Genomic DNA, 71,227 nt, shown 5'->3' with positions numbered 1-71,227 from the left:
CTGACAAACCCCACGTTTCTCTAACGTTATCAGAATTTGATCCTTCCATCATTCAAGTTCGCGGAGCGCTAAACAGGAAGCAAACATGAAACGAAAACAGACGAAAATATTTTAATGTTTTCCAAAGTTTTCCCCTATTACCACTACAGAAGAAGAGCCAGGTCAGGCGGCTGTCCTAAAGGTGACAGAGAACGAGCCCGGCGCTACAGCAAATTTACCCGGTAAGTGGAATAGGCATGGTTATCATTAACGTAACAGTAGCTGGAATGTAAGAACAGGCATCCTTGGTTAGAGTGGAGGGACAGAAAGTTAGGTAAATGTCAGCACACATGCAAAGGAAAGCTGATCTAAACAACAGAAATTCATAAAGTCAATGACTATGCAAATGAGAGTTAATTCATGGTCATGTTAAAAGTGCATTTAAAACATTTGCACCATTATATTACTATATGTTAGTTATCAGTAGTTGTCAAATAATTAGCTATTGAAAAAGTGGAAGATTTTTCTCCTTTTATCTGCTTTTCATGCATTTGTTAGCCATGATGTAAATATTGTAAGCAGTTTATTAAATACTTTTGAGTAAATCTTGGCTCTTTTCTGCAGATATTATTGGTAAAAACTTGTATTATTCTAATTAGTCATGGTTTTGTTTATTTCCAGGTTGTGCTCTTTGCAGCGCTACAAAATCAACAGGTGTCCTCACAGAACAACGAGTGTCTATGTCTGAGGATTGGGTGCACTTTAAGATCCAGTCCTCAGATTCAAGCAGATCAACATCTCTGGCCTCTTTGAGAAACAAGATTAGACGACATGAGACGTCCAGAGCACACAAAATAGCCCAGGAGCTCAGGGAGAAGGGTGGACAGGATTTAGTTGGAAATTTGGTGAGAGCTGTGTCAGAGACTGTGTTTGCAGTAGGCCATATTGAGATTTTGATAAAAATGTCGATTAATTGTTCAACCCTAGAAGATAAGTGGGCTTTTTCCATCATTGTTCATTCTTTTATTTTTTTATTGTTAATGTCTCTGGCAGTTAAAAGTCACATAAAAATGCTTATAATACATTGACATGTTGATAACACATAACCAGTCTCAAGACTAGTCTATGCATTACTAAGTGTGATGGTGTTCATGAGGTGTTGCTTCGAGACAGGATGAATACAATTATTACAGTATACCCACTACAAAAAAGTAGACTACACCACTGCACTGTGGGTACAACATGGCTGATGTATACCTTCTTAAAACTACAAACTTGGGGCGTTGATGGTTTCACAATGGGACCTCAGGAACTATGATCTAGCTCCTCCAACAAGTTTCCGATGGAAATTGTTGATAGTGAAGACAATTTTGATGTAGTGGAAGAAAAACAAACATGTCTGCCGCAAATCTTTGGACTGAAACAGTTTGCTGTATGTCACAGTCAATTAGAAGTTACATGTCTGATTTATTTGTCATTTCACAACAAAGTGTTGCACAATGAAATAGTAGTAACCGTTTACTGCAAAAACACACCATAAATATATAACATAAACACTGCGATTGCATGAGAGTAGTCTCCTATTTAGTAAACCAACAACTAAAAATGTTAAGTTACCAGGATGTAATTATTGAGTGTTTCATGTGTAGTCCACCAAAGTGAAGTCAAAGAGGAATATATCAATGGGTGGAATTTGACTCTTGACTACAAATTACAACCTATGCTGGTACTCTCATTAGCATAATTCTAGCTTTAAAATAAAACAAGAGGAACTTGATGCAAACCCTGGTTTTAAATGTCAAAGTAAGACACTTGTATAGCAAAATCACCTGCCTTTGCCTCCAAGAGAGAACAGTCATTATGTACACAGCCACAGAAAAAGGTCAACCAACTGCTGTAGTATATCTGGAGACCACAGACGTCTCATCAAGAACACTTCTAGTGATTTAAAATAACACTAGGAAGTGTTGCATCTGATCTGAGAAATATTAGACAAGTGTAAGAGTATCTGAAATATATAACTTCACTGTTTAGCCAATGAGAACGCTTATTTAGCAGTTAGCTAAATCATCTCATCTCAGCCGGAGAATAACATCTTTCTCTTTGCGATGCTAACTCTTACAAATACTCCATGTGTTTATCAAGACTTAAAATATTGCCTCATTCTTCCTCTTAGACTCAAGAGAATGCTTATAACAGTGCTGCTGGGTGGTTTGAGCAGAGACTTATAGTCTGAAAGGCCCACCAGCCCTGCTTTAGAATAACAACACCCTAAAGCATCTGGGTGTTAGGCTAAATGGTCAAGTGTAATCCCCTTAGCTCCTGACCAGCATTAGCAGAAAATTCCTCAATAATATGCAACATGATTTCATAGTGACTGCTGCCTTTGAGAGATGTTTGTAATACTCAAAGGGTCACCGAGGGGCACAGACAGACAGGCAGACAAGGGGACTTAAGTGCGCTGCTGTGGGGAACAAGGTTCCTTTTTTTCTGTCGATTTCAGACTTCAGTCATTAGGATCCATTTTTCTTTAATAACAAAGAACGCGGCGGAGCACGGCTGAATGTTTTTACAGCTGATTATAACACCACATCTTCATCCACTCAACAAAGCTATGGGAAAAGGCATCTGCTGTAAACATTCAAACAAAAATGAATCTGAATGTATACAACTGGTCTTTGTCATTTGTATTACACAACTTAGTACTGGTGTATTTAATGAGATGTGAAGCCTCTTCAGCGGAGAAGATTTGACATTTCGTTTATTGAAACAGACCTAAAATGTGTGAAAGGTAAATCCACCGGCTGCGTCACACACATAAGATGTACTGAGGAATGGTTGTGGCTATCCAGCTGTTTCTCCACCTCTACCGATTCAGCTTACCATACTAAGTCAATACTGAGAACCAACTCAATATAAAAGTGCTTTTCCCCCAAATGTAAAATTCTCTCAAGATCTGCGTGTGGAAGTGATTAATAAGATGTGTCTAGCAAACGTAGCTGCAGCTACACATAAAAGCTTAATTATGGATGCGGATACACCAAAATCCTTTTCAGGCTTGTGCTCATTTTAATTATAGCCTAAGGTTATATGACAACAACATAATGCATTCAAAGCAGTACTTTCGCGTTTGAAGTATATTTTACCTGCTGAGAAATTAAAGGGCACAAACATCTATATAAATACAGAACACCTATTTCTAAATCTATTTCTTTTTTTGAGACTGCCAAGAATATTAGGTACATTTTTATGACAACAAAAGAAAGATTGTGTGGGGTGCCACAAAGGGGATATATAGGTCAACTCTCTAAAAGAATACACCACAGACTTGAGTGAAAAATAAGTATATACAGTCTTTGTCATTTGTCAAATGAACTTCAAATAAGCATCTGTGTGGTGGTTTTATGTCCACAAACGAATTGCATGAAGAAAAAAACTCTTTCTGCCCAGAATCACTATCGTCAATTGGTTGTCAAAGAGTGCAAAGGGATCTTTCTTCCAATATGTTGAATTCCCTGGCAATAGGAATATATTTCAAAAATAATTGTATAACATATTTCCCCCCAATTAGATCAGCACAAATGTAAGATCACACAGAAACAGATAGATGATTCCATACACTGCTGAAATGGAACAAATTGTAAAACAGCGCCAACTAGTAGAGCTTTGAACACACCTGGGAGAAGTTGAGCCCATTGAGTGGATGGCATTGTTCCTCCACCTTCTCGACTGCCCCCGTCCTTTTCCTCATCCGCTCTGCCTCCTGGGCCAGGTACAAGTCCAGCACGGGCACCCCTCGTGTCTTAATATCTGCCTCTGTTAACGAATTGACCATCAGCATCACCCAAACGGGCCGCTTCCTCTCCCAGTTCCCAGCGATGGCGTTGAAGAGGTAGTCCGCATAGAGTCCCTTCCCTCTCTGATCTGGGGTCATCCATGAAGGCATCATGAGTTTGACATACTCAAGGTGTCTCTTGAGTCTCCGATAGATGTCTCTGGGCAGGACATCCTGCAGGTTCTCGCCCTGAGGCAGCAGCTGACAGCTGGTCAGGGCTGAGATTGTGTAAGGGTCCGTCAGGTCCAGCTCAAAGTAGACGATGTTGCTCTCCTGGAAGGCCTGCTTGGAGTTTTCGGGAATGAAGTCCCAAACGCGTGTGTAGGGAACATGGATTGTACCGTAGAAATATGAAGGAGGGTCCCGTTTGATCGTCCACAGGAAAGAGTTTAGGTCAGTTTGCTAGGAGGAAAGGGAAGAAGTAACAAATAATTATTGTCACAATCGAACAATCTGTTGATTATTTTCTGATTATGGTTTCACAGATATAAACCATCAGTTGTTAAACTAGAAAAGTTCCATCTACAGTGGTTTAAAACACTAAAAGCAGGAAATCCTGAGATTTAAGAAGCTGGAACCAATTAGTTTGCCGTGGTTGGTTAACCAATTTGTTTTTGCTAAATGTTTTTACATTCCAGCCCTAAATATTAGTAAGTCAGAAGCAATTGATGGGCATGTGAAGAGAGATACATCAGGAAACAGGCAGAAAAGAGACAACATATCTTACTTAAAGTGTTGTCATTTATTTTACATGAACAAACACTGGGCCGGTCTCACACCAACCAGCAAATCTACCACTTTGTCTGCGAGAGGCTGTTTATTAGACTGACTGCTAACAGACTGATAATGACTTATTAACAGGCCACTTAGGACCCAAGTGCCAAAATAACAATACACATGTCAGTGATTGTCAGACTGTTAGGCCAGCGTGTTTTACCTTCCTGTTTCTGCCGGATCTGACCTGAAATGCTCCGGGTGAGTTTAAAGGACACGACTGACTGAGACTGAAAGGTAATCAATAAGGGGAGGTTCTGAACCAGTTGTAAAACACAATGCAAAAGGACAAAGTAGGTCTCAAATGGCTGACATTCTCCTAAATACACACATCTAGCTTGTGTAACAAACTGCCTGTTACTAAAAGCCAATACACAAAATGAGAGCTGGATGGATAAACAGATAATCAATTACTAATAATAATGATATCTATATAATTTGAATTTCTTTAGTTTTTGAAAATTTCAAAACTTCTAATTTGCAGACACTTTTGGGACTTGTGATAGGCATTTTTCAACCGTTTTGCCAACTTTTTGTACAACTTTAATGGATTATTTGAAGTAATACGATATAAATAGTAATCCATCAGAAAGCAACTAGTTACAGTTAAAAAAAACATCAGAGTTTAAATTGACAAGACTGATTAGTCCAGTAGCCTATGCAGTTAAAACACAGAAGTAATTTTAAGTAAACTATAAGATGTGCAACTCAACCTTGTATTGTTGCACCAAATATTGTGTCCCTGATGTATAAATCATGACAAATATTTTAAAAAAAAGTTGAAGTGGACTCCTTAACTGACACTTAACACTGTACAATACAAGATAGCATTGCATTTCTGAGAAAATACAATTAAATAAAGCTACTTTTGCAACACCTAAACAGTGCAATTACTCATTTATTTTCGCTTCATAATCACTTACTTTCTTGTTCAGCTCGCAGTTGGCGGAGTCCTTCAGCCTCCACTGGTCTGCCCGGACCAGCAGTATCACACAGGACTGAATGAATGCGCCCAGAGTGCCCCGCATCGTAGCTCTCTCCAAAGTGTGCACGGTGGCTTGTGTTCGCTTCACAACGTGTTGCACCAACTATTCCCCAGAAAGCATTGGAAGAAGTCTCATTCTACATCCACAGCTCCGGCTCCATGCGGTCGCGTAAAACGAGCTGACAAGTATCCGACAGAACGCCGGACAGAGTCATGCTGGCCTGGGCGCTGGACATGCACGGGCTGCTGCTGTTTCACGTGTGTTTGAGAGAGAGCGACAGACAGGTGGTCATCGGGAGTTTACGCAGGGTCACCCTCTCTCACTGCCGGTAACACTGCGCTCTCCACGCCTCATTCTCTTCCACTTCCTCCTGTGTTTTGCAAAGTGTGCGCAAACTTATCCAAAAGTTGTCTAGCATACAGGTCCGCGCACGTGTCACCTGGAACCAAAATAGAGATGTAGGGTTTGTTTTTAGTTGTTTAGTTGGTGAAGATGAGCCTGCATGGTGTGAATGAGCAAACTACACCGCCGGGCTGCACTTTAAACAACCCAAACTTCTCTACTCACTGCTCTGTCTGTCTGCCAAGCGGTCTCTCCCCCTCTCTTACGCGTGCGTGAGCATCTCTGTCGGGCGACTTCACTCTACCTACCCCCTGTTGACTGCATATACCCCTCCCTCCATATTCGTCGCCCACTCTCTCTCTCCCTCACACACATGCACATGCACACACACACAGGATTAATCTGATTAAACATAACCCCGCCTGCGACACGTAAAGTCTCCTGCATTTATTGTATTCATGTATATAAACAAGGTGTGCAGACCTTTAGCATTCACAATAACTCAAATACATATTGTATCGACACTCACTAGTTGCCTTATTTGTATCCCTAGTTTTAATTCTCAGAATTGTATCTTCAGTTTCAGACTGAAGTCTCTTGTTCCAATGGGAGGCCTACGGGCAATCAAGGTGCCAGTGGAGATCCCGGGGATAGATTAGTGTTAATGCCTGACAAACTGGAGGCATTAACATGAGAAAACCCACAATAACAGCGCTTTACTCTGCGTTACATCACAGCACAGACATGGAGACCACAGAACTCCACCTTTAATGGAGCTCAGCAGACTTCATGCGGGACAGGGCCACTCTTGCATATAGGTTAAACAAATCTAAATTTATAAGGAAGCATGTAGGCTGCCTTTGGTGACAGTCATAATTAGAAAAATGACTAGCACTGTTGATTTATAGGCTCCATGAGGAAAATCAGAATCAGAATCAGAAACCGTTATTGGTGCATACATAAACATACAAATAAAACAATGAAAAAAGTATCGGTCGTAATACAAATGTAAAAAGAATTGCAGTCACAATGTGCAGAATTCGGAGGGCAGTGCATGACTGACATGGAAAATGTGTTTCTAATCTAACCAATAAACAACCAAATAAATGTATTAAAAACATCTAAAAGTATCCTATTAAATGTATGATCATGTTATTATTGTTCCAACGCCTATTTCATCATCACTTGTTGTGTTATAACTACATAGCCGCGAACTGGAACATGACAAAATAAAGAATAAAGACATGCCCTCTCCCCTCAGTACCTCACAGATCTCCTCCACCCATACATCCCGTCCTGCACCCTTCGATCCTCAGACTCCGGCCTGCTCTCCATTCGGCCTCCGCACCTTGGGGGACCGTGCCTTCAGTGTCGCTGCCCCCCACCCTCTGGAACTCCCTCCCCTTCTCTGAACATCTTCAAATCAACCCTGAAAACTCATCTGTTCAACAAAGCCTTCCAACATTAACTCACATTAAATTTGTCTTTGTTAAGCGACCTTGGATTGATGAAAGGCGCTATATAAATTAAAGTTGTTATTATTATTATTATTATTATTATTATTATTATTATTGGGTCTATTATTATTATTATTATTATTATTATTATTAAATACACTAATTTCTACCTACAACTTGTTAAACCACTGCTGAAAATTCAAAATGTATGGAAATAACTTAATCTCGTGAATGACATTGTAGCAGAAAGCTTGCTTAATTTTTGATGAAGGTTATTTTTAACAGACAGTACAAATTCAGATTGTAGGCTTCTCACACACTTTGCTGCTGGTGTGTAGCAGGAGGCAGATCTATGCGCTCTGGTTCTACGCTCTGCACCGTCAAACTCCTGGTTCACACGGGGGCAGCTGTTGGTGTTGTCAGACGTCTGGGTAAATACAACACGTTTTGTTGACGCAAAGAACGACCCCGGGGCTTCATTCTGCAGACAAAGAACAGGCTGGAGAGACTATGATGAGGTTTGGTGGCTGGCAAGACAGAAATATGCATTTATAGACGATCTCACAGCTGTGGAATTATTCATTATTAGACCTCTGATAAGGGATGGATCACATTTACCTATTTTAACATTGGAAGAAAATATCAACGAGGAATAAGATACATACAACACAGGAGTTTATAAGCATATGCTAATGCAAATTCTCCAATGTTTCTGTTCAGGTGTAGTCTATTTGAGACCCATGACTTGAATAGGGCCCATCATAGCCCCCCCTAGCGGACACAAATTATTTTACCCAGCTGTGCTTTACTCAGTCTTCTCTGATATGTCCAACTTTAAAGGCACAACTACTCTGCTCTTTGCCTGACATTGCACCGGGCTCAGTAATTTAATTCTGAGGCACTTGGAACACAAGGGAAAAAAGAGTAGGTAGAAAGGTGAAAGTGAGGATGGAGGGCACAAAGACTAAACACAAACAGGGGATAAAACAAAGCAGAGAATCTGATCTGATGACTTCATGATGTAAAATAGGCCTAGTGTCTCTCTCAATCTCAATTTCTTCACACTCTATTTCACTCCCAGATTAGAAAAATATAGTTCTACTCTTTCTTCTCTTTCCAGAAGATCTCACTGCCAGATTCTGTATATTTAAAGCTTATAAAAACGTTGGCGAACAGATATTAACTTAAAGCATGATACTGCAAATGCAAGGCTTTTTCTTTTTTGATAGATGGTTCAGAGGAAATGTGTAAAAATCAGAACAGTGAATTAAAGAAAGGTGATTTTGTCCAATCAGGTTGACTGAGCAAGGAAATATCAAACATTTACAGCCTTCTTGAAATTACTTCTGGCACAAGGTAATGTATCCAAGCTGTAGCTAAAAAAAACAATAAAAGAGACAAACATAGTGTGACAGCTCTGTGTGTGTGTGTGTGTGTGTGTGTGTGTGTGTGTGTGTGTGTGTGTGTGTTCATCTCTGTTTGCATCTGGAGAAAGGTAAAAAGAACACCTGCAGCTGTTTCCTCTTTGAGAGGTGTGTTTGAACAGACACACATACCTGTTTTTTATTTTCATTATCTCCCCTCTCATCCTCTCTCTGTGTAGCATTACTTGTGTCTGAGGTAAGACCTGTAAACTGAAACCAGATATTTCAGCTTTTCACAAAAAAAAAAAGGGATCAGGAGGAAGTCTGGGATCGCGAAGCAAACAAGCAGCGCATCACAATGTCACACAGCAGAGCAAAATGTCTCTGATAGCTTCTAACACATGAAAGGGGGGCTACAAATGACCATTTGCAAGTTTAAAAGTGTTTTTTGCCAGTTAAATAAAACCTGTGTGATAGCATTTGAGTTTGTTTGTTTTTTATTTATTTAAGTGAAGGCCATGTCGTTGTTGTCCTGTTTTTAAAGTAAATTGTGATTTAAGTATTTTATTCTTCAAATAGGGGACATTCTATTTCAAACAGCTGAAGCAAAAAGTCCACATTTTTGATGTTTTATTATGCATTTCCTTATCTGTCTTTTTAACTGAATTCTGTGTTTGCTGGGCTGTTCACATGGTCTATAATGAAACCTGAGTGATCCATAACCAATTTCACTCAAGCATTTGAATCCCTTTCTATTACACTATAAAAGGGAGGTCTGTTTGAAGCCTGTTATGGGCTTCAGTGACCCCTGTCAAGACTGATACTGCAGTACATCTGTACATTTCCACTTTAAAGCGTCGCTGTTTGTGAAGATCAAACAGCGCTGGGGTCTTCTGAGGCTCCTAAGCAAACATCTGATTCTGCCTCTTTAAAGAGATCTTCAAACGGATTTCAAAATATGGAAATAGCCACATACGTTTCATTTTATAAAGACTGGGATGTATTTGATCCTGTCAGGTGACCCACCCTGTCCGTCTTTTAGAAATTGTAAAACGATAAAATGGTGACAAATATCTACATTATTTGTTCTCATAGTTCTTGAAACAACCCTGATCTTTGATTGATTATAAGCCTAGGAAGTGTGTCTGTATGCAAGTGCTCCCAGTTTACAGTATGCACTCTAAGTTTACATATTTTATAATCCTTAAAATGGGCAACAGAAGACATGACTGTCAGTAAGCAGACTGCAGCACAGATGTATTCATTCATTTTCCACATGAGAACAGAAGAGAAGCGCACAGAAAGCTATGCAAGCCTTACAGTAATAGTTCAAATGACTCAGCCCATTTACCGATGGTCAGTCATATCGACCATAGTCTACTTCTCTCACACCCCATTAAACTCTGATTGAAAAGACCTGGCACTCGTATATGTAATTCTTTCTGCGTGTGTGTGTGTGTGTGTGTGTGTGTGTGTGTGTGTGTGTGTGTGTGTGTCCATGTGCTGTGTGTCTCACTGTGCTTGGACGCAGCAGACTGTCTGTAAGCTTGCCTCGGGGAAAAGTTAAAGATTGGTCAGCAGTGAAGCCAAGCCAAGTGAGACTGCTATAGGGAAATGAAGGCATATAAAGGTGCACAACATTTTTTGTAAGTCTCATGTATAATTATTCTTATGACTGATATTGTTCATGTTATTTGTAAATGTAGCTTTATTCTTAAGTTGCCTATTGCTAGTCTTTGTAGCTCAGAGGAATAGTTTGGATTTTTTGAAGTCAGGTTTTATGAGAAATTTCACATGTGTTCAGATTAATACCTATAGTTTAGAGCAGTAAGCATACCTTTGTTAACCTTGATGGCAGGAAAAGGTATTTTATCCACCTAAAAAAAGGCTAAGATAATAAATCAATATCAGTTTATGTGTACGCTATATATTTAAAATATTCCCTTTACTATTAGCGGCTTTCTAAGACCCTAGATACCTTTGACAAATACTGTAATAGGGAATTGCTTGTCTTCCTATACTGCTCTTTTTTTCTTTTGTTATTGTGGGACTTTGAATCTCAACCCACCCTTTAATCAATAAAGTGACACAATAACACTAGCTATTCAGGGATACCAGCAACTTCCATATTCTGCAAGTTAAAATGAATGTTTTTGTAATAGGAGTCTGGTAGCTTTGAAGGCATGGATAATGGCTTCTGTTCCAATATGTAAATGTCCAAACCATCCCATATACATTCAGCTACAGGTTAGCTTATCCTAATTTAGTTTATGGACTGGAGGCAGGAGTAAATGGCTAGCATATCTCTAACTAGCCAGCCATCTAATGTCTTTCAGGTAACTTCCTGTTGACAAACTTTGTGGTATATGTCACAACCGAAACAGTGACTCAGACATTTTAAAGCTTCCCTGTATGGAATGTGTTAAACAGACACATCTTAATCTCTGTTATCTCAAAAAAGGGGACTTCCTTAAACTTCCTGTCAAATCCATTGGGGTGATTTTAAATGCCGATGTGGATGACTGTCAATTTACCAGCATCACTACCAGACTCTTTCCCTAACAATAAGGAGATGTGACCTTTGAAAAGATAATCTGATTTGACTCCACCAATGATCTAAATGGTGTTTTTGTGCCATTTACAGTAACCCCATTTTTTCTAATCTGTGACTTCCCAACACAAGCAAACAGACTTTCAAGATAACTCAGCGTCAATACACCGGACCTTCTACTTTTAGACGGGGATGCAAACCACATGATTGCTGTTTTTCATATTCACAACACATTCACTTCCCCGGTTCTCGTAAACATATATGGTTTCCGATTTCAAAAACAAACACGACATTAACTCCAAACGACATCTACACCAGGAAAGGCACGACTGCACGGTCAGTTGTGATGGAAGTGGTTTGTGTGAGCGAGCCTTTAGTCACAGCATCAAAGCTAAAATGGTGTTCATGGTAGAAAGCATTTACTGGAATCCGGGGTGCCCTGGCGGCTCTGTGGGCAGACACACATACCACCACGTATACGGGATCCAAAGGTCTGCCCCCAGCTCATGTACTTAATTACAACCGCCCTCCACCCCCCCCCCCCCCCCACTACCACTCTCATGTTTCCCCCCCTCTTTATTAGGAAACATCTTTCACAAGTGTCATTGATTTACAAGGAAATTCCACATCGTAATGATAACGGCCAAAAAGAATAACAATTTAAACTTCAACTACTGTAGCTGTTAATCTTGGGAAACGTTTTCAAGAACATGGCAGTTTAAGTCAATGTACTGTGGTAATATCGTGTAAAGTTTTTTGTCTTTTTATTTGCCAATCATTTCTTTTTCTCCTGCAGTTATTTTTGTGTGCTCTGAATACTCTGTGGGTGACTGAGTCTGAGTCATGTAAGATCCTGAGCTGAGGTTTGTGAGTGGACGTCAGTGAGAGGAACATTTGTGGTCATTCAGATTTATCCTTTTAACACAAAGTCATTAAAATAAAACCAATATTTTTTTCCCCTTTTTCACATCCTTCAATAATCAAGGGATCATCATTTGGTCCACATTAGCTTATGGCAGATCAGTGTCAGCAAATATGTCGACCAACAAGTTTCGAGAAATGTGAAAAGAGTAATGTCAAAAACTATGTTTGAAGTCATTCTAAATAGTATATAGACCAGAGAGCAGTGGCAAATGATCAGTGACAAGTTTCAATAACTACATTTGTAATCCTTATTAAAAAGGTGTACAAAGCTCTTTAAGGAATCAGTGACAGAAAACATATTTTCATTATGAAAATAATTTGATGTAGCGTTTAAATATTTGTGAAGTTTGTTAATTGTAACGGGGTTCTGGAAACAATGAAGACTGATTCAAAGGTTTAACAAAATTAAATTCCCGATTTAAAATGAATAATAGTATTTAAATTAAGTTCCAACATGATGCCCTTTGAGAGGAGAAATAATAAAAATCCTTTAAAAAAAAAACAACTTTCTGTGCGTGTTGAAAAACGTTCCCGGTCTCATGAGATTCAAGTAAGCCGTGAAGATCAAAACAACTGTTTCTCTGTCCCTTTGTAATGACACACACAACAAAAAGCAGTTGAAATCTAGCCTGTTGCTTTCCAGAAAGCCGCTCTAGTTGAGGTCAAAAGTTTATCTTGAGTTGTTTATTGCTCAGAGCCAGTGTTAGGTAAAGCAAAATAATAATTATCCTTCCTACTATTATCATTCCAACTCCACCCTCGACTTCCAGTTCGTTCTGAAAAGGTTCTCTCGCTCTCTGATGTGCTGATGTGTGTGTGTGTGTGTGTGTGTGTGTGTGTGTGTGTGTGTGTGTGTGTGTGTGTGTGTGTGTGTGTGTGTGTGTGTGTGTGTACAGGTCATTAGGTTTCATGATGGCGTGCTTGATGTATGAGTTATCCGTCACTGCCAGAGGCTTAAATGTGCTCAAAGCTAACATTCTTTGCCCCATTTATAAAATAAATAAGTAAAAGTCGTCTGTTCGGATAGTGGTTCTGACTTTGATCTGTGTGTATTATTACATTAATTAGAAGTGAGCCAAATCAAGGGTTAAAGGTCCTCATCATGCATTTATATTCTGTTTAGGGTGTTGACCATTACTGTATTATAAATAGTAAGCAATATACAGTACAATGAAATTCAGCAGCAATCACTTCCTACCCCCTATATTCAAATCCAACGAACCAACACACCTTTGAAACATTAGGATTCACGCTAAATACATCTGAGCCGGCTTTGTCCATACAACTGCAATTATAGTGCCTGTCTCTGAAAACGATTGGCCCAACATTATGTGACTCTGGAGGAGGGCAGCTGTATGTGTGGACAGACATGGAAGCTTCGTAATGACTCACTCAGGGCTGTCATGAGCCCATAAATCAGCTGCAGGAGCTGCTGTAAAGCATCACTGAGTTTCTCCTTTCTCATCTCCACGCTTCACCTCTAACAGACACCTGTCCACAGCCAGAAGGTGACTAAATTCACTCTTTTTTCTTGATCTTCATCACACCAGAATATCGCTAGGGAGGGGAAGTGGGACAAAGCCAAAATGAGAGATAGATGGAGAGTGAGAGGGTGAAGGAAGGGAGAATGGGAGAGGATGAAGGGGTGTGAAGGAATGCAGCTGTTCAAACAGCTCTTTGATTTAGTGGTCACGGCGCCCCGTGTGACTCACTGTGGCTCAAACAGCGTGGCGATCACTCAGACGTTCGTCCCTCTGGTCCCGTGATGTTTCTTCTCTCAGTGTCGGCCTCTGTGTGTGTGTGTGTGTGTGTGTGTGTGTGTGTGTGTGTGTGTGTGTGTGTGTGTGTGTGTGTGTGTGTGTGTCTGAAAGAGAGTAAACAGTTCCACAACTTAAAGATGTGCATTAAAGCTACCCTGTGGATTATTTTTGAAAATAATTAAGGTTTTTGTTAAAATTGGCAATTTTGAGGATTATGTCACTGTGGCCGAACGGTGTTAAACTGTGACTCTACAGTTTGTCCCACTGATGAAATAATCGCAATATTTATATTCTTGTCTTGCAGTATTCCGAATTGGCTCTCTTCAGTGACTTTCACAGTAAAAAAAAAAAGGTTTTATTAGTCAATGCTGTTACAAAGCGGACATATTTAGCTTTTGCCGCGTAATAAAAGCATTTCACGGGCAAAACACGAGTGACTTCAATAATGAGGTAGTCACACTGTCTGCTATTGTTTAGTGTGATCAATGCACCTTCAAAACAAGACAACAGTCATTTCATTTTTTACAACTCATCAGTTTGAAATATTGCAGCGGAAGAGTCAGGAGCTTCCTCTAAGTGTTCAAATGACCACTCCCACTTGAGCTATATTTCATCATGCTGTGGCATAGTAGCAATTTTTGTTGCTTTATTTTCATGTTATGTCAACTAATTAGCAAAAAATAAAGAATTTAAGATTTACAATCAACATGCAAGCTTTCTGTTTGTCTCGGAGGACAGAAGGGTCAAAAGGACAAAAATCTGCGAGGCTGAACAATCAAGCTAAGTCATGAACCCAGAAGTTGTAAAAAAGAGAAAAACACTTTCCTGATGAATGTTATCATAATAAAGTCACTGATTCTGAAGGTGAAGTACATTCGTATCAGTACTAAGGGATCCAACATGGCGGCAAGCCTGAGAATCTGGCTGAAAATGTCAGCCATCATGTAGCAAACCAAATCTGATCCGTTCTTCTGGTGACCCCTGTGACCTATCGCTCAATGAGAGGCGTTTTAACAGCATAAAAAGCCTGGGAGGAGGCCAAAAACTGCCAGGAATAAATAAATCTTCATGTCAGATGAAAGAGATTTGTGTCTCAGAAAAAAATCACGACCCTGCTTGGCCTGCATGTAAGCCTTTCTACAAACGCGGCTGTCAGTCAAACTTCTCCCCTGGAACTCTGCATGGTTCTCCTCGCTCGGAGGGGTCAATACAATCCAAAGAGCCACTCTGCCTTCCTTTCACTCTCTCTCTGTGTCAACAGGCTGAGCATGAGGTTTCAGTTTCGCTAGTGCACTTCTCACCTGCCTCTCATTGAAGTCGTGCCAAAAATGATCATGTAAAAGTGGAGAGGTTGCCTGTGTGTTGGCTGGCAGTGAAAGTGCTCTGTGTGTATGCATCGGAGGGTGTGTTCATGCTTTTTTGTGCACACGTGCGTGTTAAAACCTCAGGTCAGGTATCCGCCGGGCTCCGAACCAAAGTGCTGAAACACCACCTGATCTGTGAGTGTGATTGTGTGTGCGTGTTGGAGTGTGTGCATCAATAAGAGCCTTGTGTTATCAGGCCTCCTCCGCCAGTGTGATTGAAATGGAAATTGAAAGTGTCACAAAGCCCAGATTGTCAGCCAGAAGTTAAGTTATGAAGAAATAATAACAGGCTCTTTCATTAGGGAAATGACAGCTCTCGTTTGCTCTGATTTTCCTCCCAGTGGAATGTTTCCGTAATTACTTCAATATTGAGTGTCGAGGAAAAAAAGAAGAAAAAAACATCTGGGATCAATGACAACATTTTCTTTGAATATTAAAAACAATGTTCCGACTCTTAGTAAGAGCAACAATGTTCTGTAGAATTGGTGTACTGAATACGTCGTTGCACCGTTAGCATTGCCTCTTATGCCCCTCTCCTAAGCATTAAAGGTGTCAAACTTTCATTCCAATAAAGACACAACCAAGCCAAATTCTCATAAATATGGATTTTGTATATTCCAAAAAAAGTTCCATCCATGCAGAGGTTGGTTGTGTAAGATTGATTAATGTCTACGTCTGTTATATTTGAGGGAGTGTCCGACCATAGTGGAATGATAATCAATCAGACACCATGCGGTCATGTTTCAAGAAACAGAAGAATAATTGAGGGCTTTTGTCTGGACCACACCAGTAGAGTTGTGTCAGTGCTGCTGGTCGTCCACCCCTATTCATAAATATGACTCGCTGTCTGCCTGTGACGTTATTTTAGTTTCTTGTTAATTTTCCTTGTCTATTTTTTCCTCCTCTTATTCTTTAATTAAATCCTGATGACAAAACGGAGAAAACTGGAGATAGAACATAAAGCATATACAGTATGTCAAAATTGTGAGGTACGCAATTGTCATTAAGAGGCTATATGGACACTTAAGAGTTGGTGACTAAAACAGACACATAGCACCTATTAAAGGGGCTTATTTGCAGGTTCATGTCTGTACTTTGTGCCTCTACTGTAACATGTTTTAATGTTTAAAAAGTGCTTTAATTTTCTCGTACTACCTGTGAAGTAGCATATTTTTTCACCCTCTGTCTGAAGCCAGAACCCAGTCTACAGTGATTGGCTAGCGGCTCTGTTGTGATTGGTCAACTGCTTATAGATGTTTTGACCCTTAGCCGATCACGGACGATGTGTTGGAGCGCTAGCCAAGTAATGTAACTATGTTACGGAAGTAAACAAAGGATTCCAATCCAGGCGTTTAAGGTAGGGAGGGAGTGTGTGAGATAAAATGTATGTCATTTAAAACGTAGATACAAACTTGCTAATAATGTTGGCAATAGGAGAAGTATAGGAGGGCAGCAACTAACAATTTTATTCCATAATCCAAGTATCTCTCAAAGCCCTGTGCGAGGAAAAACAGATTTACAATAAATAATGGTCATTCAGGGAATGGTCCTGTTTGAAATATTCCACTGATGTGCAAACATTACAAACAGCCAAAGTAAACAGTGGATAACATGATAATTTACCGTTTCCATTTAATCCCTCTGTCATCTGTTTTTAAGACCCAACTACAATAAAATGAACCGTCAGCACAATCGACTTGACCCTGGAATTAAAAGTGATATTAAACAACTTGTCTGTAACTACCGGCCCCCCTCCTTTGAGCCAAACCCATCGTGATGGAAGTGAGTGAGAAACTGGAGAAGTGTATTTTTATTGACTCTGGACCTCTGCATGTCAGGAGGAAGCTCCCAGGGCTGAGGTGAGAGAGGGAAAAAGAAGCTCTCAGGAATGAAGAATGGGACACTGATACAGGGAAGTTCCTGTGCCCAAGCCTCAAGGGGCTTCAGGCTTCATTTCCCAGGCAGGGGATGTGCTTGTGTGCAGATACAATTCTTAAGAGAAGCAGACTGCAAATCAGAATTCACCAAACATAGCTGAAACAGAAATATGAAACAATCGTAGCGCTTTGACAACAATGGTAGTTATAGCATTTAGACCAGACTAATGATCAGATTTTGGGTAAGGCAAGCCTATATGGAAAACTGTAGGCTAACTTAAAGAATAAGCATATCACATTAAGAAGCTGATTAAATGTTCACTATGTTATTCAACTTCATTTAAGGCCTTGATTTGCATTTTTATTGATGATTTGCAACCAAAGATGTGTGTGCAGTGTGTGTATTTCACAAACGAATACCTGCTTCCACTAGCCTACTTGTTTTTGTTCGGTTCACTTTTTGGATGTGTGGATGGATCTCCATCAATAGGCCATGACTGGAGATGGTTCAGTGATTCTTTATACCTGCATATACAAAAAAATGCTATTGCCACTTGGGGAAAATAAATGAACAACATCGACATATTAGTTCTCATTCATAACACTCCGTTCGATGTCTCACTATGGGATGCGCCTCAACGCGTATGCAAACAGAAGCATCAATCTCATTACGCCAATCCTGATTGGCTGGTGATCTTGACGTCTACGTCAGGGAATCCATCCACCCTATAAGTAGCTTGCGCTACAACGCAGCGTCATTCAAACACCTCTTCTCGCTTCCGAGCACATCTCAAAATATCAGTAGCCGGGCTAGCTTAACTGTCCACAGACTGAACCCAAGCTAACATTCGGTCGATGGGCGCTTGCCGGTTACTTTTTGCTTTGCGGGAGATTGAATTTAATATAAACACACCAGTTAATATTGAAATCTGCCCCGCCGTTTTTTCTTTCGGAATAACGGTAGGGTTTTGATTTTTTCTTCAAACAGTAACATACCTGTTACTACTTTATCCCTCCGTGCCGACACCAAGGCAAGCGAGGATGGATTCTTCTCTCCCTCACACCAGAGGAGACGGAGATAAAAGATATTAAAACACCAGTTAATATTAAAAAATCTGCCAGCCGTTTTTCCTTTCGGAATAACGATAAGGTTTTGATTTTTTATTTCAAACGGTAACATACCTGTTACTAGCGTGTCCCTCCGCGCCGACACCCCGGCAAACGAGGATGGACCCTTCTCTCCCTCACACCAGAGGAGTCAGGGACTCGGAGGCTCGGCTCTGCGGCTGCGGGTTTAAGATCTCGGGCACGGACTCACACCAGGTCTGCTCGTCCTGCCTTGGGCTGAAACATGCCCAGGAAGCTATCGATAACCCCGGTTCGTGCAGGCATTGTGCCCGCTTCACCGTTAAGAGCCTCCGCCGACGGTTAGCGCGCCAAGCTAGCCTGTCGGGACAGGACCCCTTCATGTCCGTTGCCGGCCGGCAATCGGGACATGGTGGCGACCGCCGCGGAGATTGAGCCCCGCGCTGTGTCAGGCTGGGGCCCGGTAGCGGCAAGGGCCGCGAGAGCGGAGCCACGCGCTATGTAAAGCTGGGGCTCCGAACTGGACCTCACCGTGGTTCCACCCGCGGAGGATGTCCTGGAGCTGGACTATACGGAGGAAGATGAAGAGGATACCTCTGAGTTCTTCTTATCGGACTCGGATGAGCACGAAGATGACATCTTCGTTTCCTCTGCTCAGGCTGCAAAACCGGAGGCGATGTCCGCTCCCCCGGGCGAAAGCACACCAGCTTCGCCCTGCCTCAGTATGGACTTGCAGGCCGTGTGCCAACGCGCTGCGTCCAGGCTGGACATCCCCTGGCCTGAAGTGGCCAAGGAGACCTCCAGATCTCGCTATGAGGGGAAGACCTTGCCCCAAGCAGCGAGGATGAAGAGGTAGCTTCTCCCAGTCTTTCCAGAGATGCTGGACGAGGTGTCGGTCTCGTGGAGAGACCGCCCTTTCAGCAACAAGGCCCCAATCCAGGGTTCCTCCTCTTTGGACTGTGACGGTATGGAGAGGCTCGGCCTGCTCCGCATGCCGCCCATGGAGCCGCTGGTGGCAGCCCACCTCCAACCGCGGCTGGCTTTGGAACCGAGCAGGAACCCCACGCTACCGGCAAAGGCAGACCGCTTCCAGTCAGCAATGACCGAACGAGCCTACCGCAGCTTTGTCCGCCAGGGCGCTCAACGTCTCCTCGCTACTGACCGCCTACTTGGCGGAGCTCTGCGAGGACATGATGGTCAAACCTGAGCCTGCCGTGTGGGAAGAAATCGCAGCGATCACGGACATTTGCCTCCGTGTGCAGCGCTGTGCAGTCCAAGCCGCGGGCAAAGCACTGGGGATAATGGTTGTACAGGAGAGAGCCAGGTGGCTTAACCTGACGAACCTTCCAGACCGGGAAAAAGAGGACGTCTTGGACATGCCTATTTTTCCCGAGGGCATATTTGGCTCCGCTCTAGCTTCGATGCAGCAGTGGTGTGAGTCCAAAAAGAAGGAGGATGAGGCTCTCCAGCTTTGTCTTCCCCGAAGGGTCCAGCCGCCGCCTTCAACAGCCCCGCGGCAGTCCTTCGCTCAGGCTGCCTCACGTCCTGCCGGTTTCAAGGTCTCGAAACAGCAGAGGTCACAGCTCGCCCCGGGTCTCCAGCCCAGACACGAGGCGAGGACGAGCTGGCCAAGAAAGTCTCCGGTTCCGGCAGCAGCCGCTCAGGCACAGCCGGTCCAGACTTTCAGCCACCAGGCGAGGAAGAAGAAAAGGGCGGCCTGACAGCCTCCTCTCCTCTCCTCGATAAAGGAGCTGGGAGTTCCCTGTTCACCAGCTCCAGGAAACGTTCCAGTGTTAGATGCTCATGTGTTTTCGGGGTGCAACCATGTCCCCATCTTCCCGCCGCCTCGAGTGATGTCAGAACGTCATCCTCAAGTTCGCGCCATGAGGGAAATGGACTTAACATCAAAGACAGCAAGTTCCGCTGCCTGTTTAAGTCACACAAACACATGTCATCACTATTGTTGTTTAATAAATCATTTTCCACTGTCGTTTCCAGGCTTAAAGCCAAGGGCGCAGTCAATAAAAAAGAAAATAAAAACAATAAAAACAATAAACAATCTGAAGTCTACCCCCCTTCTAAGAGTGGCTGCTGCCTCTCTCAGAAGGCGGACGATGGACGGGGCTGTGAACGCATCACCGCCACGCGCATGCGCAGTGTTGACCGGGGTTGTCAACCTGGGGTACTAGCGTGTTCAGACACTAGAGGGCCCCCTAACACACCAAATAAAGACACAGAGGGCAGACGACAGGGATGTGACATCTCCACTTGCTTTGAGAAGCAAAAAGTGGAGGATGCTCACAGATTCGGCTTGGGTTTTCAAGACAATAGCACGGGGTTACAGACTCCAATTCGCTGTCACCCCCCCTCACTTTTCGGGCATTCTGCATTCGCAAGCCCGGGGAGAATCGGCCCATATTCTGGAGCAAGAGATTCTCTCGCTACTAGAAAAAAAGGCTATATCTACCCTCTGAACAGAGTCAGAGCGGCTTTTATTCCAAGTATTTCCTCGTTCCCAAACGGGGAGGGAACGGAATTCGGCCTATACTAGATTTGAGGGCTCTGAACATATATATCAAAAGATACAAATTCAGAATGCTCACTCAAACATCTCTGTTGCGTCTCGTGCGCCAAAATGATTGGTTCACATCAGTCGACCTGAAAGACGCGTATTTCCACATCCCAGTATATTACCCACACAGGAAATATCTGAGGTTCGCCTTTCAGGGTGTCTGTTACGAGTACAGAGTACTTCCCTTCGGTCTGTCTCTCAGCCCACGAGTGTTTGTACGGTGTACGGAAGCCGCGATAGCCCCGTTAAGGCAACAGGGTATTCGCCTGGCAACTTATCTGGACTATTGGCTCCTTCTGGTACAGTCGGAGCAAGAGGCTATTATGCAGACGAATGTCCTCGTAAAACACCTGCTCGATCTGGGTTTCGTAATAAACACAGAAAAGAGCATATTGTCCCCAGCCCAGGCTGTACTCTTCCTGGGTCTACGCCTGAATTTGGTGCCCTTTACAGCCCGCCTGTCAGCAGAAAGAGTGAAAGCCATCAGGGCTTGCCTCGCTCATTTCCGGCTACGCAAATATGTTCTCTTCAGATCATGTCTGCGGTTACCGGGGCTCATGGCGTCAGTCATCCTGGTGGTACGACTGGGACGCTGACACATGAGGGAGTTTCAGCGCTGGAGCAGGGACCTCCAACGGTCACACATAAATTATCTGGAGCTTTTAGCAGTGTTCCTCACCCTGAAACGCTTTCAGCCTTTTCTCAGGGGACATCATGTCCTCGTGAGGACAGACAACACAACCACAATATCGTATATAAACCGCCAAGTGGGTTTGCGTTCTCTCCAGTTACACACGCTGGCACGCAAACTGATCTTATGGAGCTGAGGACGTCTTCTCTCTCTGAGAGCGACGCACGTACCAGGTGTGATGAACCTCGGGGCAGATCTGCTGTCCAGAGGTGCACCACTATATGCAGACTGGACTCTACATCCAATAATTGTGAGTCAGCTGTGGGTGCGTTACGGCCGGGCCGCGGTGGATCTGTTCGCATCAAAAGAAAATGCTCAATGTCAGCTGTTCTTTTCAATGCGCGATTTAAACGCACCGTTAGGCGTGGACGCGCTCGTGCACGTTTGGCCCCCGGTCATTCTGTACGCGTTCCCACCCCTGGCTCTGATACCCCCAACTCTGGCCAGAGTGAGAGAAAAACGCCACACACTGATCCTAAAAGCTCCACACTGGCCTGCAATGTACTGGCTGGCGGAGATTGATCAGCTGCTGTGCAGACAGCCGTGGCAGCTCCCACTACGCAGGGACATACTGTCTCAGGCGGGGGGGACGATCTTTCACCCACACCCAGAGCGCTTGGCACTATGGGCCTGGCCCGTGAGTGGTACAATCTGAATACAGTGGGACTCCCTCAGAAGGTGATAAACACTATTCAGAGTGCAAGAGCTTCCTCCACCAGGTCCCTCTATGAATGTAAGTGGAGAGTGTTTGAGGAGTGGTGCCTTCAAAAGGAACACATCTCTTTTCAATGTCCTGTCGGGGTGATTCTATCATTTCTACAGGACCTGATTGATAAACACAGAGCTTTCTCTACGATCAAAGTGTACCTGGCTGCTATTGCTGCATGCCATGTGGGCTTTGAGGGAAAAACGGCTAGCCAACATCCTTTGGTCTGCCGTTTTATGAAAGGGGCTCGCAGGCTCCTCCCTGTTTCCAGGTCACTGGTGCCCTTATGGGACTTGGCAGTGGTTTTGGATGGGCTCACTCGACCTCCATTTAAACCCCTGGAAGAAGCTGACATGAAACACCTGTCACTGAAGACAGTGTTGTTACTGGCTCTGGTATCTGCCAAGCGAGTCAGTGACATTCATGTGCTCTCTGTACATCCTTCATGCACTCAGTTTGCCCCGGGGCAAACGAGAGTGTTGCTGAAGCCCAACCCTGCCTTTGTACCTAAGGTGGTTGGCTCATGTATCCCCATTGACATTGAGGCATTTCCTCCGCCACTGTGTTCCTCATAGGAACAGCGGCCGAATTTGCTGTGCCCAGTTCGTGCTTTACGCACCTATATGGACAGGTCAAAAGAGTTTCGATGCAATGACCAACTCTTTGTATCCTGGGCTAACCCTCATAAGGGCAAGCCCGTTACCAGGCAACGGCTCTCCCACTGGATTGTGGAAGCGATTGCTCTGGCTTATACGAGTCAGGGTTTGCAGGCACCAACGGGCCTGCGTGCTCATTCTACTCGTGGACTGGCTACATCCTGGGCTTTGTTCAAGGGTGTTTCCATCAAAGACATTTGTCCAGCAGCGAGCTGGTCCTCACCGCTCACTTTTGTCCACTTTTTCAGGCTAGATGTCTCTGCTCCAAGTGTGGCCCGCGCAGTGCTGGGCCCCGTGTTGAGACAGGGTTCTACCTGTTAAGTTCTGGTTGTTTTGGAATTTTCGAGATAAGCATGTCTAGCAATACGGGAGTTTCAATATCCCATAGTGAGACATCGAACGGAGTGTTATGAATGAGAACTATAGGTTACTTACGTAACCCCAGTTCTCAGGGTAACATGAAGTGAGATGTCTCACCAGACGGCCCTTCTTGCTCAGGCGAAGCAAGAAGAGGTGCTTATTTTGAATGACGCTGCGTCGTAGCGCAAGCTACTTATAGGGTGGGTGGATTCCCTGACGTAGACGTCAAGATCACCAGCCAATCAGGATTGCCGTAATGAGATTGATGCTTCTGTTTGCATACGCGTTGAGGCGCATCCCATAGTGAGACATCTCACTTCATGTTACTCTGAGAACTGGGGTTACGTAAGTAACCTATAGTTTGTTGATATGGTGAACATATCAGCAAACATTTGCTCATTTACTCATCAAGCTAATATGAAGTAACACTAGTCTTTATTTTTTTATCATGAAACTGGACACACACCAAACGCAAGACCAAAAACCGCTCTCTTTTACCTCGGCTTCTGTCTCTACCAACTCATGAGATAAATATCTCCGTGTTAAGCAGCTAATTGGCTAACTATGTTCCCTAGCTAGTTGCTAATTGTATATGTCTGCAGTCAGTGATAATAAGCCAGTATATTACAGGGTAGCTTTAATTCACATCTAGATTTTTAAAAAGCTTTTTTGATGAAATGGGGCTAGAAACAAAGTTATGACAGAGTGAAATTAAAACAGTAGGCCTACACTTTGTTTTAGATCTAGGTAGCAGGTGGGCGGCCATCTTTGTTTGCAAAAATATTGCTGCTGCACACGATACGGGAACATTTGCTTGTTTTCGGTACAAAGGAAGTCCATCAACCATTGTGAAACATTGTGAAACATTGTGTGCGCTTGTTTCCCCTGGAAGATATCCCAAGTTACCAAAGGGTATCAATGTAAGTTATTTGGTAAAAGAGATGGCGGACAGTTGAACAACAGAAATAACTGTGGAACACAAAATGCGGTGTCCTGTTTTGTTTGTTGCTAGGCTTTGAGGAAAACAGAAATCAATCCTTTTGTCTTTGCAACAGCTGCACCCACAATAATACCACTTGGAAATGCTACAGAAAGAAAAGGTTGTTAGTTTCCGATGTCACAATGTCATTTTGATATACATACAAATATCAATTTTGCGCAAACAATGGAATTTGATGCCATGGATTAATTTACGCCCACAGTCTGATAAGTGTCCACGCATGTCATAAATTACAAAGTAAACCTGTGAAGAAAACAAAAAACTATTCAGAATGTTGTGTTATTCGATAACAAGAATCTGGTCATCATGATTTGGAAAATAAAAACAGACAAGCGGCCTGTTTTATACAAGCTTTATTTACAATGACATTTCCAAGTTTTGCAGTGTAGGAAGCACATTATCATCCATAGGCCCTCATCAGACAGATGCTTTATGAAATCCATCTTACGTAACTTAAGTTTCATTTTCTCAATCACATCAAGACACCTCCTCTACTATCGCCACATTTAGTATGTACATAGTGTAGTTTGTATACAAGCAATATAAAACTTGGCAAATGGAAGGTTATTTGCTACTTCAATATGTAAAGAAAAGATTTCCAATGAGTAAAAAAATACAGCAAACACTGCACGCGTAGTGATAAAATTCTGACCTCATGTTTGTTCCATCTCTAATACAAGTCAAGTAACACTAGGGAACAACGGGTACTCATTTTAGCTTGGGCATGTAAGTAATACTCCACGATATGAACAGGTTTTATAAAGAATACTGCAATCTTTGCTCAGCACTTTGTTCTGAAAAATGAATATCAAGGAAAGATTTGGAGTTATAGCTAAAACAGTCCATAACCTTTCCTTCCTTATTGAGAAGAAATCTGAGTTAATTAAAATGTCTGAAAGTGGTGCTAACTGGCTGTCTTCTGAAGCTAGTTCCCCCAGTTTGTGATAATCTGTCACCCAGTATCTAAATATTTGCAAGAAATATTAGGTATATACACCGACACACGTAAGCAACAACATACATTGGTTGGCTCGATGAGGGATTAAAGAGGACAACATTAAATGCATTCTCTTAGGGGGATATTAAATAACAAAAATGCTCCCAAAATCCCTGATATAACTTTAAACAGGTCAACCACAATGTGGATGTGTTCCATTATATACAGATTTCTTACCAAACCAATAACTCGGATGGACGGTTAAAAGAGTTGTGTCTATAACTTACAACTGGATTTTAATGGCAAATGGTTTACAAAACACAGATTTGGACAGAAAAAAGTAGAGAACTGGACAAATAAAAACATCACATCTTTACCTAACTGGATTCAAACTGCAAATGTTTTTCCACTCTACTTCGGAAGCTCATTTAAGGGATGACCAAATGTAGAAGCTAAATTGTTGTTGTAAGGTTGGTTAACCGAACAGCTAAGCTAGCTTCATTTGAATGCATTCCCAACAGCTAATCTGTCTTTTTTCTCAAACATCAACCCCATCGTTGTTGCTGTGGCTCAAACACTGGAAAATAAAATCATTTGTAGGGTCGTATGTGAATTAAAAGTGTAAAAATGTGCTTTTTTGTTAACAAGAAAACATGTTTCAAACATGACGAGACTTCCTGAAAAGACTAGAGGTGAATGGAACTTTGTACCATGTTCTCATTTTACACTGATCGCAGATAATGTAACAACCTTTATGTAATTTGCAGGAGAAAAATACTTTTTCAAACCACATCCTCCTTTCGTTGCATAAGACAAGTATTTAACAGTATCTCGAAGTTGTATGGTAACTTCACATCCATTGTAACAGTTTAAGTGATGATAAAATACTACTGCTGATATAAAAAAATGTAACAACACTGCTGTACAAGCGGCAAAATAATAAATAAGCCATTAAGATAAAAATGCACGGCATGAATCAAATCAAGGTTACACAATATAACATGCATGAGTAAAATGGGTTAAAATACAGAGAAGAAAAGCCCCAATCAGCCTGGTTAATTTGAGTGTTTGTCAAGAAATATATCAAGTAGACGAGAATTGATTTCTTCCCTCTTTTCAACAATAAAATAGCCTTAATGCTTTTAGTCCTAAAACGACCAGCCAGTCTTATTTATTTTTTTCAATACGTCACATTTTAAACAAAGGCACTAAAATATGAGGGCCCAACCATCTCTCTCATTTGAAAAATGCACTTATGCCTGTAATATGCATATTTCCTCAGGTCCAATCTCGCCATATATGCAAACATACTTTTATACAATCTGGAATACTGATACGTTAATTTGATGCCAATTTTGATTAAGTTGCAACAGTAACACACTGTTAAATGATTGTAGGTAATGTATTACAAGTGTGACAAAATGCACCGCCAGCAGAGCCTCTTAATTTTGGCTCCATTAGAGTGCAAGTTATTTGCTACTTGGTCAAATAACATAGACAACATATAGCCAGTATCGAGAGATGTTGAATGGAATCAAAAAATAAATTATAAGTAGGCTTAACGGGGGCTTTTATCTTGTATAAACTCATATCTGTAACAATGTTATTCATCTTGATAAAAATACTTATTTTGCCATCCTATGTTCCTACTGCAGAGTCCAACAGCTCACAGGGCAGCACAGTAATGCCCTATACGCTACTCCTAATACTTGAGGTAAAACCACTCTAAAGATGCCATCCAGCAACGAGAGGCTGGGCATTGCAGGGGATACACACTTAGAAGGTTAAAGGGGACCTTTTTTTTGTGATACATTTGCAGGCTACACCTCTCAGATATCTCTCACATGCAGATGGAGACTCTTCTTCAACCATGAAAAACAGATATGTGAAAGTATGTCATTGAGGTATCCTGAAGCAGCCAGCAAACCTAACCAACTGCCTGGTAAACGGACTATACTGCGATATTCTGCCCCTGTTGTTGGTATTTGTAACAGAAATAGAATTGTAACAAGGGAGCAGACGCAAGCATGTCCATAAAGAGTAAAGGGCATGAGGAGAAGGAGCGGGAAATGAGGAAAGGAGTTGAATTTCTTGCCTCCTCTGGGCTTGTGTGGAGGTTACAACGCATGACACAGCAGAGGGTTGTTAGTGCTCATGCTCTGCTGCGGGTGTGCTGGTTATTCGCAGGCATGAGTCTATGCAAAAGTCATGCAAGGCGAGGATTCATGCATCGTGTGCCTCTGCCTAGCCCGGCCCGGGGCCATCGTAGGCCAGAGCCGGGCCGGGCCAGGACACACACACACACAAGGCTGGGCCAGCTCATTGGTGTGGCAGTCATGCAGTGACATTGCTGTTGAGGGAGGAAAGAGAAAGAGAGATAACGGTCAGACGGCGGGGAGTGCTAGATTAGAATCTGGCCTTGATACAAAGACATACACAGCAAACAAACAGGGTTAATCCCTTCAAAAAAACTCATGGTAAAATGTTAGAGCAAACAAGGACAATGCAGGGGGGGAATAAATAAGTTAAAGAAAGGACAGTAACAGAAACAAGCATACCAATTCAAGATTCCTATTTAAATTGAAATACTGTGCAGTGCTCTTATAACACCAACAGCCCTATTAATATGAGAGCAAATCATTAATCTTTAATGATGGGGGAAGTCAGTCTGCTTCAATGAGCTACACTGAATCAGCATCCTCTCTTTGTTATATTATCGGCTTACAGGACCATCCCCTTTTCAACAAAACAGTGCAAGCCTCCAGAAGTCAAGACTAGATTTTCCTTCATCTAATTTCTCTCTGTGTGTAGTGTCAGGAGGCGCGCCTGCAGTGTTCCAAAGATAACATGAACCAAATACGGCGATATATATATATTTCAATTTAACACTATGGCACATCAGGTAAATGCTGGTATGTGTGCCTTTCCTAGAACAATGGTGGCTCCTTAATAGAAGATAATGAAAACACAGTTAGCTTGTACTTTGCTAAAAACTATCTAGCTGTCGCGACTCCTGGAAAAACTTCAACAACTGAAGGAGTAACTTTCAAATCCCATTAGAGATCATTTAGACAATTCATCTAGCAAATGAAACATTTTCTGTGATGACAATTCATCTTCCTATTCCTTAATGTATTTGTTTCGAAACAATATAGACATAATGACGCCGCAGAAGAGCAACTCGTCTCCATTTGAGAAACACAGTTTAAACAATGACATATGAGTAATGAGAATAGCTGTCGCCTGATTGAAAGCTACATCAGAAACAGAACATCTGTCAACTCCAGGCTGAGAAACACGATGAACCTTAAGTGATATGACAGGTTGAGATGTGCATAAATACTGAATGAACAGGCAGAGCGCTTCCCTGAAAACAAAAATGACAATAACTTCCAAAGGATGCAATAGCCAGGACAAAGGTTCGCCACGGAGCACAGGGAGAGGAAGGTCAGTGGTTAGTAACACCCTATCAAAATGCTGATTTGTTAAAAAGGGGAGGAGCGTGGCATCACAGGAGCCACAATAAAAACTGTTATGTTAAGGGGGAAAAAAAGTGGTGGGAGATTTTTTTTGGGCAGCTTTGTCTGGCATCTCTACCTCATGGATCTGATCAAGAAGGAAAAGAAGAAAATCAATAGGGAGAATGCAGGTAAATAAGAACGTCCATTAGAAATGAATGGAAATAGTGTGCCTCAGAAAAGGCCAATCTACTGTATGTGAGTTCGGGGGGTTTGTAAGGTAGTTTGTCTCAGTATCTGTCTGTCCCCCTGCTGCCATCTACCTGGCGGTAGCGGGCTGGACGTGGCCGGGGTATGAGCGGCGAGTGCTGGTGGCCTGTCTCTGCCGGGCCAGGAAGGACTGACCCGAGCCCGTGTTGGCAAGTCTGTCTTCAGCCGCCTTCTTCTGCAGAGACATGCCCTGGGAGGAGGAAAAGAGGAAGTCTTCTCATTATATATTTAATGGTCACCATCGGTAAAACAAGATGTCGTACGTGATGTCACGATTGGTGCAAGGAACTTGATGCACGAGAAACAATTTAGCTCGAACAAATATCAGTAACAATTCAACATCATTATGAACAATAGCTATTGATCAAAAAAACACATTGTTTGTGAGGCTTATAAAAAAGCACACGCTGCCCTCTGGTGGTTGAAATGCCTTCCTGCATGAGTTGCGATGTTTTGTTTCATCGATTTGGGCCTACACATCAAAGGGTATTGCAAAATCACAGTACATTTACCAACAAAACAAAAATGTGGCATGCCATATGTACCGTATTTTTCTTTTTTTATAATAATCATTAGGTAATTACATTACATTAGATAACTGTGAAAAATGCTCATTCAATCACAGTATCATAGGGCCCAATGTGACATCATTAAATGTACCCAAAGATACTACATTTTCCATTTTTAGAAACTGGAACCATCAAATGTGTGGCAATTACATTAATCAAATAATCAATTTATGGCTTAATTTACTAATCATTGTGGTACTATATAACTTTAATATTATGGATTTCAATGAATTATTACACTTCTCTCTAAGTCATTAATGTGAGCCACAATTTAAAAAGGACAGTTCTAAGACTTCAGGCAGTACGAGGTTTTTCTTACCATATTGTACCAGGCTGACACAATCAGTTTCTCCTCGTAATCTCTCTGGCTTTTTGTCTTGTCCATCTCTTTCTGTTTGGAGCAAACGCCAAGACACAACATTAAGAAATGCAAGGGCTTTTCAAGCTACAACACACTGGTTATCTATGAGGGGACTTGGTTGTTAACCCCACAAGCTGCTCGTCTGTTTTCTTGTCAGATTATTAAACTTTTCTAACAACTTGGATTACCTCCAAAGAGTGCAACATCCTGTCCTTCTCCTGCAGCTGGTTCTTCAGGGCCTGCACCTCTGGACCTGATCCCTGGTTCTGCTTGGGGTCCAGGGTCCGGATCACCTGGAGAGGACACATTCAAATCAAACTCCTGTTGAACGACACCTACAGCAAGCCTCACAAGTAGCAATACTCCGTGCAAAACATACTTCACATTCACAAAGTAAACTCACACTCTTGGCTTTTTCCAGGTATTTCTTATATCTCTCCTCCATCTGTTTCATGTCATCATCTTTCTTCTTCAGGGCCTCCTCCAGCTCCTCCACTCGTTGGGCTGAGGCAACAACACAGACATTTACATTGTTTTGGCTGAGTGTATTCCTGCTTTTCTTTTGATATGCATTGAAGAACACGTTTGAATGTCTCAGTGTTTGATCTGTACCACACATTAAATAAATTTCAAACATTCAAAATAAGAGATCTGACGGTAAGAGGTGAAAAATACAAATATAAACTCACAGCTGCTGTTGTATTTAGGCTCCATTTCGTCGATGAACGTATTCTTCTTCAGTAACTCGTTGTTCAACTCCCGTAGTTTCTCCCTGATGAAGAGTAGAAAGAATGTCAAGCCTCGTTTTGTCTCATGATGGATATGAAGTTTTTAATTAAATGTATGTTATCTTACATGTGCTCCTCATATTTCTTCTTCAGGATAGAAGACTGGGGAAAAAAAGGATATGTTTTATAACGTAATATTCCATCCTATACAACCCACAGATACAATCAAAGAGACACTGCTGGATAAAGGCAGCAAATGTCAGTCTTCTTCTGCACCACAATATAACAAGAACCTGCACATGTCCCCTCTCATCCAACAGAGGGAAGGTTACAACCGATTATGCTTTGAAAATGTGGCATTATGAAAAATTCGTGACCTTGAATTACTCAAAAGAATCAGTGAAGACTTCAAACGAAACATGAGTTCATAGATTGATAATCACAGTGAATATTTACAATAAGCGGAGAGTTCTGGTTCATTTTTTATGTTTTTTGGTCTATAATCAGTTTGAGTGCAGACAAATCCCTAAACAAGAAATCAGAAGGCATCAAGGAAAGAGGAAAGGTATGTCACTATAAAGGGGATAAACACATAGAGGATACCAGAGGTCTGATTCTTGACACCTAGCTAGGAAAGGACTCACTATTACATGTGTGCAACAACTCAGTGTTTCAAATGCATGCAGTCATGATTCTAAATACAGATTGCGTTGATGATATTTAGGAGTTCTTATTTCATTCTCTAAAAATGTGTACGTTAAGAAAACATACATTAGCATCACACTTTGTTCCGTTTTGTCACAGTGCACATTTACTACACTGAGCTGTTACACCTTAATATCTAAAAGGAGGAACTTGGCAGGAATCACAAAGTTATACTTACTATAGTCTGACAGGGGGAGCATTATTTGAAAAGAAACATTATTTTTACTGATTGGCAAAAATCACAGACCTGCCAAATGTAGGTGTTGTTTTTTTAAAGAATTTGTTTATGTTACTCAGCCTGCGTGATAGGGCTGCTCAGTTAATCGTATTTTGATCGCAATTACGATTAGGGCTTGCAACAATTACGAAAACAACGTAATCGATTATTATTATTATTATTATTATTTTTTTATTGTTTTTTCAGTTGAGTTATACTTAAGGTTCAGGGTAATCAACTGTTAAAAACATACTGTTCACATTTTTATTCAATAAATGGATGTTTTCAAAGTAAATGGATAATCATTTTTAATAATCGTGATATCAATTATTAACCCAAATAATCGAGATTATGATTTTTGCCATAATCGAACAGCCCTACTGCGTGACCATACATTCTTGAGGAAAAGTTACTATTTTTCAAAAAACATTCTTGATGAATTGAACAGCAAAATGATTTAAAAAAAACATCCATTTACAAAAGTGTTCAGTATAATTTACATAGATTCTTCAAGAATATTAGAAATGTTATGATATTTGTTCACCTTTGATGTGCGCAAGAAAAAGTTTCCTTTACACATTTTGGTAGTTATATACACTGTTAAAGGTAGGGTAGGTAAGAATGGAGAAACCAGCTCGAGTGTGCTAGAATTTGAAAATACACAACCGAAAAAAATCTGCTCCTTCCTTCAGACTTCCTTACAGAGCCCCTCCTCCAACACACACGAACGCGCACATGACCAATGAGGGCACGAGATAAGTTTGAGCACAAATGGAAGGCTGACAGGCAGGTAGGCCATCCAGTTATTTTAGCCGGGCCAGTTCAGATGATTGGTCGTACTTTTTACAGTACCGTGGCTTCCACAGATTAAATATTTGTTGTCAAAGCATTTAATATATTCATTGCTATCGGGATGTTAAGAGCATTCCATGGAATATAACAAAAAGTGTTTCTGAAGTGAATTACCTACCCCACCTTTAAGTAGTAATACATTTTGTGTATTTTTTAAATATACTGCGTGTATAAAACACTGAAAGTGGCTGAAAGTAACTTATTTACTACTGTATACAAGTATTTTGTTGATATTGAGAGAATCAACTGATGGCAGGAACTGACCCACGAAAGAAAAAGGGTTGGTAGCATTTTAAATCGGGGTTAATTCAAGAAAAAGAAAGATGGTATTTGATGCATTCACGCTCTCTCTCACACATAAACTTTCTTGGGGGGTCCAATCCTAAATACCAGTCCCCTACTAGGAACTGGTTTCAAGGAGACAGAGGAGAAAGCAATACAAACAATTCATGTTTTTGTTATGTTTCAAATATGAAACACAGGTAATGATGTTAGTACAAACTAAAACAGAGTTGGATTTTAAGATAGTCTTATTTCTTATTTAATTAATATACTGATGCCATACAGACGAATCATGGCTATAATACGATATATAAAAGAGCAGAAACAGAAACACAAAGAATACAATCTGTTAGCAATGGTTAATATTATGTGTGGTCATACTGTGAAGAGTTAGATGCAAAGAAAAAGAAAATAATTGTTATGCAATGTGTTATTTAAAAATTAAAAAAAACTCAAAACCTTCATTCTTCAGGAGGAGCTGTGTACTGCAGTATTGTGCGCCATCTTTGTTTCAGTGTGGGATGATGGGAATTTGACCCTAACCCGCCAACATCTATACTGATATGAGAGTTGTGCACCCACAATGCAGAACAAACATTTCATTACTCACGGTGTCTGCTTTGGAGCCCTCTTCTTGAAGATTCTTCTGCAGCTCCTCCACCTGACTCTGCTCCTCCATCAGACGCTGATTGATTAACCTAGATAAAAAACACAAAAGACAAGATGGCTTTAACACGGCAATGAATACGGCCTGTTGCTGGCTCAAAGGGCATTGACTGAAATTCCAGTGAAGACAGAGAACATCTTTGTGTGAGATTGATCCGCGTTCCCACACAGGGAAACACAATCAGCCCAGTTGGGAAGTGTGACACCGAAAACTACATGAACAGATCAAAAGACTTTATCTTTGCTCTATGTTTTACATTTTAAGCACAAAAGAGAATAAAAAAATAAGAATTCAGCCTCAAGTTGCGTTTGCTTTTGCTGCTGATGCTAGGCTGCATGCATCTGGCTGTTCCTTTGACCTGTTTTCCGTCTCCAGTTCATTTTTCCTTCTGCTAGCATCCTCCAGCAGACTCTGCAGCAGGGCGATCTTCTCGTTGTCCGATCCCTCCTGAGCCAGCTTCAACATCTTGTTCTCATGCTGCAGACGAATCAGATGTTCTCTGGAAAAACACATTGGACAGTGTGAATTAAAAAAAAATTCATTTTGTTGAAGCAACCACATTTTGGTTGTTATAGACATGTACTCACCAACCAATACAACCCTCATTATGTCAGTGAGAATTCAATCTGCTATGGTGATAGACAAACAGAAGCCACCTGTGTTCTCCGTTTATTCATTATAACTGTTGCGGGATAATGTTTACGCACAAACTGTGTAGCATCAGTGCATATAGCATGACACACTGGGGACATTTGATACATTCTACTACCAAAAGAGCTGCTGTTGGCTCAGTCAAATAAAACTCAAAACATTTAAAGCAACACTACTTGTTGTATTGCTGTTGTAGTACTTCAAGGGTCTCTATCGGCATCTCTAGATCTTTAAACATGTTAGATAGAGATGCACCCTAAGAAGACACTTCCATTGCAAAGCTAAATATATGACTCTTCCCCCGAGTGACTGATTGTTTCCTGAAGACAAACTGTGTACTCAGGTCAGGGAAGGTAGACATTTTTTTCTTCTTCTTATAATCGATCTACCAAACAGATACAATTGACTATGTTTTGGACAGTGTTGAGCACAGTCTGTCTCTTGGGTCCGTCCTGACATGTGTTTTTCAGGGTGTGGCTGCCAACTCCTTTCCTTCTGGAGATCTGACTAAATGTTTCCAGATGAACTCACAGCTGCTAGCTAAGGTTAGCCCAGGTCTAATACGACTGATTAAAGCAACAGGACTGGGTTTATTCTAGCTGAGCTGCCATTCATACTCTGCAGTCGATTGAGGGAATGACTTTAACTCCAGCTGTTTTCCTGGCTGTTTCACGGTTTACAGTAAAGATGACGGGCAGAGATCAATCCCAGATGCTACTTATGAAAGCGACGAGTTTAATCCGTCAAAAAGGCCCAGCCTACGCCAGATTTTCATTCTCACTGTTGGATGATTAACTGACAAGCAACAGACATACATAAGAATGAATCATCCTCAACGTTCCCACTTAAACCTTCGAAAGCCTGCGGGATATGTCATCACCCTGAGGCACAACGGGTTTTCATTACTCTACCTAGAGGGTAATGATGAGTCTAGATTTAGATAGTTTAAATCATGTTTAAGTAGCTTTTAAAGGATTTCAATGTAAATCCATATTTGTCTTTATTTCATGAGTGTTGGAAAAAAAATCCAGGCATAGTATACTGCCAGCTGAAAACCCAGCCCTCTTGAGAAGCAGCAGTGAGGCTGATGTAACTCGCACAGCTATTACATAACTCGCTAGAGGGACTCCTCCTTTAAGGCCTTAAAGCGCCAGGGGAGCAGGCACGCAAGATCAGCAACATCTCTCTCTTAAATCTCCTATCTCTTCCATCTTGACTGACTTCTGTTTAACATGTAAATAGCAACATGAAGCGAGTACTTCTTAACACAGAAATACAGACGTGATACTTTGATGTGGTATTTCTTCCTCTGTCTGTAGAGCACAATATTTACAATCATTTAGAATATAAACACATTCGATGATCTGATATGTGTAGTCAATCAACAACTCTTTATGATGACCTTCTCTTGTTAATTAACCAAAGTGAAACAAAACTAAATGCGTACCGAATCTCTGGGGTAGTGATTTCCGCCGCCAGTGAATCACCGTCGTTGCTGGCCAATGGGAACAAGCCTAAAACAAAACATTATGAAAAGGTTAAACCCAACTATTAAGGCTTGAAAAAGTAGATTATACTTTGCTTAAACAGAACAAGCTCAGCTACTCTTATTTAGATAGCTTTTCATTGTACCTGCTGTAAGCTGTCCCTCTTGGGCTTGAACGCAGTGTAGCTCTTCAATGGTTTCCTTGAGAGAGTCTCTTTCCGTACGCATTCGCTACAGGGGAGAGGACACACGTGTGATAACGTATACACAAACAGTGTGAGGGAGGAAAAAAGTACAGGGTCTGAAATAAAAATCCCTATTGTCCAACATAATTAATCTGTCAATCAAGTCCTTTAACTACTTTTTGAAACTGCAGCATTTCAAAGTGTTTTCAGCCTTTGGGTCATTCTTTTATAGTGTATAGTGTGAGTGGTACGTACATCTTTTTCTTTTTGGAGAGAGTCCGTCTTCTCTTTGACGCGTTTGTACTCAAACTCCATCTTGTCGGCCTTTTTAGACTCTTCTGACAGTCTGTTCTGAAGTTCAACCACCTGTGCAGAGAAAGAGAGCATTCAATCAAAAATGGACGAATTTGTGTGAGTGTGTGTAGTTATTAATCGTGGTATATCGCCCAGCCTGGGGCCATATAAATAATGATAACTGCACGTGTAGTTCAGCTCTCGGTTTGATACCTGTCTCTTGTACGTCTCCAGCTGGCCCTTGGTAGCATTCGCTTTCCGTAGCTCCTCTTCCAAACCCACGTTGCTCTGCATTAACACCGTGTTCTTCTCCTCTATAAGCTTAATCTGGAAAAGAAGAAATATATATTCTTTTTAGAACTCGGACAGATACATATTTCTGTTAGCCTAACAATGTCTCTGACTAATCAATGGACACTCTGCAAAGCATTGTAGGGAACATTGAATAGCTCCAACACAATAAATGAATCAATCCAATTGTATTTATATATCCCAATATCACACATTAAACATTTTTCTTAGGGGGCTTTACATTACACTTTTTTAAATAATAATAATAATAATAAATTAACAACATAGAAATAAACAGTCCAAATGACAAAAGAGTGAACAAATGTATATTAAAAAAAAGCATCTAGGTGGATTTCAACAAGCTTCCAGGTACCACCAAAGCATCTTTAAGTGGGCATCAGACAGGACCATGCCAACATTGTTTTTCTGCTTCTACTGTCTGTGTACCTGTCTCCTGAGCAGTCCCATGTCCTCTAGTTTCTTCTTGTAGTGTTCCACTGTGCCCTCCAGCTTTGACACTTTGTCTGATGAATGCCTGGGGAGGGAATCAACATACAGTTTTTACATTTAGAAAGAAAAGGAGAGGTGGCAGCTTTGCTAACGCTCTGTTTGTGTAGCAACACACCTGTAACAACAGAAGTCTGAAATAACAGGATAGCAGTGGTTCAACAAAACATTCATTATCTTGCGTCATCCCCTGTTGTTCTACCTATTCATCCCCAACAGGCTTTTGGAATCCCTTCTCTCGTTCAGTTTACTCTCCTTAGGTTTAAAACGGACAACGTTTTTGCATCCGTGTCTTACCTGAGGACATCCATCTCGTCCTTGAGCGACTGGGCTTCGTCAGCCAGTGACGAAAGCTCTTCATTCTGCGACTTCACATCCAGCAGTTCTTTGTCAAGCTCCTCACAGCGGATCCGGTAGTCATCTTTTGATGCCTCCAACCTAGATTTTGACGTCAGCATGAGTCAGTTCGACTTTCACTGTTTATATAGCAAGAAACTCACTCTAATTCCAGCTAGTTGTACCTGAACGTTTCCTCCTGAAGCTGCTCCAGTTGTGTCTGCAGCTGGAGGTGTCTGCGTCCTGCAGGGCTGTTGATATCCTCGATGGAGTCAGACTGGTTGTGTCGCTCCATCAGGACCTGGTTCTCCGCTAGCAAACTGCTCTTCTCCTCTTGCAGCGCTGCCACCTGTGGGAGGGGAGAGGGCGAAGGACGCGTACAGAATGGAAGTGCAATAAGAAAAGATAGTTCAGGAGTGAGATACACAGATTGGATGGAGAGGGAGAAGAAAGATATTTGGAAAACAGGAAAGGTGAAGGTCAACATCGAACAAAGGATGGTGCAGTTGAGGTGTAGAGAAGGGTGGAAAGAAAGAATGTTCAAGATAGAGAGAAGAGAGGCAGAAAATGGGAATAAGTTACTTTTCAAACGATATATGTCAAGGTACTTAAATGTAGAATTTCTGTACAAGAATTCCAAAGGTTATTAAATCACTGCAGCATGAACTCTGGTAATAAAGCAAGCATACATCAAACGCACTTCAACAGGGCAGACCAACACACTCCAGCATAGCAGAGAGGGCTACATGTGGTTTGATGTTGCCTTCTCAATGGGACAGACAGGGCATCAAGCTCCACACAAAACAACGCAGAGGCAGTTCTTTAATTGTTTGTTTTAAATGTGGCGCTAATTAATTATTAACACTCAAAATATGAACTGATCTTAATATATGTTATAAGGAAATAGAACTGTAACATGATTAGGCAAGGTTATTAAAAATAAATACATCTATTTACCCGGCATGTAAAGCTACCACATACCATTGTTTCTCAACCCTTTAAGAATTTGCCAGGATCAATTGGATAAAATCTAAATAATGTGAATACAAATAAATGTCATTAGCCTTTTCTTCTGACATACTAGCACATCTATGTCTTTTTTTAAATGTTGTTGAATAGTTCTATGTGAAAGATGGATTCCATTTAAATGTTTGTTACATTGTTATGTGAAAGTGTTTTCGATGATCTAGCACCCCTTTGAAAATGCTCTCACGGCAACGAGCCTGTATACCATTAGCGTTGTGATCTCAAAAGTTCAAAAACATGGGGCGGGAGTTAACCTAATAAAAAAAAAAAAACATACTTAATATTGAGTTACACTACAAGCACTTGTGCTGCTCCATTATTGCTAACCAGAGATATTTTTCCTTTTTTATATATACACTGAACAAAAATATAAACGCAACACTTTTGTTTTTGCTCCCACTTTTCATGAGATGAACTCAAAGATCTAAAACATTTTCTATATACACAAAATAACCATTTCTCTCAAATATTGTTCACAAATCTGAAATAATCTGTGATAGTGAGCACTTCTCCTTTGCCGAGATAATCCATCCCACCTCACAGGTGTGGCATATCAAGATGCTGATTAGACAGCATGATTATTGCACAGGTGTGCCTTAGGCTGGCCACAATAAAAGGCCACTGAAACGTGCATTTTTGCTTTATTGGGGGTGTCTGGGGGGGTCCGAAAACCAGTCAGTATATGGTGTGAGGGTTAGGATTAGGGTTAGGGTTAGGGTAATGTTGTGAATCGAGTGGCCTGTGTTCGTCGTCCATAACATACGCCTGCCCATACCATAACCCCACCACCACCATGGACCACTCGATTCACAACATTACCCTAACCCTAATCCTAACCCTCACACCAGATTCTGACTGGTTTTCGGACCCCCCCAGACCCCCCCAATAAAGCAAAAATGCACGTTTCAGAGTGGCCTTTTATTGTGGCCAGCCTAAGGCACACCTGTGCAATAATCATGCTGTCTAATCAGCATCTTGATATGCCACACCTGTGAGGTGGGATGGATTATCTCGGCAAAGGAGAAGTGCTCACTATCACAGATTTTTTCAGGTTTGTGAACAATATTTGAGAGAAATGGTTATTTTGTGTATGTCGAAAATGTTTTAGATCTTTGAGTTCATCTCATGAAAAGTGGGAGCAAAAACAAAAGTGTTGCGTTTATATTTTTGTTCAGTGTATATATATATATTAACATCACATCTGATTAAAACACAGTTTGTGTAAAAATGTGACATATCTTCAACAGTTTAGCCAAGAAATGACCCTCCTGTGTTCCCCCCTTAGTTTCTACAGTCGCTGTGGGAAAGCAATGAAACACACCAAGGTAAAAAGGCAGAGGATAATTAGTGAAGGGGTGACAACTGACACACCCACACAAGTTTCCTGAGAGGACCACGTGTGTAGACTTGTGCACAAACACTTGTGCACATACGTCTACACACACACACATGCACACATAGTTAGGAGAGCCAGGATTCCTAAAGGGGGATGCCGGTGCAAGCAGACTGAAAAGGAATCCAGGACTATTAGACACACCACACAACATGGATGTAAAAAAGAGACAGAAAGAAAAAGAAAGTTTAGATTTACCCTCTCTTCTAGCTCATTATAGTCTAACCTCAGTCTATCACGCTCCTCTTGGACATGGAGGGCCTTTAAAGCAAGGCACAGTGTTGGAAAAAGTCAGGAAACAACACAACAGGAGAGCAGGCGACTCTTTAAATTGCAGCTCCATTTTTTTATTTTGTATTACTGTGTCATTGGCAGAAAATAAAGAGAAGTGAATATGTTCACTATGATCTGCTTTCAATATAGATATAGGGTGTGTCTCTCTTTCTGCAGCAGATTATCACAATTCAATTTAAAAATAAATGATCTGACAAGGACATATTTAGGAGAGAAAGGTTAATCAGTAGAAAGCAAATCATGCAAAGAAGGGTGCTGCTTTTAAAGCGTAACCAAAACTAGATATAAGAAGTACATGACAAAACCAGTTAGATAGTGAAAAAAAGTTACAAAACATAGAGGAAAAGTAAAAAAGAAAACTTGGGTAAAAGGTGTTATGCAATGTTATTTTCTGGACACACTGAATGCATTGAGCCCCATTAACTACTTCCCTGACTATACATAAGGCTCATTCATCGTTTCAAATTGCATTGTCCTGACACAACTATTGTAGATCAAGGCTATTTATACATTTGACCAGGAGTCCTAACAATAGCAAACAAAGACAAAATAGTTCCTATCTGGGGGTGTGTTGTCTTTCTGGTTAGGTCAGAAACGTGACGCGAGAACCTGCAAACTGTGCTAGGATGTACAAGAACAGAGGTCAAACCGCGTTAAAAATAACACCAACCTGCATGTCCAGCTCACGACACCTCTGGGAGATCTCCTCCTTGGTAGACAACGCATCATTCAGATCCTCTGCTGTCTTCTTCAGCTGAGAACAGAAAGAAACAACAAATAAAAACACTGAAGAAAAGCTGGATCACCCTGAGATGTTTGTGAGGCAGTTTATACACAGAAATGAAACCAAAAAGCACAGTGCTCCTGCTAAGGCTATTTGTTCCCTGTACTCCCAGCTCTTTTACAGGTACAGTATGTGTCCAAAAAGTAGAACATTAGTTGTGGAGGACAACTGGGTCAATGCATTAGGTCACAAGTTATAGTGAATACTGTTTGTAAGATCACGAAATATGTAATTTCAAAGTTTGGCTTGTGACTTTAATCTAAAAGTGAAGTCCATTACAGGGAATTTATATTTAAACTTTAAATATTTTTCGTGAATCTGTTTAAAACAGACATGCATTAAAAGGCATCACAGTGAGGTTATACAAAGTGTCCATACCTGTCTGTCTAGATCCACATACGAGTCACTGCCCCCCAACACCGGAGTCTCTTTACTCATCAGCTGCAGGAACACACAACAACAGGTTCATATTTGGAAGAAACATACATTCAAATAAAGACAGAAATAAATATGCTGCCTGAAACAAGAATATAAGTGGTAGGTTTAAGCTAGCTGCAAGTTTATTGCTCAGAAACTTGCCAATTTCCAAAATAAATTGTACACAAAATATATGTAAAGCTGTTATTTTGTGTGATGTTACAACAACAAAAAACACAATAAAATTTGACAAAAAACGTCAGTACTCAGAGTTGTAGGACTATTTTTTATCAGTAGACATATCTAAGTTGATTTGTAGTTGATTTTTGGTGGTTTGAATTGGAAAAATATACATGACCAATCTTGCCTTATTCTCATCATTAATCTATCATTATAATAAACAGGAAAGTTCACCTCTTGGATGGCTGTCATGACAACATGCTGCACCGACTCCTCCATCATCATTATGGTCTGGATGTATTCTAGAGAACAGAAAGAAAGAGACAGAATGAAGGAGGGCATTTGAGGTCAGCGCTAAAGGTCTCCTATCATGCTATTTTTAGGCAATAGCATAGGTCTCAGATATATACAAATATATAAAAAACATGTCTATAAAGTGTTTTGCTCAAAATACCAAACAGATCACCAATTCTAGCCATGCCTCATCATATCCTTCTATTTCACTTCCTGTTTCAAAAGTGCTGATTTTGGGTATAAAGCTGTAAAACAATTAAGAAAATTCATTAATAAAGAGGGGCGGAGCTTATGCGGGAGATTCTACCGGCAGATACTGCCGTTATGAAACACCATATCATGGATTAGCAAGGATTATTTCTGAAACAGTATGGAGCTCAAAGACTTTCTCTCTTGCCGGTTATACCACAAGGTGAGTTCCTTTTTATTTCCTGCTTCTTCACACACATGCTCTCTCCAGTACAGGTTAACTCTGAGTGTTAGCAATGCTAATGTAAACACTGACCATATTACGTCCAGAACAGTCGGGCATTGTTTCTGATAGCAACGTTTCTGATAGTGCTGTGGGTCAGCATTGCTGATATGACGTCATATCGGACGCAAATCTGGATCAGCTCCGTTGTACCCCCGTTTTTAGAGATTTGGGTACGGAGGAAAAGAGCGAGGGTTTTATTTTCTGATGATGCGTGAGTTCCCTGACACACCGGGGACACATCTTTATGTATACAAAACATCAAAAAGAGCATTTTGCATGGTAGGTCCCCTTTAATACAAAGGGACATTAGAGAACATTGTTTTCAGATACCACAGTATATATGATGTGCACCTTGTTTCTGTTCACAGTTGACAGCACAGCCCAGGATGAGCTGCAGCATCCTCCCAAGCTCTGCCGAGTCAGAGTGTTCTCCAATCAGGTTCACATCTGGGAGCGTGAAGTCGTTAATGTGCTGGCCAAGGATCTAGACGAACACAAAAGCTGTTTTAATAACCAAAATAAATCATAATATGCATAATAATAGAGAAGATTATATAGTTTCGGCAGTTATAATATTTCGCTTCTAGCAACACATCTGCTAACATAATGGGGATGCTTGCCACTGATCAAATCAAAAATAAATACAACTGAGTCTGCTTACCTCCTGGTTAAATTCGAGGATTCCTTTCAGAACTTTCTTTAGATTACTTATCTGAAAAAAGAGATAATTTATGTAGGATATTAGAAAGACAAATGCAACTTACACAAGCTTGATTGAAACATAACATACATTGCAAATTAGAAAAAATATAACAAAAAGACGGTTCTCACCAAACCTAAACCTTGCACAAATACCAATAAAACCAAGGCTTATGCTTACTTTTAACCTCCAGTTGTCCCCAACCTCTGGCTTGACTCTACTAAGCCAAGTGTCGTTGAAATATACTGCATCTCTGGAAATGAAGACAAACAATAGAATAGGAGTTAGATGTGTAAAGTAGTTTTATCTTTAAGGAGTCTTCAGAACACGTAAGTTTAGGAAATGGAATGATAAAAAAGCTGACAGTGAAGGAGACCTACTGAATGTTTTTATATTTGTTTACATATTAGCGAATTAGGTTCACATTTAATTTGGTGTATAATTGTGTCATATAATTGAACATGAATGGGGGAAAATGTAAAGAAACAATGTGAAATAAGATGAAAGAAAAGGAAGTTTCATAAAAACGTATACAACCGTATTTATCCACAAAAACTTACATTTTCTGTAGCACTTGGGCCATGACGACACCGCCCGTCAATTCTTCTACTGTCTTGCATGAAGCCTCCACTCCAAATGTCTGGATCTACACAACAAACACACAAACAAGTTGAGTGCGGGGTGCAGGAACTAATTATATATATGTCATATGCAAAAACATTAAATGATTAATTTATCAAATGCAACATTTTGCCTGAAAAAGCTACATCAATTGGATTGTAATGGTATCCCTGAAGACATGAGTAAATACAGTCACAAGTAGGAAGCTCACACTTTCTGCTTATCTTCATTGCTCAGTTTTGTCTTGCGTCATTATTTCTTTGCGGTTTTCTTTCTGACTTGACGTGTCATTGTTCTCTTTTCATCCTCCATATTCTTCTCTACAGCGTTTCCTCTATGATGAAAGTCTGTTGCCCAGACATAAGGGAATGTTTTTCAGTCTACAGGCCAAAAGTCCACACGACAAAGTTGGGGAAATTGAGACCATGAATGATTGAATTCCAGGAGGAGATATATGTAGAGGTTGAAATTCACTTTTCTTTACGTTGCTTAAGGGGGAGAGCACTCAACAAAAGATTCAGCCAAATAGTATGAGAGAGAGTGGGGGACACAGGTATAATTATTTAAGAAGCATGTATTCAATAACTGGGTTGAAATGAGTCGAGCTTAAGTTGGTATTTAGTATATTGACATTGTTCAACGCTTTTTAAATATTTCTAACATAACCCTAATTGAAAGTTGTTGTGACTAAGTGTTGGGTTGGCAATGATATTTGGATGTGCTGCTCGGTGTTGTCTCCACTGCTATTAAATTACTGACTCTAGAACAAATCTTAAAATAACCAAGTCATAACAACACCTTCTCCGACTACTGTGTCACCGTCATGTCAGTATCTCTTATAAACATATTGAAAAGGAGAGGTGAATTCACTGTGCTTGATCCAATGCTCTACATTAGCTTCCATAGGTCTGGGACATGGCGCAACACTTTGTTAGGCCACAGAAAACTAGCCAAGAGCCTAATTATCATTGTTGGCAGAGACAGAGGTCAGTAAACAGGAAGACACTTGAAACTGTACACAGTTAAGGACACATCTCACATTGCATGAAGGCAACATGAGCCTAACATCCACACAATCACTTGATAAATTCACATAACCAAAGTGTTTGATATTGCTGTTGGACATCAAATCTAATACCATTTTTTTTATTGTGGATTCCTGAATCTTGTATACCTTTATTAAAACATATTTCAATAGCAAAAAAAACATTCCAAATATACAAATGTAGAATCGGTTCACTTCTAATCTTCAATAAGTAACTTTCAATCAAAGCTTCCTACATTGTTGCGGAGTGACTGTGTGTATGACAACATTCAGATGACTGAATTGTCAAGCAGATGACATTTGACCCAAAATATCTACATTATTATTCATATTCCTACTAATCTTTTTTTTCCAGTTAGCTATGATTTTTCTTAGTCAATCTATAGGGAGCTAGTAGCTAAAGCCAAACACGGGCCAAGAGCCAACCCATAACAATACCCCTGATTACATAACACCGCTCACAAGTGAGAGACTGAGAAAACCTTATCCGCTCTAATAACCCTGAAAAATGTCAACTACCACATCAAATGTATGCAATGAAGAAAACCTCCTGTCCTGTGACTTTTCATTATTTTGAAGAGAGGGTTACATGCTGCCTTCCTGTGTTTATATCCAGTGTTTAATACATATTAGAATGGATCTAGCCGTGATGAAACTGTTACAAATGTTGACTCAAATCGGCATTTCGGACTGGTCAGAAGCGCTATAATTAACATGTAAGCATAAGTCTGCAACACCGAATTACAGATTACACAGGGTGGGACTGGACACTGCAACTACACACAATATGTCTCTCCCAGAGTGGCATAGTATTTCAAGCGTCATGGTAGAAAACTTGTTAGTGGCTCTCAACCGCAGCAACATTTGGTCTGCCTCATTTCCCTTAGCAGGAAAGAGGTGGAAGGAAAGATAAATAAGATCAATCAAAAACACACAGACAACCCCCAGTCCCAACATGGCATCATGACAACAGCTCTCTAAAGGCTGTTATTAAGCCAAACTGAGGACAAAATAAATCGATGGCCCTTGACATGGAACATGCCTGGTGTGTGATGTCAATTTGGACTACCAACAGCTTTTTTTTGCTGGTGCCGAATAGATCAGATCAGTCATCTTTAATCTAACAGCTACTTGAGGTCAACACATCCAAATCTGTGTGATATTGTACACTGGCTGAACAACGGTATTTTGTCCCCTTTTAGCAGGGCTCTGTTGCTTTTGTTCCCAAGCAGAAATAGGTTCTCATGGCCACATGAGCTCCACATGCTTGACTGCATGTTCGGTCAACAAACCTGTGGTATACATACCACTGGATTACAAAGCCTTTAAACAGAACGTATGCCCCTGTGATGTCTCTCGAACAGCCACAGTGGAGCAGCGCTGATGAGTTGCTTTATGCTGTGTGGGACAATGTATGGCAATGGCTATGTGGAAGAAGCCCCTGTTTTCTAGCCCCGTTTCAATTATGGCACGTTTATGAATTGTGCTTTTTGAGGTTTGTTATTTGTGTCACTCTTGATGCCTTGAATGGTGATCAGGAATCAGATGTATGTAGACATGGCCAGGTAACAGGTAACTGGCTAAAGAGTCAACCTAGCTGAAATTCCCACCGCTAAATTAGGGTTGGAAGGTTTTGAAATGAACAGGATTATGGAAGCAAGAATGTTTTTTTTTAAATTTCTATCTCAAGTATAGATAAAAACAACACAATGTTAAACTTTTTAAATGACATGAGTCTTTTATAAAGCATTTGATGGCTAAATACGGCTACCCATTAAAATGATTTGGTAAAAACAGTGCCATGACTCATGTCAAACTATATTCTTCTGTACAAAGTGAAGTCCTTGTGCTAAACCTCCAGGCTAAAGGTCATTGTCCTGTGTCCCATAGTATAATGTCATTCGGCTATCAACACTAATTTAATTTTAAAACACTTTACAGAAAGCTCTGGGCTACCCATGTCCGGTATATCATCGTGATCACCTCTCAATCAGCTTATAATGATTATATTAATAGCAAAAGCACTTACTGCAAAGGGGAAGTAGGGCCAACCACCATTACTACATCGATTGGACTCATATTTTCTGTATTCTCTCTTAATTATTATGGATGCTCAAATAGGGCTGCTCATGTCATCTCTTAAAGATGTTTTGCTAGAAGCTCCAGGGCTTGAATATGTCTTAAAAGTTGTAATCCAACTGAACCAGAAGCTGTTAATGTTGGTCACTGAAACGGCATACCACTGGTTAAGCAGCACATGCATACTTGTTGCGTACTGGATGGTTATCACAGAACATCTTGGTATTTTATCTGCTAAGTATTGTTGGTCCTCAGACCTAAGACTACGTGTGGAGCTGCAATGTAATGATTGAAATCCAATGAATCTGGAAACAAAGCATCATGTGATCTGAGGGATTTTCAGGTTCTAGTTCAGCAAGATTTGCTCATTTTCCACGGCCATGCCAGATTACATTCAGTCTGCTTTGATCACATCATCCATAGCAATCTGCAAAGAGCCCAATGGAGTTCAGCATAAATGAGCCTCGTTCACAATGGGAATAGTGCACTATATCTCTATTGCAAAATGACAATTTGTAAAACCAACTGTCAGGAAATGCTTCATGTAAAATAAAAATGTACTTCCCATGATAATGCACACACAATAAGTAATTTAATATCAAGTATTTTGTGGCAGCTGATCACACAAAGATCCACTGAATAGAAAATAAATACTGGTAACCATGATTATTTTTCTTTTTGAAATTCGTAATGGTTACATTTTTACAAGCCACAGAACTCGAGCAATAAAAATAACAATCACATCCTTGAAAATATTGGCTTGATTACACAGACATGCACAGAGTTCCGAAAAGGAAACCCACACCTACCAGTTTGTGGAAAGACTTACGAAAGGTGTACTTTACCATGTGTGTTTATAACTCAAATGACAGGATCATGCCGCTAGGGCCATGCTAAGAGCTTTGCTCAATTGAAATTAATAAAATATGGAATAAAATGCTATTCAAGTGGAAGAAAAGGGAAACTTTTAAATTGTTTGTCAAGTGACTGCAACGTCACGAGACATTATTTGATCACTTGCATTTCATTATCTTCTTAGACATATTATACAACATCCAAGACTGAGCAACCAGATGAAAATTAACATTGGCTGACTGCAGACAAATTCAAAAGTCACATCAAAGGTTCATTGGCAGCCATTGGGATGACATATGGTTATATTTGTGGTTGTATAGTTATGCCTAAATATATTACAATACATGGCTTTGCATTTGTCAGTATGACCCCCTTTTGCATTGACCTCAAGCAGTAACAGTTACCTAGACATCACCAGGGCTATTTTGTAGGGCGGTACTGTAGTCTCATGCATTTTAGTGACAATCCGTCACACGCAATGCTGTGACTTCATAATTAACAGGTATATGGGAAATGTTTGCCAGCCACACCATTACTAGGACCATGAAGAAAGAACTATTTGAGTTGTTGAATACATAAGCCAAGCTATGACAACACGAGCAGGATGCGACAGTGAAGTACATCAATGTCACATCAAACACACAGGCTAAAAGGCTACCTCTCAGGGAATCAACAAATGGATTTAAAGTGTGATTCCATGACACGTCAGGAAGCACATGACTATGCAGGAGGAGGGTAGCTTGCTTGTACTTGCTGCCCTACCAAAACCAGCACCACATAATGTTTTCAGCCAACACAACTCACATCTATGTAATGTGTAAAGCAAACATGAAGGAACCTATGCACAGTTTGCATCGTGTTGAGTCTATCAATGCATTCACACTTCTGTTTACATATCCTAGTAACTCATGTCAGTTACCCTTATTGTTGCATATTCATTGAATATAAGCCTATATCACAGTTAGGACCTTTCTGGGTTTATCTCACTCTTCTTCTGTTCTGTGATCTCTACTGAGAAGAACAGTGACTGTCTGTATCTGCTTGGATATCATGTTCACATCAGCATTTCTTTGACCCTCTTTTTTGGTGGTGCTCAAAGCATACAACAATGTAAACATGCTAATATTTGTAGCATGTGAACACTCATTCAGATGTTTTTTTTCTCCAGTTAGTAGCTTCCATGTCTGGGAATCTAGTCTGTATTTTACATTTCTGATCGGTAACAATAGGGAAGAGTAAGCGCCCACAATGAAACATTGGTCAACAATGAAAGGAATTCAGCCTCAGAGCAGACACCGAGCTAAAGCGTTGTATGCTCAATAATAAAGCTTTGAATCAAGGCCATCGTTTATAACGTCTGATCCGACCATTACAACATACGATGGGGCGTTAGTAAAGTTGAGCTAGCTAAATACCAAAGAGCTAGAACCAAAATTACAGTCTTGGTTAATGGTTTCCTGGCGGCTAGCAAGTAACACATCAGCAGCTAAAGCAGCAAACAGCTGGCCTGCATACGTAACCAACGTCAGCCCGTGTCATTTTCCTCTAGCCTGCTAATGTTTCCCCCGCTAGCTTATCGAGCTAGCAGTAGCCTCGAATGCTACCTACTAGCATCGCCGGGGAGCTGGAGAACTGACAGTCAGTGACATTAAACCCACAAACTTCATATTAGTCCACCTACCCATGTCAAGAGGCTTTCACAGAGCTCCATTCGATCCAAGGACCCTGATGTGGTCATGGTTACCTAACGTGAACCGACTTTGTGTGGTAAACAGAGCCTGAAGTTAAACAGTCGGCTTCATGTACTCCCGATGTCTCTCTCGCATTCGGCTGTCTCTCAAACCGTCGGCCAATAGTCGGGTGCGCTGCTTCGCCTCTCCGGCGTCTGCCAGAGGAGGGCCGGGTGGGCGGAGTCTGGAGTGCTAATAAAGGACCAATCAACAGAAAAACATTTACGCGAAAGACACATACAATGTGAAGTAGGTATACAAAATATATGATATGACATACATCCACAGAGCAAAAAGAAGCCTTCATAATAGAAGTCTCAATTTTGGATACAAATGCCTTGGGCCCACTTCAGTAACGATTTCAGTGTATTGTGCTTCACTTTTGCAAATATAAACAAACACAAAGAAATTGCCATTAGGACAATTTATGGGGACCAAGACCCTCAGGGGCTCGGGGGAACCTCAGCACAAGCAGAGAAAAAAGGCATTAGCAAGGGCTATGTGGGCACACACAACATTTAAACATGTTAGGATTCATCTGTTAAAAGATCATTTTAATATTTGTCAAGGGAAACAAATCCTTGATCCTTGACTAATCCTTGATTAGTGTACCGAAATAGATAATCTGTGTAGGGTGTCAATTTAAATGAGATGAGAAGTCTAATCCTGACATCATATATACAAAATCTATTTTCTTGTGTACTTGGAATATGTCGGAGGTCACTAGGGTGAAAAAAATTGTAGAAATATAATTTGGGAAATTGTGATGCAGATTACACCAAAGCACCAACTCTTGAAGCAGTGTGCAATGTGTTCCCACCATGGTAAGACTCACCTAACTGGTTCTCAGCTTGAACATTCACAACACACGCTGCTGTCATGTGTTAGTTTGACATAGACAAAAGGGTGGAGGTTGCTCCAACACCCCAGAAACAAACTGGAGGAGACACTAATCAGCAAGGACAGTAAAAAGGAATGACACATCTTGGCATGGGCCACACCTTACAACGTGGCATTCCAAGAGGGAAGTCATGGCTTTGTTTGCTGTTATCTGAATCTGTCAAACAAACTGAATGGATCATACTGTCAACTGTTGATCCTTGATATGAGCCACTCTCAGCCGAATCTTCTTCTACTATTCTTGAACATGAAGGCCAGTGCTTGCTCAGAAAGTAGAGCCCTAAGAAAGCAAATGCAGCAAAGAAGCAGAAAATAAATGTCTACAAATGCAAGACATTATGTACTATTAATTTTTCTGCATGCATGGCAAATAATCTTTAGCTACCCTCAAATGTCAAAAATGTTGATAACCAGTAATGCATCTTTACTGGGAATCAACATAAATCCATCCCACCCATAGTCAAGGATGAAATTATACTTCCCTTAAAAACACAGTGCAAGATGCTCACAATAATTTGAATTGAATCAAGTGTACACATGTCAATTTCATTTTTAAATATTGATTTTTTTTAATTGACCAACGGGTAAGCAAACATTAATTGTGTTATTTGAGAAGCTTTGTTCACTCACTGAGCCGGATTAGGATCCTGTACAGAAGACAAACGTCCAAACTCAATATTATCTCCAAGTGTCAAGGGAAGTCAACATTCATATAAATCCATGAGCTTACATTCAATGACCTTTAATTTCTCTTTGATTCTTTTGGAAAAATTGAAGTTGTCCTATGCATGGTCAGTTGGCTCAGATTCAGGTTCCATTTTCATCAATAAATGTAAACAGTTGGAAGGAACATGATCCAGTGATTTTCACACATGCATGTAAATCTGTTATTCGAATGAATATGCATAGTAGTCACAGATGACTTAATTAAGTGCATGAACAGTTTCATTGACAGAGTAGCTTGTAATAGCCACAGTATGGTTTAAAAACGCTAATTCTGCTCACAGACGACCTTCTGGACGCTGACGACCAACTTTAAATGCAATATAATCAAGACACTGCCATTAATACAGTAAATTAAAGATCACATTATGTTACACAATTGTTTCCATAATTACAATGTACAATTATCTGAAACAACTTGTAGTAATGCCTTCATTCATTCCCTTGAATTGATGTTTTTTCACCTTGATGTCATTAGATCTATCAACCATACTGTAGAATTACGGTATATATACAGAGCCAATATCCAGAGTTCCTTGTTTGTCAATCCCTCTCCAGTTAGGAAGTCACATCCCAGGCTTCAAAGCAAACCTCTCTGAGAGAACCAGCATTTCTTTTTGAACTGCTCTCCTTTTATTCAGTCAATACATGTCCCGTAGATGCTGCGTTCGCTCTTCCCGCACCAAGCACAGGCGTCTTTTGAGCACCTAACCATACAGTCTCTGTGTAACCACCTCCCTGTACCCTGTACATGATAGAGATGTACACAAAGAGAAGTAGGATCACAAAGAAGTCGTCCATGAATCCCAGCAGACCGAAAAGCGCCTCGGGGATGATGTCGAGCGGCGATGCCAGGTAGGTGAGCGCTCCCACTAGGCAGAGAATAATTCGAATTCTAAACATCCAGAAGAGGCCACCCATAGAGAACATCTCCCTAAATGCGTGGCGGAGCAGGGTGGGCACATCGCGCAGCCTGTCCATGTACTGAGAAGAAAAGAGGAGAGAAAATATTGAAAGAAGTTCTAAATATGGTGAAACACATGGGGTGCAGGGAATTTATAAGAAATGTGTTGTTGTTTTTTAATATTGAAAAGAATAGTGACTGCTTTTGAAATATTAATACAATTCAAAACACCACCAGCATCTTGAAATGTACTATTTCAAGAACTGTTGGCTATCAAGCATTGCTTTACTTTGCATTTAGCTGACGCCTTTGGTTTAAAGCAACTTAAAATATGCATGCTTAGCTAACCAGTAACTACTGCAGCCTAAATATGTATCTGGCTGTATACTCACAGATCTTGGCTGGCCTGAGAACCTGCGGTTGTAATCGTTAAGGTCTCTTAATATCAGCTGAGGTTCTGCCTCGCCATCCTGGACCCTCTGAGGAGCGGCGTTCTCATGAAATAGTGGAAAAAGCAGCGTTACCTAGGAAAGAGGAAATGTTTAACATACAAATATCGATGCCAAAAAAGGAAATGTGTGGTGCACACTTACATTGATAAAACGATTTAAACAATTAGAAACAATTAGAAAGAATAACTCGTAATTGTGAAAATAACCAACAGAGAACAATTGTACTGAAAAAGTAAAGTATTTCAGATTAAGCGACAAACATGTGTCCAGACAGATGATCATTTAGCATGCATCATAACGGGCGCAAGCAATCCTTACAGCTACCCGTATGTCTGGCAGTTCAAACATGGGCATATAAAAAGCTGAGGTTAAAAGTTATACGTCCAGAATGTATTACAAGTCTCACCATTTGTCTGCAGATGGGACAGTGAATGGCACCCAGCCATGTGCCATACCTCCAGTAGGCTATAATGCAGGAGCCTGTAAAAGGGAAAAGACAACACTTTGACAACATGATTACACTGCATGCATGCTAATAAAATAGGTCACATCTATTTTAAAGCATATATTTCTCAATTATGCTTTCATCGTTTTAAAATGTCTACTTCTGAGCTAAGAACATATAATTAAAGGTCCCATGTCATGCTTTTCCGGTTATTATCCGTCCCATTGTGTGTTATGAAGGTTTTTCTGCATGTAAACGGTCTGCAGAGTCACAAACCCTCAAAGTGCACCATGTAGCGAGTAAAACTCTAAAACAGAAAATACCTGTCTATGCTGCCCCAGAACGCCTCGTTGGAGATTTCTCTTTTTCCATTGTTTTCTTCCTGGGTACAGTGACGTGCCCATACCCAAATGGACCAATCCGTGGAGCCGTAACGTTACGTCCGCGGAGCCGCTACGTTAAGTGTGTGAGGACGTCCGAGGATTGGACCAATCCACAGACTTCCTCACACACATACACACACTCAATCTTTTCTCAGCTGCAGCTCTGCCGATTTCTCCTCCCTGAGACGGCGGGACGCGGCGAGGCTGTGAGTCGGTGTGTAAGCACACACACAAACTCCCAGCCAGGCTGCGGGTGTGTGTGTGTGTTCGGGCTGGTTTCGGGCAGGGTTTCGCTGTGTCTCGCTGTCTCGCAGAGGGCCACTGGGCTCACAGGGAGGGGGGGAGGGGGGGGGGCAGGAGCTCCAACAAGCCGTTTAGGACAGAGAGTGAATACACACACTATACAGAGATGCTGTAGGAGAAACCAATGTGAGTTTGGAAAATTGCACAATATAAATCTATTTTAGTAGACCTCAACAATGGAATTATGATCAGTAGAAATGGCCATGACATGGGACCTTTAAGTAGTGACAATTACTGATTTGCATCACTTGTTCTTCTTCATTTCATAATGTAACATCTTGGTTTTGCTGAGTTCATATTACTATTATCAGTACTAAAGTCTTACCACAGAAAAGGTGTCCACAGTTGGTTTCTACAGGCAGTACAGCCTGCTGTAAACACACAGGACAAGACATGTCTGTGTAATACTGTTGCCTCGCCTCCGACTGTGAATTTTCATCCTGACAGAAAAAGCAAACACATAAGTAAAAACATATGAAAGTTTAAAATGTGAGAAATGGTAGAACAGACAATTTAAAAATGAATCTACTTTTGAAAAACAGACATTTTTAACTGAGATAAAAGCAGCTTACAATCCTGCAAAACCATGCAGTTTATGATCTCTATATATACAGTCTGTTTATGACCCTATTTCCTACCTGCAAAATATATTAATTGTGTTCAAATTTCTTTGAAACATGTAAGATTAATGGTAAATAAAAAGTGCATTTCATGTCTTGTCGTTGTTTCTAGACTTTCTTTGTCAACTGTATTTTGGCAGAAAGGCTAGAGCTGTAACGTACCTGCTCTGTTTGGAGCTGCTGTCTCACTGCTCGCACATGCTCTTGATTCTCAGGATGAATGTTCTGCTCCTCTTGTCTGCAAGAAGGCCAAAGGTTAGAAATGTGGCTTTGTAATAGTCCCCAGCGGAAGGTAATGAGTGTAAAAGCACACAAAGCAAGGTAAACAAACAAGGACATTTCTTTTAGAGAATGTATTTGGAAGGCTAATACAAAACACCACATGTATATCCTACTATACATAAACATCATGGTCAGTATATTAATTTACCTGCAGAGCAGAGTGAGGAGGCCTGCAAGGAAGGTGATAGTGAGTACCACAACAAATAAGACCTGGTTGCTGATGCCCTCAATGAAGGTGTCCTCATCATGGACCAGGTAGTCCAAGTCCCCACATTCATTGTCCTCCATCACCCACACTCATAGCCTACAACACTAAACCAAATGGATACAAAAAAGTGGTTAGCATTTCCTTAGACAGTGTTTCTGATTATATCTATATAACATGATCAAATAGAATACTAACTTAGCTATAACTGCAAAAAATAACACAATGTAGTAACATGTTAGTACTGTCATATTCCCTTTATGACAGCTAAGTATGAGAGTTTTCCATTTCTAAAACGTTTAAACTCATTTAGCAGATCTACGGTATGAAAACCAGTTGCATTATTAGTATTTGCAACATTAGAAGTATAACGTACTTTCAACACAAGTTAACTAGCTACAAAAGGAGTGGGTCTTGCAAGCTGCTTAACGTTAGCTCATCTTACAAACTAGCTATCATACATTTCAATATATTACCTTATATATATATAATTTCCAGTACCACTCAAATCCAAGATCACACACTATAAGGAAGTCGTTGCTGTTTATCTTGCTTACATTATCAGCTAGCACTGTCTGCCATAAACTCTAAATGCCACACAGCTAGCTTAGTTTAGTGTTAGCTCGCAGGGTAGCCTTGACTCGCTAATAATACGCTGTAAGTATATTTATGAATACTGCTGACGTTGATGGCAATGGGTTTTCGTTTCGATAATGTTAGCACATCCGCTAAAGGAAAGTAGCTAACTTAACGTTAGCGTTATTACATACTGATAAATAGACCAATGGCCGAGTCTTCTCAATCCGAGTTTAACCTGGCCATAATAGCTCGTAGCTAAATCATAAACATAGCTATCCTTTTACCTGGTTACCCAAGAGTCAACGTGTGGCACAAGAGCACAATCCAGTAGAGTACACGTAGCCTAACAACTACATTACAATGCGTTGCAATCATGGTTGCAATGCAACAGGGCGCATGACGATGACATACCAACAAGAAATCCAGCTTTTTCTTAAGGCTAGACTTGCCCAGTCCATTCAAGGTCCTAAATCTCGAAACAATCTCTGAATAGGGGACAGATTTCATCAGTTTTGCATGTTGTTTCAGGTAGTTGCGTCTTCTTCTTCCTTCTTCTGGGATTACCTGCTGTCAACGTTTCTAGCAACCAACGCCCTCCACTGGTCAGCTGGTGGTTAGTTACTTGTTTCTTTTGGAGAAGCAATTCAAAACAATTTCTTAAAAAGAGAATTCATTTTAAAATTACAGTTTATATAAAAAAATATTGAGCTCATTTGCATACACAAGTTAAATATTTAAACCATGTTCTACATTCATCCATCTATCTTTTGTCCAATTCATTTTTATTTCACACTCTCACCAGTAGGGGGCAGCAGTGACCAGTATAATCAACGCACAGCCGGTTTGACTGACCCTAAAAACAAGAAGAAGGGATAGTAAGGCATCAGTAATTAATCAAAAAAAAACTATAGCTATCTACAGCTAACGATTAAAGGGATTTAACGTTTTAACAACACACTGAGGCAAAATGCCTCGTTTTGCACAGCTCGTGATTGGCCCCGCGGGAAGCGGGAAGGTAAGTTACTCAGTTACACGTGTTGAGATGCCTTGTTATGCTATTCGGCTAAAGCGCTATGCTAAGGCATGAGATTGTCTAGTCATACACATACACATACATGAAGTTGAAGTCATATCGTTTATTTGTATCTGTTTATTGTTGGAATGTTGTGTTACATTTCAGAGTACCTACTGCTCCACCATGCTCCAGCATCTAGGGTCCATGAACCGCTCAGCTCAGGTGGTCAACCTGGACCCAGCAGCTGAGCACTTTGACTACCCTGTCATGGCAGGTGAATACATCATGTTTAGGTTACAAAGTCATTACATTTACTTATATAAAGCAGCCCTATACAAACCACAACAGGGTTACAAAAAAGTAAGTAGAGATTAAAGAGTTATGTTATTACATGCATTTATTGGGTTTAATCCATGATTTAAGAAGTTGTTTTCTAATAACAGATATATAGTTGACTTGGTTCACATAATGTACAGCAACACACTAAACAAGGATACAGTACAATGTGATCACATCAATGCACTCAGTAATCCTATCAATACAAAAGCATAACAAAGCAATAAACTGGGTATGGTTCCAACAGTCTCATTTAATTGACTTTAGTATATACCGTATATAGTACATACATATTGTGAATAACTTAATACTCATATCATTTAATACTTTTTGTCACATTTTGCATACTTACGGTAAGTGTTATTGTGTACGGCACCCTCATTGTTTCTGTGTCTGCAGACATCCGAGAGCTCATCCAGGTGGATGACGTGATGGAGGACCCCTCTCTCAGATTTGGCCCCAATGGAGGCCTGGTATTCTGCATGGAGTACTTCGCCAACAACTTTGACTGGCTGGGGGAAAGCCTGGGTCACGTAGAGGATGACTACATACTGTTCGACTGCCCAGGTAAACACCTTGGCACGGAAAGCACTATATTCTCCTAGTTATGGAGCCATGTGTTTACAGCTTGAGCACAGTTTCTTCTTCTTTTTTTGGCAGGTCAGATTGAACTGTACACACACCTCCCTGTAATGAAGCAGCTGGTGGAGCAGCTCCAGCAGTGGGAGTTCCGGGTGTGCGGGGTCTTCCTGGTGGACTCCCAGTTCATGGTGGAGACTTTTAAGGTGACAGATGACCTTACCAGTTCTGAACACTTGATGTAATTATAACAGCAACCATGAGGTCTCACATCTTCCCTCTTCTCTAACTGCAGTTCATCTCAGGAGTCATGGCTGCCCTGAGTGCCATGGTGGTGTTAGAGATCCCTCAAATAAACATCATGACAAAAATGGACCTGCTCAGTCCCAAGGCCAAGAAGGAGATTGAAAAGTAAGTCTCACACCGGGTGCAGTACAAAAGTCTGGTGTTTTCATCAATTCAACGTTTTCATCTGGAAGCATCTGTAGTTATGTATCCCTTTCTTTTTCACTAGGTACCTGGACCCAGACATGTACTCAATGATGGAAGATACCTCCGATAACATCAGGAGCAAAAAGTTCAAAAAATTGACCGAAGCCATTTGTGGTCTGGTAAGGGACACCCTTAACGTTTGGATAAAAAGGAGTTGTGTGAGATACTTTACCATAGTTGGTGTATGACCTACAGTATATATTGGTCAGCATGACTAAACCTTAATACAGATGTCATACATTAACACCAATTAACCAATTGATGAAAGGATAGAGCAGCAACTACCATGTTTTTCTTTTAGGTAAAATTACTGTTTTTGTCGTAAGCATTGATATCGGCTCCCCGTCCGATGGCAATGAACATTTTCCAAAGATGGCATTACTTTTAATCTGATTGTGACCTTTTTTCAGTGGCTAAAATACATCTTGCTGCTAGTTGAGTAGCACTTGAAATGTCTGGCTCTATGAAACCTGATGTACTTATATGATTCGGTTTTCTTCAGGGTTGTGTCTTCCTGGTCAAATGTACTTATTGTAAGTCGCTTTGGATAAAAGCGTCAGCTAAATGCAATGTAATGTAACCCCATCCAAAGAACCACATGTTGTACTTGTATGCCATTACTCCTGTTTTTTTCTAAAAACTAGGTAACCCACTGATTACAGTACAGTACTTCATACAACTCCACTTCAAATCACTGAACTATACAATATATGATACAACATTTGATTATAATTTCGTTGTTATTTTTTATTTGACATTCTATTTGTCCGTGTGTCCAGATTGATGATTATAGCATGGTGAGATTCATGCCTTTTGACCGCACAGATGAGGAGGGTATGAACATGGTATTGCAAAGCATTGATTTCTCAATACAGTATGGAGAGGACCTGGAGTTCAAGGAGCCCAAGGTGACGAAACAAGCAAAACAACTATATCAAACATAATTTAACAACATGATTTAAACTACAATACTTCATATTTTAATATACTAAATGATTCCCTTTGTTGTTTTCCCATTCTTTCCTTTTACCTACAGGAGGTTGATGACGATTCGGCTGACCTAAATTATGATGAGATTTTTCAAGGCAAAGGGGACAGCTGAGGATACAAAACCAAGTATCGTGGAAAAAAAGAGACTAGAGTTGAACACAACATTTGAGGCTGAAGACGAACCAGGAATCACAATATGAATTCCTGAGGATAATGACTGCAAGCAAAATAAGAAAAAGGATATGGGCAGAAAAAACGGACTCACAAGATCATCAATACCTTCCTATATTATGTTCCGAAGTTTTCTTTTGTGCTGTATTGTCATTATTTCAAGACAACATTTTATTTTAAAGAGTTTTTGTTAAATACATTTATAAATGCTATATTTTTTAAATAAAATATTACACAAAATATACCATATGACTTCCTGTGTAATTAACCTGGTGTGCTAGCGCCCCCGTGTGGACGGTACGCTACATTACACGTGTCCACTTCCTGTAAAGCTGAAGGGTGGGACAGGCGGAAGCTGGGTCCTGCAGTGCTAGTATTTTTTATTTCGCTGAGCAGTTTGACTGATATTTATCACTCAGCATGCCGGTGAGTAAATCCTACACGATAACTAACGAGCAAAGGCGTATTTTGTAGGCTAAGAGCAAAGCGAATGCATATAAACTCCACTGGATGACAAGGGCCTCCGAGTAAACGATAGCTATGGTGACGAGTCTCGTTAGCATATTTGGCTAGCTAAGCTAACATTTTCTATCTATGTTATTGATGTTCTTCAAGTCAGAATTATTGCATTTAACGGGTTTAACCTAACTTACTTTGTTATTATTTGTGTATCTATTAAATACATCGTCAGTTGTCGTGATAGTATAGCCGTAAGAGCGGATGTGTCTGAAGCAGAGATGTCACTGATGCTCTCTGAAAAAAATATATTCCAGGAAAATAAATATTAGTGACAGCACCTTTCTCTTATTTGCAGGCGTATCACTCAAGCCTGATGGTCCCTGACACCAGGATGGTGGGGAATATGGCTTTGCTTCCCATCAAAACCCAGTTCAAGGGTCCAGCCAGAGGAGACGGTAAGTTTTTACGGTAGTTTTAATTATTATAAAGTGGATCCAGTCACCCATGATTACATAAACAAACATGTATCGTTTCTAATGGCTATTTTGCTACGTTTTTGTCACCTTATGACACTTTCCTCACTTCCTGATAGATGCATTACCCTTATTTCCATATATGGCCTGAAGAGTGCATCCTTAAGTTGCACTTCTTCATTAAAGTCTTTAGCTTTTCGTTGTCGGTGGAGCTTGATGACCCTCAAAGATTTTGCAGATATTTTAGTATTGTATAGATCAGTTGAAGAGGTAATAGTCAACAGAACAGAATGTGTATGGTAGTCTTCGTGTGGCCATGATTTACTTGATTTTTTTTAAATGAGTGCATTAGTATGCCACTTTAAGGGTTACTGGAAATGGATTTTATATTCAAACTGCTTAGTCACTTGGCATCTTTTCCATCAAGTCTGTATAAAACACATCTAAAAATTAACCTTTCAGTTATTGATACATTTTTTTCCATTTTAGGCATGGAAACTGACATAGTTGATGAGGCCATCTACTACTTCAAGGCCAACGTTTTCTTTAAGAACTATGAAATCAAGGTAAGCAAGTATTTAAAGTTCATGAACATTTGTTTGCATAAAAGCTAAGGACTATGCTGCCTTTTATATATATTCTTCAAAGCAAAAGAGGAAGAAAATAAGTGTCCATTTGTGCTTGTTCCTGAATGTGTTTCCTCTTGCCCACCTCTCTCTCTCTCTCTCTCTCTCTGTCTGTCTAAAGCAGCTCTGCAATTAATTCTTCCACATGCCCCAGCTTGCATACTTTCCCCCATTCCCCTCAGCAATGCATATTTGCTTTGGGTTCAAACTACATAACCCTTTGCTGTGCAGACCTGAGTGGAACTTTTATGGAATTTCTTTACAATAACATTAACGCTTAAGACAAAATACTTTTTTCAGTCTAATTCAAAGTATTTCAGCAGGTAATGTGATTTTAATATATCTAATAATATAATATATCTAATATGTATATATGTTCATTTTAATTCATTTCTTATTTTAAAGGTTACTTACCTGTATATCATTTTATTTTTATCTTTGATTTTATCTTTAATGTTATTAATCTATAATCTGTGCTGTCCTGTTTTTCCTTCTTACCCTGTTGCTGTTAAACTATTGAATTTCCCCACAGGGATTAATAAAGCTCCATCTTATTTGATCTTATTTTCAGAATGAGGCGGACAGGACGCTGATCTATGTCACACTGTACATTTCTGAATGCCTAAAGAGGCTACAGAAGGTAAGTTGTTCATGTTTACACAGGAAGATGTCTGCAATCCAAGTGATTTTAATAAAAAAAAGTGGTATGAGTAGCATCAATTAAAAGACTTGTGGGGTTGCGTTCCAATAGTCCATTTAGCTTAGGAACCTTCCTAACCAAGTGAAATGACCCGGAAGTACCTCAGTGGCAGCCATGTTAAGTGCCGTTCCAATTCTCTAGATGAAAGGAAAGGAGTTTTCAAACTTCCTTTATAACCTCCTTTAGCTTAGGAACCACTGGACCTCCCTTACCGAAAGGAGAGGAGAAAATGCTGCCCCACAATGCCTTGCAGCCGCAGCATTTGCCGTCACACAACAGTCGGCCGTTCACGGAAACAAACGATTATGACGGAGAAGTATCATGAAAGTTACGGTGCTTATTAAGCATTTTAAAACGTATGTGGTAAGTTGCCAAAGTGCTTTGTTTTGAACGTTCATCAGTATTATAATCAAAAAGAGAAATATGAACGTTAGTTTTTACTGAAATGATCAAATAAAGTCAACATTTCACTGAGCTGTGGAGTTTCTTCAACTTTTAAAAGATGTTTGAATAGTGATATACACAGTGATAGATGTTAAGGACTAACGTTTAAAATAAATACATTTGTATTGATTTTAAGATATTTTCATACAATCATACGTATTGGGATCATTTGTATTAATGTGGACCGGAGGGAGAGGGTGACGAGCATACATTTCACTTTCCTTTTTTATTTCAATTACAACTTTGGTCATGAAGAATATGTTTCTCTGTTGTCCACGTTCATAAAGCATAAAACAACAGCATCAGAGCACGGTGCAGAGTCTCTAGATGAGTCCCTCGTTCTTATTAAACATCCATGTAGTCTGTTGTATAGAACACTGTAGTTTCCATAGTTTCACCACAGCAGCAGACGCACACAATGACGTACGCTGGCGCATCATAAACACGTCGGATATTGAAAGTGCATTCGGATTCTCTAAAGTACCGCAGTCTCTTCTCCTAAGTCCTTTTGAATTCTCCTATCCACTATCCCTTAACCCCGTGACGTTTCACTCAGAGGTCAAGGAATAGGAGATAGGGTTAGAATTTAGGAGCTGATTTTTGGATTATCGGAACGCAACCTTGTGGTAAATCAGAGTGGCTTGAATGCCTATTTCAATAGTGTTACTAACACAGGTGATCTAACCCTTTGCATTGGCTTGTGTTTGCTCTTTACAGTGCAGCTCCAGGAGCCAGGGAGAGAAGGAGATGTACACTCTGGGCATCACTAACTTCCCCATTCCTGGAGAACCTGGCTTCCCTCTCAATGCTATGTACGTCAAGCCTGCAAACAAGCAAGAGGACGGTAAGATCAAGCACCATCAACTAATGCTGTTTCACTTTCCTTGTACCCGTTGCATATATCCTTTATTTCCATCAGCTTAAAGGAAGTTAGAAATGCTGTTTCATTTCCTTTGTGGTAACCCTCAACCCCAATCTTAAACATTGCGCCTGGAAATGTAATCATCCTATAATTATAGTAGAAGGGAATTTACCTTTATGCTAAGGCTGCACAATATATCGTTTCAGCTTTCTTTTCAAGTTAGGCAAAATAACCATGGTTTGTATTTTCTATAGCTCACCTACAAAAAGAGTTAATTGGTTGCGTGCGGACTGCATGTCGGTACATACACAGCAAACCACAAGTCATCAAACAACCGAAGAAGGCAAAAGAAAATGGTTGCAAGAATAAACACAGTAGTTATTTGAAACCACTCTTTCCTAATTCTGATGTAGCCGTAAAAGATCAAATGTTCACTAGCAAAAGTGTTTGTTAAAATGTAAAGCAGGGTGTAAGTGGCTGTGGTGACAACCTCTGCAACCTTTTCCAGAGACCATGAGAGCGTACCTCCAGCAGCTCCGCCAGGAGACCGGCTTGAGGCTATGTGATCGCGTGTTTGACCCCCAGACAGACAAACCCAGCAAGGTGAGGCCAACATCTCAAATCAAAACAATCTGTTTCCTGTTCCTTTGTGACCATTAGCTCACAGGGTGCCTTCAGACATTTTCTTAACACAAGTTATTTTGTTTTTTTCCAGTGGTGGGTGTGCTTTGTCAAAAGGCAGTTCATGAACAAAAGCCTGTCTGCCCCGGGACAGTGAACAACTCAGGACTCAGGTTTCGATTCTGCACCTGCAAGACGGATCGATTTTTTTTTTTTTTTTTGGTGGGTTGGGGGGGGTTGTGATTATGCATTGATAAAATGATTTTATACTCTTTAACATTAGGGAGATGTCTTCTCTTGTCTGGATGTTGACCATTTTGAGCTTGATTCAATAAAACAATCATGGAGATTAGAATATAATCTGGTGCTTTTTTGTTCTTATTGCATTTCACTCAGACCAAGGCACGTATTCAAGGAGTTGAAATTATTTTTACAGTGAGTAGGTAGCTCTGTATGAGGCTTATTAAAATTAGACCGGTAGATTATTCTGGTATAGGCCCTCACCACAGCGACTTTCACTATTTGCTCTGTACTTGTACAGACGAGGACAAACAGTTTACATCCAAAGTAAAACAACACATCACGTTCATTAAAAATATATTTATTGGTGTATTCTCTTTGGTTTGTCCACAATGTTATTTTCTGGATTCCAAACAAGCTTTCAGATGCAGTCCTTATTGAAGATAAGTTTCCTTCGCTGGCAGTCAAAGTTAAGGCAGCGCCGGGTGATATGTTTGCCCCCCAGGGAGAGAAGGAACACTTTCTTTGCAGAACTCTTCCAGGAAATAAGAGCCAGTGTCCGTATTTCCATCTCTTTAACGACTGCAAAGTTGCATAATTGATGAAATCACTGTAGACTGGATGGCTCAGTGGGGCAGGGTGAAGACAAACAAAAAAACCTCCCTAACAGAATATATGCATCCTAAAACAGTCCCTCTAAATAAATAGGTAAATATCAAGTAAACTATTTTAACAAAATGGAGCATTTTAAAAGGGGTTTCTTCCTAGACATCTGATGAGTATATACAAAAAGAAAGAACGAGGCTGTATAATTCATCTTCCTGTGAGAGAAATCTTGATGCTTGACCAGAAACCATTTCAACTGATGGAGAAAAATTGAAATTTGTGCAGCGTGAATGCCAATGCCCTTGAGCGAAATTATTAAATATAAACCATTGAACTGCAAGACAGAAATGAATAGAGAAATATGAGAACATTAACTTTTTTTCCAGCGAGTCTGTTTTTTGTTTCCGGGACTAGTTGATGTCGACAAAGTTAAGTCCTGGGATCATTTAGCCATCTTAAGTGTAACCAGTTGTCAAATCCTTTGTGCAGTTCCAATCTGAAACAAAACAAACACACTTAATAAAAATAACAGCACCCCTCTGAGGAGTAGCAACAGCAAGTAACTGGGTTTTTCTTTTTTTAAATAAAAATAGTACTTACTGTGTTGATGGCTGTAGGAAAAGCCTTAGTCATAAGCCATGTCTTGACTCCTCCGGACACAGCGTGCTACCTTTTTCTTAAAAATTCCTTTAGGATCGTCCCTCCATTCTTTCTGCAGAATATAAGTAGACAGATATTCTATCAACAACCTGCTCAGTGCAATCCTTTCTTCCCCTTGTGAAATGTTTCTCAATACTTCTTGGCCACACAATTTACCGAAAAAGGTTGCCAATACTGTACATCTGAATAAAAACATGTTTACTTCTTTTAAAAGTTGATTTTGAACTATTGCCTTTATTATCATCTCCAGCCCCCCCCCACCCCTGGATAAAAGCCTCCCTTGGCCTTGACATTGTGATTCAAGGCCAAGTCACTCAGCCCACTTTTGACTAAACTCTGGTGAAATATAATAAGCATTTCAGATACCATTCTCCAAATGTAAACATATACGCGTGAGAGATTTTGGATTAAAAGTGTCATATTGCTTGTCAGAACCACGCACTGGAACATGTATATCAAACGGTTTTTTTTTAAAGGCTGCAAACTAGCTGCAGCTTGAGGGTGTTCTTATAAGATAAAATGGACACTTACAGCTGCATCTACATTGGCAGCAGAGTCTCCGTTAGGGTCTGCCAACATGGAGATAACACTGATCATGATGGTCTCTACTGTATGGATCGGCAGCCAGCGCTCCTCAGGCTTCTCGTAGCCATACTTGTCCTCGCCAGGTTCATGAAGGATGGAGATGCAGACGTCGCCATTTTTTGCCACTGGCAGAACACAATAACACACAGATTACTGACACGTTTGTACTGAAGCAGACACTAAGCAGCAGCTCAACAGAAAAAGTTGGTTATGTATTTAAAAAGGCCCAAGAAAAAAAAAAGATTTACATATACATGATTGAAGATATAAATAAACAGATCTTATAACCATTTACATTTAAACAGCAGTAGTTAGTATACATTTAGGCTCACACCCACTGCACACATAAATAAATATTGATTTCAAAATTATTTCTTGGATATAAATGAAATAGAGATGATGGCCTGTTATTTTAGTTCTTACCATTTGGATGCCAGATTTCTGTGACAAACTTCAACTTGGGAGGCCTCAGAGGATAGTCCCTGGGGAAGGTTAAGGTCGCTTTGAAGAAACCTCCTTCACTAAAAATGGCAAAAAGGTGGTGTTAATATGTACACTGGTGACTATGAATGAATATACAGCTCACCCACAAGAAAGTAACTTCATTTTTCTCACAATAATGTGTCCTGAGGTCCAATTACGACCACTTCCCATTGGTATATGTCATCGTCATCTACAAGACCGGCAGAAAATCCTTCCACTGGGTTCTTGTTGAGCTCTGAAAATAAAAATAAACACAGTTAAATGTACTTTAAAAAGGGCCTTAAATAAACAGTGCAAAAATACTTTGTTACAAGTCAAAGTCCTGCATGCAAAATCTCACATAAGTATTAACGTCAAAAATAAATTACCTATTGTTCATAATGTCCCTGTTTAGGATTATATTTATGAAATACCTGCATTTTGATTATTGATGCATTAATGTGTTCATATCTGCTGGCAAAGGAGGAGATATATTTTCTTTATATAATGCTGCTGGATATCTTAACCTATCATTTTGTATCATAGTTTATGTATTACTTTATTTAAGTTATCTTATAATGTGAATATATACAGTAATTAATTTTGTTAAATAAAAGTAGTCGAGTCAAAAGTACAATATTGGCTTCCAAAATGAAGTGGAGTAGAAGTATAAAGTAGCATACAAGGGAAATACTTAAGTAATATAATACATTATTACTAGGTTTAGGTCGAACGAACTATATCGATATGGACACAAAGCAATCAGTTTGTTGACCATTAAACGACCGAAATATAAGAAATACTGATGAAAACACGTGTGGCAATGGCAGTGCTGAGCTGGTAGCTAATATCCCTGCGCATGTATTGGCCTGGGCTGTGCTTACTAAATGCCTGCAGTGATTATTGAGCAACAGCTAGCCTTAGTCATATCCTCTCTAACAGCTGTTTAATACGCAATTTGTAAACGTGCACCTCAACTGTATTATGCCAAACGTATCAGTACGTTAAACCTAGCCGAATAGAACAAAGATCAATAAACACAGCTATTGCTATAATGTGATAACTTGATGATACAGTGAAATAGCTTAAGTAGCAAGAGTTAGCCAACTTACCTGCTAGTTGTTTACGTAGAAGCAACGAGGACTGTTCCGTCATTTTACAGCTATATATGTTTACCACCGTTATTTGTATTAATTAGGGCCAAATGACTGTCGAACTGTCACCACGGTTGAATTAAACATTGAACAAATAATGTAGCCACGTTTTGTTCTCTTTCTGTCTAACAAGACCAACAACATGAGTCCAAAGCGAAGAAAAAACGTGTGTGGTTTTTGCCCTCAGCGTAACCTCACAGGCAAGCCTTTTTGTCTAAACTGTGTACAGTCCCCCCAAATTATCGAACAATTAAATTAAGGTTACGGTCAAACGTAGAGCTTTGACTGTGCTAAAGAGCTCTTGATTTTCGATAAAGTAATTAGTGTGTTGTGTCTACATCTCGGAAGTGCTGCCTGTAAGGACAAATCCAGGGTATGGTATGCAGCTTTTGACCACTTCTCTTCTTCGTGTGTTTAGCAGAAGGCAGGATGTAACCCCAATGGCCCGTTACTGACTCACAGTTTGTAATGAATACTACAGGTTCTTTATTTGCATCCCCAGTGGCAGATCTTAAACAGTCAATAGTACAGACACGTTTATAAAATAAGGCACTTATGTAGGATAAGTAATACAAAATACAATATCTTAATAAAGTAAATCCCCAACACAGGTATACATTTTATTAATTTTGAATGCCTTTGGAATAATTTGGAACACGGATTCAAATGATTCATTATTCACCAACATCAGTGCTTAAACTCCTTCATATGTTGTTTTTGAATTGGGGAAAATCACTGACTCAAACTACATGTCGCCTACAAAACAGTGTCTCAGTCTAAATTTGTTTTATTGCTATCACTTACCTACAAAATGAGTTCCTGGCTGAAATGATGCCAACTCGCCTTCACACTCCCTGCCATTCCTCGTAGTTTCCCCTTATTATATAGACCTACCGCTTTTTCATATGGTCTAAGGCCACTTTCAAATTCACTTCACATCACTCCATTCATAACCTGCCATATCCACATCCTCTCAGCTTTCAAAAACCAAAAGCCCTCCCTGTATCCACTCCATTCAGAGCCATTAAAAGTTCTACAACGGTTTCAGGCATGACCAAAGATCATCCCTCGAGCACAGTTGTTTTTCTGAAAAAAATACCTGCAGCAGTACATTTCAATTTCTTTACTTCTGCTTTTCTCCAGGTGAACCCAAGGCTTGTACTTTACTGTATCCATGACACCTTGTTATATATGCCTCAAATATGACTCATTACAGGCTCATTGTCTTCGCTAATATAGCACAATATTGGTGTTTTATAACCTATGTGTCTCCCTTTAGCTTCTAGGTCTCCTGCATTTATTAAAACGTACTGGTGGGAAAATCGAACCACTTACTACTTATTACTATTCTCTTCATGATCTTTAACATAATAGCTGCCTTTGGCCCCATGTGGCTCATTTGATCTGTTTGAACCTCCGTATCCTACATCCTTTCCTCGTTTTACCTTAACATTTAACACTACATCATCTAGTCTCTCAAGTATCCCATAGTTAAAGTCATCCATTACTTAAATGATTTTCCTTCAGCCTTGTATTGACCCCTGTTCAGTTCGAAGACATGTTAAAGGTTTCCAAAGTAATTCTTTATTGGGTTTCTCTAACATTTTACTCCTCGTCCGCACCCTCACATTTTTACCCAGCAATTCTTGCATGAAAATGTATTTATTTACAGGGTGTTCCAGACTAATATTCGTTTACATTATTCTGCATTATCTCATGCTGTTTTTCTCCATAACATTATGCAACAAACACTAAATGCAGTGATCTTTTATTATAATATGTTTTAAAATCTTTGTCAATTCATAAGGGAACAAAATAGGTGCGCCATATATATAATACATCATTTGTCATTTGTAATTCTGATGGTGAGGTTAAAAGCAAGGTGAATATGGGAGAATTTACGTTGACAATGCAGTTTGGATGGGTAGAAACCTAATTGTCTAAGACCAGGCTACAGTTGTTTGTGTTCCGCGTGGAACCAAAAGTGAACATTGACATATTTTAATTTATTTAAAGTCCATGATTTAAATACAATATCATGGATGAAACTTCAAGAACTAAAATAAAAATATTGCCATAAGACAGGAGCTACACTGACTGCTTATGCTGCTCTCTAGATGATGCTATTAAATACTCATATCATTAGGGAAGTGACAACATACTCATAATAACAAGTGTTGGAAAAATAAAACAGAGATCTGGTCAGTGCAATAGCAGGTCATTTTTTGCATTGATTAAAACCTCTTAAGCCCCAAGCCTGTTTTTCAGGTTTCAGGCTCGAAAATGACATTCCCAGAACAAATGACCATATCTTCCCTTCTAAAAGGGTTAAATTAATAATATTTATATTCTCAAAGTAATGATAAACCTGTGAGTTGGATGTAGAAAAATCAGAATTAATATAGATGTTTTTTATTTTAAAGAAAATTCAGATTGAACATGGTAAACAACTGTAAATTATAGTGTCCGTCCAAATAATATTTTGTACTTATAGTGAAAACTAACCTTGGATGATGGGTTAGAAGACTAAAAGCTTTAGGAATCCAAAGTACAACATAATAAGTACCCTGTATCAAGATTGATGCAAAACAAGTGATATTTGACCTTTTTAGACAGATTTAGCAAAAAAACCCTCTTCTGGGGGCATTTGGGTGGATTTTCCTTATCTCTGGCCACCCCTTCTTCGATTTTGACACATGTGACATCTCTTTCTGACCGTTAGAGCCAATAGAATTGAAGGGAAATCGTCCCTCACACACTCGTAGGAGCGTAGGAATGGCCTGCTCTGATGTTTGAAAACGGCAGTTTTATTGCTTATAGATTATCAGAACATTTCAAAGGGGACACAGTCACATTGGATATTAAACTATGGATTAACTACAGCATCGTTGTTATCGTTTTAATGCCATTGAAGACCAGTTTTGACCAGACAAAACCAAGGTAAGCCATGTTAGCTTGTAGGCTACCTAGCGCCACATGTTTTGATGTACGTTTTTGTTGATAACGTCGCGAGTTTGTATCTTTCAGTGTTGAAGTGGGCACCGTTAGATTCTGTGTCTTTACGATCATAAACGATGTGTTGGATGTGCAGCTAGGATAAGTAATAAGGGAGCTAGGAGTGATTTTCGGTGCAGTAATAGGTTAGCATTTTTCGCTCGGGGCTAATTCAGAGGCTCACTCTTAGCATTGTGTTTTTCTTTTTTTTTTAAATGAAAAAGATCAGTTAAATTAGTTTTTTCCCGTTATATGGATATAAAAGATTCATAGTTTATTAAATATTAAGGTTCCTTAGACGTTGTTTCCTGCAAATGACGCAATTTCGACCCCGGAACAGGGTCCGTGGGGCTTAAGAGGTGTCTCATGGCTGTTCAGAGGTCAAAGGGACTTTTAACGACGCTTTTTATATTCTTTCAACTGGGAAAAGGAATATTTTGCTGACCTACACTGGTGATTGAAGTGTATCTGAGATCAAATATATAATAACTGTATTTTCCCTTTAATATCATAAAGGTCTGACAAGAAATAAATCATGTTAGACACTGGCTGTGAAAATGATTTGAAAGACTTGTGTTTACTTGAAGATAGATCTGGTCAGAACTTCTTACAGTGAAGGCCATTTATCACTAGTTTAGAGACAGACACATTTCCTCTCCTATACTTTGGGAAAGGATGTATCACAAGAACGATTTAGTGTATTTATTGTCCGTTTAGAGTTAGTCTAAGGCACTGTTGTCTATAAAAAAAAGTCCAGGTGCACCAACACTTGCTGATTCAAGTTATATTCAACATGAAAATATGATCAAAGCTGAACTAGATTCCCTATGTTGTGCACAAAACATGGTCTGATCTCTGAAATTCACATTTATTTGAGAGTACATTTCAGAAATCTTAATAAACAAATCCTGTTCTCATAGACCTTATTGATTCTCTAAGTTTGTTCATGCCCTATAAAAGAGGTTTTGTTTGTTAAGGTTCAGCCACCATGTTGTGAAAATGTCGCTGTAGTCACTCATACTTATTTTTGTCTGGGAACTGCCTTGTTTAATTTAGATGATATAATTACGTGTGTACTCATGACCTGTAATTATTTTTGGTTAAACAGACTGTATCTTTGTACATTTGCAATTGAGAGAAACTATACCTGTCCTTGATTCATTTATTATGTTTATAATGGGCTGTTACTCAATTAAACTGCAAAAAGGGGACGTCAGGAGAAAGTCATCGTCACAACGCTAAAGCAATTAACGGAAAGGTTGTTACTATTATTGAACTGAGAGCCAGTGGGATTTCTCACTCTCTTGGGACTATGCAAGTTGTAAAAAAGGGTCATAACAATTTGTGGCCTGGAACCAACAGTGTTTTTCTCCCTCAGCCCAATAGGGGATTTTGTACTTAGAACACTTTGTTTTTTAGGTAAAGTCATTAATAGATTCAAATCTCAAAGGAGAATGTGTCTCCATTCAAATGCTGAAACAACATTATTTTATATGTTAAAACTGTTGGCAAGGAATTTGCAGCACACATTTCGAGCACCAGCTAAATGAAAATTATTGATTTTTGCGACATTTTATACCTTTCCTCTGGCAGTGTTTGTTAAGCACATCTACATGTGCTGCAGTCTGTATGCTCAAGAGTCCCAATTATTGTCTTAACAATAAAAACAAAATAAAAGTTTGTTCAGTATAACAAAGCTTTACTTAGCTGAGAAAGGTGATGAATGTAGAGAAATGTATTGACTAGTATTCATGATATTCTGTCGTCAGAATGTATTAACCCATTGGCCTCTGTTTAGAAATACTTTTTTGCCTTTTGAGTAGCAAGGTTATGAAACAAAATGTCCATCCTGTTTAGAAGTTGTTTGGTTGTAAATACTTTAACCCTCCTGTTGTGTTCACTTTCCCTCCCTTACTTTGCTGTTCGCGGTCAAATTTGACCTGTCCTGTTTTAACTGCTATTACATTAACACAAAAACCATTCATCATC

At 40.2% G+C, this 71,227-nt stretch overlaps 6 protein-coding genes across 8 annotated transcripts in view; 2 read left to right on the top strand and 4 right to left on the bottom strand.

Moving 5' to 3' along the window:
- The window catches only part of trabd2a (TraB domain containing 2A), a 61,904-nt gene extending 55,787 nt beyond the window's left edge, over window positions 1-6,117 (bottom strand). The window contains exons 1-2 of the mRNA XM_079659606.1: window positions 5,512-6,117; window positions 3,656-4,216 (exon numbers count right to left, since the gene is read on the bottom strand). Coding sequence (XP_079515732.1) covers window positions 3,656-4,216; window positions 5,512-5,616 — 666 coding nt within the window. The 5' untranslated portion in view covers window positions 5,617-6,117. The remainder of the gene's footprint in view (window positions 1-3,655; window positions 4,217-5,511) is intronic.
- An 18,504-nt stretch (window positions 6,118-24,621) lies between these two features.
- Window positions 24,622-49,112, bottom strand: hook3 (hook microtubule-tethering protein 3). 3 transcript variants are annotated; one of them, XM_079658954.1, is made up of 25 exons: window positions 48,925-49,112; window positions 43,204-43,289; window positions 42,824-42,896; window positions 42,605-42,655; window positions 42,295-42,427; window positions 41,409-41,476; window positions 40,956-41,018; window positions 40,464-40,547; window positions 39,698-39,760; window positions 37,266-37,429; window positions 37,042-37,182; window positions 36,685-36,772; window positions 36,160-36,273; window positions 35,908-36,018; window positions 35,614-35,698; window positions 35,429-35,495; window positions 33,689-33,829; window positions 33,274-33,361; window positions 30,735-30,769; window positions 30,569-30,651; window positions 30,283-30,383; window positions 30,068-30,172; window positions 29,838-29,909; window positions 29,003-29,139; window positions 24,622-27,571 (listed from the first exon to the last, which is right to left on the bottom strand). In XM_079658954.1, the coding sequence occupies exons 1-25, from the start codon at window positions 48,979-48,981 to the stop codon at window positions 27,556-27,558; spliced, it is 2,226 nt and encodes a 741-aa protein (XP_079515080.1). In that variant the 5' UTR covers window positions 48,982-49,112; the 3' UTR covers window positions 24,622-27,555. The 3 variants fall into 3 exon arrangements, with proteins under 3 accessions (XP_079515080.1, XP_079515081.1, XP_079515082.1); XM_079658955.1 differs by lacking the exon at window positions 39,698-39,760 and having other exon boundaries at window positions 48,925-49,111; XM_079658956.1 differs by lacking the exon at window positions 39,698-39,760 and having other exon boundaries at window positions 24,622-29,139; window positions 48,925-49,111.
- Window positions 49,113-50,417: 1,305 nt separating this feature from the next.
- rnf170 (ring finger protein 170) lies at window positions 50,418-55,047 on the bottom strand. Its single transcript, XM_079658744.1, is given in 8 exon segments — window positions 50,418-51,345; window positions 51,347-51,580; window positions 51,893-52,024; window positions 52,359-52,432; window positions 53,409-53,523; window positions 53,866-53,941; window positions 54,134-54,297; window positions 54,667-55,047. Coding segments are annotated over 7 exon segments (813 nt in total). The 5' UTR covers window positions 54,274-54,297; window positions 54,667-55,047; the 3' UTR covers window positions 50,418-51,303.
- A 555-nt stretch (window positions 55,048-55,602) lies between these two features.
- Window positions 55,603-58,596, top strand: gpn3 (GPN-loop GTPase 3). The gene is made up of 8 exons (XM_079658743.1): window positions 55,603-55,784; window positions 55,950-56,058; window positions 56,520-56,687; window positions 56,781-56,905; window positions 56,995-57,110; window positions 57,214-57,310; window positions 57,971-58,099; window positions 58,228-58,596. Exons 1-8 carry the CDS (start codon window positions 55,737-55,739, stop codon window positions 58,291-58,293), a joined length of 858 nt encoding a protein of 285 aa, XP_079514869.1. The 5' UTR covers window positions 55,603-55,736; the 3' UTR covers window positions 58,294-58,596.
- Window positions 58,597-58,638: 42 nt separating this feature from the next.
- On the top strand, window positions 58,639-62,897 carry arpc3 (actin related protein 2/3 complex, subunit 3). The gene is made up of 7 exons (XM_079658745.1): window positions 58,639-58,778; window positions 59,167-59,266; window positions 59,774-59,850; window positions 60,482-60,550; window positions 61,772-61,898; window positions 62,425-62,519; window positions 62,632-62,897. The coding sequence occupies exons 1-7, from the start codon at window positions 58,773-58,775 to the stop codon at window positions 62,692-62,694; spliced, it is 537 nt and encodes a 178-aa protein (XP_079514871.1). The 5' UTR covers window positions 58,639-58,772; the 3' UTR covers window positions 62,695-62,897.
- Window positions 62,898-63,122: 225 nt separating this feature from the next.
- On the bottom strand, window positions 63,123-66,618 carry ube2g1b (ubiquitin-conjugating enzyme E2G 1b). Its single transcript, XM_079658746.1, has 6 exons — window positions 66,203-66,618; window positions 65,244-65,346; window positions 65,052-65,149; window positions 64,575-64,753; window positions 63,984-64,095; window positions 63,123-63,879 (listed from the first exon to the last, which is right to left on the bottom strand). The coding sequence occupies exons 1-5, from the start codon at window positions 66,243-66,245 to the stop codon at window positions 64,009-64,011; spliced, it is 510 nt and encodes a 169-aa protein (XP_079514872.1). The 5' UTR covers window positions 66,246-66,618; the 3' UTR covers window positions 63,123-63,879; window positions 63,984-64,008.
- Window positions 66,619-71,227: the final 4,609 nt, after the last annotated feature.

The sequence above is a fragment of the Notothenia rossii genome (assembly GCF_949606895.1).
Source record: "Notothenia rossii genome assembly, chromosome: 11".
NCBI lineage: Eukaryota > Metazoa > Chordata > Actinopteri > Perciformes > Nototheniidae > Notothenia > Notothenia rossii.
The sequence above is the reverse complement of the archived record's forward strand: the minus strand, read 5'-3'. Positions and strand labels throughout refer to the sequence as shown.

Bases quoted from the DNA above. Each gene is read 5' to 3' on its own strand.
- hook3 (XM_079658954.1), bottom strand. From the start codon at position 48,981: ATGACCACATCAGGGTCCTTGGATCGAATGGAGCTCTGTGAAAGCCTC. The intron at 43,290-48,924 runs GTAGGTGGACTA...TTTGTTGTGTAG, and splicing joins GTGAAAGCCTCTTGACATGG to ATCCAGACATTTGGAGTGGA. The intron at 37,430-39,697 runs GTAAATCTAAAC...CCCCTCCCACAG, and splicing joins ATAATGAGCTAGAAGAGAGG to GTGGCAGCGCTGCAAGAGGA.
- gpn3 (XM_079658743.1), top strand. From the start codon at position 55,737: ATGCCTCGTTTTGCACAGCTCGTGATTGGCCCCGCGGGAAGCGGGAAG. The intron at 56,906-56,994 runs GTGACAGATGAC...CTCTAACTGCAG, and splicing joins TCATGGTGGAGACTTTTAAG to TTCATCTCAGGAGTCATGGC. The intron at 58,100-58,227 runs GTGACGAAACAA...TTTTACCTACAG, and splicing joins TGGAGTTCAAGGAGCCCAAG to GAGGTTGATGACGATTCGGC.
- arpc3 (XM_079658745.1), top strand. The intron at 59,267-59,773 runs GTAAGTTTTTAC...TTTCCATTTTAG, and splicing joins GGGTCCAGCCAGAGGAGACG to GCATGGAAACTGACATAGTT. The intron at 60,551-61,771 runs GTAAGTTGTTCA...TGCTCTTTACAG, and splicing joins GCCTAAAGAGGCTACAGAAG to TGCAGCTCCAGGAGCCAGGG.
- ube2g1b (XM_079658746.1), bottom strand. From the start codon at position 66,245: ATGACGGAACAGTCCTCGTTGCTTCTACGTAAACAACTAGCAG. The intron at 65,347-66,202 runs GTAAGTTGGCTA...TTTTATTTTCAG, and splicing joins TCTACGTAAACAACTAGCAG to AGCTCAACAAGAACCCAGTG. The intron at 65,150-65,243 runs GTGAGAAAAATG...TGCCATTTTTAG, and splicing joins GGACCTCAGGACACATTATT to TGAAGGAGGTTTCTTCAAAG.